The 72,089-nt window shown below is 40.5% G+C and overlaps 1 protein-coding gene across 1 annotated transcript; it reads left to right on the forward strand.

Annotated features, from left to right (window-relative positions):
* The first annotated feature begins 24,195 nt into the window (after positions 1-24,195).
* On the forward strand, positions 24,196-29,618 carry LOC108554865 (leucine-rich repeat-containing protein 70). Its single transcript, XM_017910273.1, has 2 exons — positions 24,196-24,369; positions 27,442-29,618. Exons 1-2 carry the CDS (start codon positions 24,247-24,249, stop codon positions 28,141-28,143), a joined length of 825 nt encoding a protein of 274 aa, XP_017765762.1. The 5' UTR covers positions 24,196-24,246; the 3' UTR covers positions 28,144-29,618.
* Positions 29,619-72,089: the final 42,471 nt, after the last annotated feature.

Here is a 72,089-nt window from a genome sequence, read left to right on the forward strand (position 1 = left end):
CAGATAGTATTTTACTTGTGTTTGCTCATTATGACTCGTACGTGTAAACAGAACTGCATCCAGTGCATATTCTACTATATTAACTTTTCTGCTGTCAAATTGGTAGCATACTCCTCGTTCAGAATGTATTCCCTTAAATATAAAAAATCGCCCATTAATTTTTATGAAATTTCATAAAATTAGACACTTCACTGGTTGGATTCTTAATAATTTGGGCCTCGAAAAAAATTTTTTAGCTGAACTACCAGCGTTTGAATCTTTACAATTTTCCAGATGAGAAACTGTCTTTATTTCCTACAGTAAAATCATCTAAGCAAAAATTAAATCTATGGGTTTGAAAGTATAGGTTCTTCCCTTTATATTGGCACCATAAATATTATTCTACGATATCTTTTCACAAAGTTATATCTGTTCAAACAGTAACACAGTATAGATACAGTTTTGCTTATTACTGTACGTTCCTACTAATTGCAGAAAATTCTAAACCCGTTCCTTTTCACGAAACTGATAATTCTAGTGTTAAATCGCGTTAAATGCCAATATAGAAATAAATAAACAAATAGCAGCCGACCCTCTTTCCTCCCCGAAACTCATCAAAAGAAGCATGCATCAAGCCACCCCGCTATATGTTCCCCTCGCGCGTTTCTCGTAATCGCGTTATTAAAATCACTCAACATCCCCGGCGCATGTAAGTGCATCCACGTCGATAATTCTTTTCTGTTTGTTCAATGCGCCTTCGGGCCCCGCTCGTACGTGCACACGTGGAATCGTGGCCATGCTCGCGGCCAATCCGTGTTTCGCGGTATGTACACGCTGTATAATATATACACACACAGGCGCGAGCCGCGTATATCTATATATTTCAAAGCGGGATGCTGTAGATAATCCGCACCGTCGGCAGAATCAGGCCAGAGAAATTACCGGCCGGCCGCGATTTCCCACGCAGCTCGCCTTGCCCGATCGCCAGGCAAGAGTGTTTTTAGAGTACACGAACTTGCCCGGTTCCGGGCACATTCTGATCGAGATTAAAGAGCAATCGTATCGGCGCCGTGCCACTAACGTGTAAAGCATTTGTAGTTTCGGCCGCGATACGAATTACGTTTCGATCGCTCTTCCAACATCCCGCCGCCATCCCGGGGTGCCTATCATCCGTATCTTGCAGATATCGGCTGGTACCGGCCAACGTCGCGTGCTGGTATCCTCGTGTCTGTGTATCAAGTCGTATGTAGAATTTCGCGTACCTGGTAGAGAGTCCAGATTTGTTGCGGTTCCACCAGGTGACGTCGAACGTGATCGATTCCGCTTGGGTATCGGGGTCTTGGCACGTGGGCTAATAAGACAAGTGGAGGAGTGCCATTCGTGGGCAAACTGTGGGCAAATGCGACCTTTCCTCTTCCACTTTTCGGTAGTTGCAGTGGATTTGTCGCAGGGGGTCCGAGGAATGGGGAATTTTTAAATTGGTTGACGCTTTGATTGGTATGCACAGTGGTCTCAGTGGGGCCATGGTGATCACCATGTAATTTGTGATACTAATTTTTTGATATTTGTTTTATTTTAACTATTCTCTTCGTTTTGTCAAAATTAAAATTTTCTCAAATTTAAACATTTGGAATTTTATTGTGGAGTGTTGAGTAATGTAGGGATTCCAGGTTAGACGATGTGAAGACAAATCTTGAGATGTGAACTAACAAGGGAAGTAGATGCAGTGGGTTTGCCATAAGTAGTCCGAGGAATAGGGAATTTTGAAATTTGTGATCTCGGTGAGACTATGGTGGTCATGGTGCAGTGACCGGCAATAATAATTTTTTGATAATTGTTTTATTTTAATTATTTTTTTTTTATATATTGCTTGATAATTCGTTATATTATATCCTAATAGGAATAATGGAAATTTTATGGTGGAGTATTGAGTAACGTAGGGATTTGAGGTAACGTGAAGTCGAATCTTGAGATGTCAGTTAACAAGAGATGTAGAAAAGTATAATTTGTAGTAATAATTTTGGTTAGGTTTCGGGTTTTTGAAATAGTTGGAATTGGTGTGGAGACATGAATTAATTTTTTGGCAAGATTTTGGAATTTTTTGAACAGTCTCTTGGTTGTGAATATTGGGATACTGATGCGTTCAGAGAAATGTAGATCTATATATATAAATGGGAAACATATGTTTTTATCTTGGTTATAATATTAATACTTATACAGAAAAGCCAATATTAAAATATAATTTGATTTTTCAACGATATAACAAAAATTCTATAGATATGTACGCATGACTTATTAATTTAAGTGACACTTATACCTACACTGTAGTATAATTATCAAAAAATGAAGAACAATAAGATTCAAACTGTTTAATAAACAATAGACAATCTAGAAATATTTGTGAACGATAAATTGATTCATCGATGAATCAATAAAATATATTTTATTCGCTAGAAATGATAGAAACGATGAGGCGCGCAGAATTAATTTTTGAAAAAATAGGATTGATTGAATAAACTCGAGGATGCATTCACTTTGAACTTAAACACCGCTGGATAGACAGTTTTGATATTTCCTGTTTAAAAAATTTGACAGCTTGGCTCGTACGGCACTGTACCATTTATAAAATTTTGTCGAACGGAATGTCAATCTTCGGCCAATATATCCCTGTCCATCAATCAGCTTCTTCTGTCAAAGCTAATTCATTTTCCTATAAACATACAGCCCCGATGGAAGTTAGTATTCCCTCGTACCATTTCTTTATATTCCCTACGTACGCTATTTATATAAAATCCACGTGTTATACCACTCACTTATTGCTTAAAATCCGATCAAACTCCGACCAAGTCGCATTTTTAACCATCGAAAAGTCAATAGAGTCCCTCCGAAATTGAATTAAACTCTTGGTGAAATTGAACGATTTCTTTGAAAAAGGAAAATATATCCTCGCAGCTCTTTGATCCAATCAACGATAGAATAAAATGCAGAAAAAAGGTTGATACGACGATTTATTTATCAAAGACTTTTATTGCCTCGAACTCGAAATCGGATTCGCTTTTAACGAATAACCCGCGAACACAAAATAACATACCGCTCTGTGAGAATTATTGCGGCTATCTCCTCAAGGAAGGCTAATTAAGCTCCGCTCCCTAATTAATTTCCAACACGTGACTCGGTGTTTCTCCTAAATGAAATAAAAATAAATAAAAGAAAGGGAGGAACGGAACGAAAGGAAAAGATTAAAATGAAAATAATATCTGACATAGAACGATTGTATGTACATAAGAGTTTAGAGTGTACCAGCGAATATCTTAAAGGAACACGAACGTTGAGCTGCTTGTTACACGACCTCGGGCCGTGTGTAATATTTTAAAGCATGAATTAAAGATGTAATTACACTTACGCTCGGTAGACAAACTGAACGTAATGTATTTCAGATTTGGATATTATGGCGGTGCTCTCGTGGTAAATTAAATTAATTTCTGCTAGGGCAAGAGATTGTTAGGTAGATAGGTAACGCTGTCACTTGTGAGTTATTATCACGTGAGTTATTATCACGCGAGTTATTATCACGCGCGTCTATGCATTCACCGTGAAAGACGTCGCGGCGTAACTGCATCTGTGACTGACATTGCCTGTGGAAACCGTGGAAATGCTTCGGTGCAGTTAGGGTGATTGCACGTCGTTACATACGGTGGAAAAGGTTAACTACAGCTACGATGTTTGTGCGTGCTCCTTTAAGTATTGCAACCTGACGCCTCTCGCGAATATTCCTACACCTGGATCAATTAAATATGTAGCATCGAGTGCTTTTGTCTCTCTGTTTCCCTTCCCTCCATTTAATCTCCTAAGTCGAGCTGACTAGCCTGGGTCTATTTCCAAAATTTTTGTTCCCTTTTCTCCCTTTTGGTACGAAAATAATCATTTTCTGAAGGAACGAGATTCGAGTTACATTATTAAATTATTTATTACGTTATCAGGTTCGGTGTTAATTATTATTGTCAACGCACCCTCTATTCAGATACCTATAGGAGGTCGAGAAAAATTATTCAGCAACAACCCTCTGTCGATACAACGAGATACTCGAATATACGTTACACCATGTAATACTTGATCGCTTAATTATCTAGCATCGAGTACTTTTGTCTCACTGTTTTAATTCTCTGAATTTAATTTCATTAAGTTGCATTTATTTCCGAAATTTTTATTCCCTTTTCTGGCATTTGGCATGAGAGTAATCATTTCCTGAAGGTTTCAAGGTTCATGTCACATTATCCGATTATTTATTTCATTATAAGAGTCAGTATTAATTGTTATTAGTAACACATCCTCTATTTAGATACCCATAGGAGGTCCAGAAAAATCAATCAGTAATCGTCTCCTCGATTTAATCTTGTAAATCAAGCTGACTAGGTTGCATCTATTTCCAAAATTTTTATTCTCCTTCTCCCTTTTCCACAAGACATAATTTCCTGAAGGTTTCAAGGTTTAAGTCACATTATCAAATTATTTATTAGATTATCAGATTTGGTATTGATTATCATTGTCAACGCACCCTCTATTGAGATACTCATCGAAACTCGACAAAAATCAATCAACACCAACCCTCTATCAATACTGTTGGAGTGTTCTAATCTCCCGTTCTTGTATATTAGACGATTCTAGTGACATCTACTATTTCCTATATTGAAATAAAACTAACGATTGAGGACTCTTTTCCAATTTCTTTCTTTCCAAACAACCGTAAAGTAATCACGTGCTGTTATTCTGAGAGGCCATCCCTGAAAACCCTACTGCTCCTAAGTATTTTATAACAAATACAATAAAAAACCAAATACTCGAATGTACCCTATACCATCTAACACTTGATCCCTTAATTATGTAGCATCAACTGCTTTTGTCTCTCTGTTTTCGTTCCCTCGATTTAATCTCATTAAATTGCATCTATTTCCAAAATTTTTATTCTCCTTTCACCCCTTTAGCGCAAGAGTAATAATTTCTTGAATGTCTCGAGGTTTAAGTCGCATTATAAAATTATTTATTAGACTATCAGATTTAGTATTGATTATTCTTGTCAACGCACCCTCTATTCAGATACTCATCGGAAATCGTCAAAAATCAATCAGCAACGACCCTCTGTCGATACAACAAAATACCTGAATACACTCTGCACCACCTAACACTTGACCCATTCGAATAATTGGCCCTCTGTCCACGTTGTATTCGTATAACCGAAGCCTCGCATTAAATCCGACCACCAGATCTTATCACGGTTATCTTCGGCCTACTCTGCTTTCTAAGAATCCGAATGCTTACGTATTCTCGCCTTACCTTTCTCGTGTTCCGCAACCGACCACGAAATAAACGGAACAATGACATCTTGCCCACACGGTGATAGCGACAATAATGACAACGACAATGATGGCGTAATTACCATTCGGTATCGCCGTAAGCAGCGAATTCTCTGTGGAGTGGAAAAAATTTCGTCATTCATCGACTTCCGCGAATGGCCAGCAAGCAGGGTGACTGTTCCACCGTGCAACGAGGTTCGAATTTCGCGGACGCGTTAATTACCGTGCCATTTTTCGCGCATTGTCGTACGCGACACTGGACGCGAAAGAATGCACCCTCGTGTGAGCGACTTGTAACGAATGCACGGTACCAGGGCCGTTTCGCGGAAGGGTAAGGATTTAATTACTAAGAATGGAGCGACGCAGAAAAATGTCTTGCGCCTGGGCGTAATTTAATTAAGATAATTGAAGCAGCCACCGAGCAAATAATTACGCGCGAGGAAACTTCTGCTGCCTCCGCGTCGCGCCCCTGCCGATGAAAATGAAGCCTCCAATTGCTTAATTGTCGGATTTCAGCACTGTGGCGAGTCTTTGAGAGGGGCGAGGTGTCGCTTTCGTGGAAGAGAGCGAAATTTTGTGTACCGACAGCTGCTCGAGTATTCGATGTCAAAGGTGTGAACGATGGATGCATGTGTTTTTATAGAATTGTCGTATATTTTTAAGCGAGGAAAATCGCGAGTGGGTCTGCAAACTCGAAGAAACGAAGGTACAGAAGAGTCGAGTTTGAGTCTCGTGATTTTCTTGAGAAAAATTCTTGAAAAGTTCTTTTTGACCGAGATTAGAAGACGAAAATTAAATGAAGTTTTCAGCGACGTAAGATTTAATACGAAGAGAAATGTAGGGAGATATCACGTCATTGAAAGGGATACGAAAAGAATTATCGTGGATGAAGTTTTGATAGACAGAAATTTTTAGACTTTTGAGAAATATTAATACGAGATATTTAACTCTTTGGGCCACGCTGGAATTAAAAGTGTCCCACCTTTTTGATGCACCGTATTGCATGTTGGGACATTTTTAGTCCCATCTCGAAATATTGCAATAGCTGCATACGCATAGATTTATGTTTCGTCTTATTTACGTACAGCAGTTGGTAATACCTTCGACAAATGTTATAAATGTATTCGCTCGTGTTGGCAACATTCGACATGCCAGTACAGGTTCATCAATTGTTGCAAGGGGAAGGTTTATTGCGACAATCCTTTTTTCCTGGTTTTATGTTTTTACATTATGCGATTCCTTTATTAGTAAAAATATATCAATTTTGTTTCATTTAAAACGCGACAAAATTTCTGTACAACGTGGGTCTATTTTATTATCTGAAATCCTGTGCCGCAAAGAGTTAATAGGAAATGAGGTGTTTGAGGATTAAAATTCGGAATGAGTTCTTTCACTACTGACAGTGATTTGTGAAAAATGAAATATTTTATAAATATTTGGAATATTAAATAGTATTTATTATACTATTTACGATATCAATATTTCTCTGAATGTATATTATAATTGGTATAAAATAGAGAAAATTGGATGTCAAATAGTAGTTAGGTTCATTGCAAAGTACTTTTTAGCGTGCACTGTTACTCCCATTAGTTCTTAGAACTGGGTTTATGGAATGTCCATTAATGACACTCATTTGTTATCGATGCATATGTCAGTATCTCTCTCGCGGTCGTTCTTTCTCTCCCATCAGTCAAATTTTCGAAAGTCACCCGTCCAAATAAACGTCCGAATGTGGCTCGAAACTGCGAACGCTGAAACATGTACCACTGTAATGAGCATATGGGCTGCGTTTGGTACATAATTATTTATTTTCCTCGCTTATTTTACGTCACGAAAAAATCCCAAATTTTATGTCGAGAAAGAATTATCCTGAATAATAAAAAGGAAAGGAGAAAATGAAAATTGGAGGCTGGCGCAAGGAACAATGTGCCACTAAGGCTGTCGAAACGATTTATAAATTATACCAAAATTGTTTTAACGAATGGAAGTCATTATGCCATTGTTCGTTACTTCGCAAAGATCGGCGAAGTAGAACAAAACGGCTAAGCGGAGTTTATACGAATTAAACGACGTTGAAAAGCTCAAACAAATGGAGATGTCGCTTCGTTGCTCCGCAGGAACGAGCAAAATTCATTTCTCAGCCAGATTGGCACTTGTGATGAAAAATGAATTTTATTCCATAAATTGAAAGCGGTCAGGGCAACCGGCGTATAAAGAAAGCCAGTGGTTACACATAGGGTGGTTCATTATAACATTCTAAAATCGCGAGAAGTCGTGTTAGTGAAAATATATCGCAAAGAACCCGGAAATATACGTTCAGTGGACCAAAAATATTTTATTACGTTGAAACATAGTATACTATGATATGAAAACACCATTGGTGGACCCTTTTTCCATCCCCTATTTATGCAAAACTTCGAGGAAGAAGCTGAGACTGAAACTGGAAAGCAAATACTCGAAGAAACTGAATTCAAGGGCATTCGGAATTTTAGGTACTCTTATTTGGCCACGAAACTCTTTCTAAAGATTATTGATTATAATTATTAATCAACAGCATCGCTCTTTAAAATTAATTTTATTAGCATCGTTTGTTAGATTAGGACATAATATGTCCATCAGGTGACAGTGATAAGAATAATTAATAATTCGTAACATTTGTTAAAAAACATTTGTTACCATTATTAATCGTAAACGAATTTCTTGAGAAGCATTATTTATTACATTATTTATTTAATACAATTTTATAGAAATATAATTGTAATAACGATATATCCAGTAAAATAGAATTTTCGTAGCTCGAAAATGCTGAAATTTTCCAGACCAAAATTCGCGATGGCAAATACCCTAGAACAATCTCGATAACATGCAACTAAATCTGAGAGAGGCAACATTTGCCGCAAGCCAAACGAAAAAACCCTGCCACTCTCGCAGCTACCGTATTTCCGCTACGTCAACCAACATCGAGCACGTGTAAACGCGCAGCATCGAATCCCCATTACCACACGTAGCAGGACAGTTACGCGGATACAAGGAGTAACGTTTACATTGGCCGCGGCGGAACGTTTAGCAAACAATAAACGTGGAGACTTATGCGCTAAAACCGTTCGGTATATCGGTCACAGTGACAACTTTTAGCAAACAAACAACGAGGCAGCTAGGTTAGTTCTGCTGGTTCTTCCCTCGACCGTCCCGCCGGACACTACAATCGACTATTATTCGCGTCAGAGCGAAGGATATCTTCGCGGTGAATCTTTCGTACGAAACCGCTGGTCCCCTGACCGGCCGTGTGGTGGGGGTAGTCTCGGCGCGGAGTGGGGAGACGGCAGGGAACGCGTGGAAGCGTATTTTAATGTGGCAGAAACGGCAGTTTAATCCGTTTACCGCGTAGTGCGCATACCAGGCGATTCGCCGTGAACGATGTGCACGCACTCGTGGCGGAACGCCGCGTACCGTATACGGATCGACGATTATCGCGATGCGGTCGCGGCGGCGCTGCTCGAGTTAAGAAATAAATCAGGCCAACAGTTTGGCATTAATTGAGCTGCATTGTATAACAGCGCGCCGGTGAAATACGCCGCGCCATCGATTTACGATAGATAAAACGTACTTTATGGGGATGTTTCCGAGGGCGGCCGGGTTGTTTACTGCTCTCGCGGCGCGCCGCGATCCTCGGAGGATCGGGGCCGAGGCAGCGGCCTCTGGAAGAAGGAACGGTGGAACGGGAACGGTAGATCGTAGAGAGAGAGGGAAATAGAGGAGCGTAGCGGGCGAAGTAGGAAAAGTACTGGCGATGATGGTTACATCATTGACGCTTACGTCGCGAACGTGTTCTTTGTTGGTGTCGTCGTTCATTGTTGGCTTGAGTGATGCTTCCACGGTATCGACAGTATTGCGGGAATAATTCGTTTCCCGTGAATGGGGGAGGAGTGGGGGTGTAGAGTAGGAAGGAATCGCGCGGGAGAGAGAGGGGTAACGATGAGTTTGGATTGGTCAACGTGGTAAAGTACTAGAGATAACTTTGTGTACGATGATTTAACGTAGAGAGCAAAGAAAATGTAGAAATTGAAGCTCTATTTGGGGAGAAAATGGAACGAAACATTATCGCATTTTCATAATAATTTAATGGGGAGTGATTTAATATGGGGAATAAAGAATGAGCAGGAATCGAGGTTTCTTTGGTGGAAAATGGAACGGAGAATTATTGCTTTTTGATGATAATTTCGTGAGATAAATTGAACTATGTGAAATGTAGAATAGTAAATGATGTAATAATGTAAAAACGCAACACTCGATATATATCTAATAACGTTGTACGTTTTTCCAGAATTAATCTTAATTCCCTAGTGTTCAAGAAGCATGGCGAGGAAATATTTGGAATCGTTATAATAATGTATCATCTAAAGTAATGCAGAGGGTCCCTCGAGTGATTCTATCACCGACTATAGTGATTAATTATGTGTCTTAAAACTTTAGGGGTTTAATACGTTATGTCTATAGATTATAATTATTCCTAATGTATACAGGGTGTCCAATTTTAATCCACATCAAATGGTGTATTTATTTTTTCCATATGTAAACAAAAGTTAGGTTATGTGGGTGATACAAAGGTTAACTATGACATTTTTAATGGAAACATTGAATTATCCAGTATTAACTTGGTAAAAATATAATCGAAATATTATTTATTTAAAAAAAGAATAAAAATAAAAGGAATAGCATAATTATATCTTCCCTCCGAATTTAAAATCTGTACATTAATAATTATTTATTCTAATAATATTGCAAGCGAAGAAACCAACAGTTTGGCAGATATTCTAATCTGTGTATGCATTTTAAATGAGGCATTCAATGATAATACAATCGTGTACATTACTTCTATTTTTACGCTATACAGGAAGATAGCCTTAATTTCCTCCGTACATATATCTTCTTTATAAAATAGTAATTAACACTCTTTATGTCAGCCTATGTGTTTTTATAATAGAGATCGTTAATCGCAGTAAATATCCAAAGTGCGCTATTTTTTACCTGGAAGTGGAAGAAAGATAAGCTGTGCTTAGGTTGACTTACACATAGATATAAAACGATATCATACAAGGTATCGTCTACGGGTGGTTAATGATCGGTACTTTAAGCCTGCTTTTCCCACATGTTAAACTCATATATCATACAACTAATTAACGCCATGTGTAATTACTGTCTACCCTAACGCGAGCAAGTTCGTGGGAAGAGGTGGACACCCTTTGACACCTTGTAACCACTCAGTTTGGTTTCTACGTTTGAGTTCTTAGCAAGAAGAAACTGGCTCCTTGTTCCAGACGTAAATAGACACTTCTGAGCAAATTACCAGTAGTTGTATCAAATTATTTACCTGTTTATTATTTATTTTGTTACCTCGCTTTATCATTTTTCTATATTTTTCTTCCCTGCTAATTCGTGTCTCGAAATTTTCACGATGTTCTGGTTCATCGAATTTCACGAAGAGACTCGACTTTATCTCGTCGCTATTTAAAACTACTCCTGATAATTTGCAAGCCATCTCGGTACCTCGTAAAGATGCGACTTACGACGTTGGTCCACCGTAGTTACGCCATTCTTATCCCTGTTTTATCTTCCCTGCAGCGGGTATTCTCGACACTGAGGATCCGTCCTTATCCAAACCCTTGTGCCATAACGATCGAGAAATTTTCTTTCTGAGATATCGTCGTGCCGAGGTATAGGAGAAATTTTTTCTTCAAAGTTGCAACCCTTTGTTCACATTTCCCCTTCGAATGTTTTTAAAATTAAAAAATTCGTTCGCCTCAATATCTTCATCCATATTACATTCTTTCCAAATTTTTCATAAGATCGTACAATCTTAAAATTAAAAATCTTCCATTTTAACTCCTTGTACTGTGATTTAATTCTGAAAAATGATGTATCAAAGAAGTTCTTATACCCTTTGCACTCGAGAGGTACCTCTCAGTCGCCATTTAATTAGATTCTAAAGGTGGATGTTAATTAATATATCAAATTTACAATTATCCAACGATGCGTGGAAGTAAAATGATATTACGTCTTAATTTGCATATGATTTCTTATTTACTGTATTGGAAATATCGTCGACTTTATCTTAGCAGTCTTCGAATTACTATTTTCCTGTAACGAAAAGATCGCCGAGTGCAGAGGGTTAATTTCAGTGAACCAGTATACCTCTATTCCATTTGCAATAATAAAATTACACAAAAATTTTAGGTATAACAAGTGCAGCATGTAATTCTAATACTCAATAATAATTCGTGACAGATTGGAATATTTATTGCAGTGCAAATAGTTGAAAAATTTTTTAAAAATTTCCTAAATTAAGAAAGGCATTTATTTATTTAAAAAATTGGAAATTGGTTCAATTTATATCCTTCGTTCCATCGTCAATCCACTTTTTACCACCTTTTCATTCACGTATACGCGAAATGCCGAAAAATCGGTGTATTTCGCGCACTTCGACCCAATTTCGGGAACGATGCACACGCGTGTCATCCCGTGTACACGCGCGTCACAAACGCAGTTTAGTGCCTGGCGTCGAAACTCGTTTACGACGCCGTACGGCGCCCGTTGTTCGCTCTGTATTCTGGCGGGTATCAGCTTAAAAGCCGATTCACACTTTGCCGCGGTGCAGGGCGGTTTATTGCTTCCATATATCCTTAGGTAACTGTTCATTCATGTTGACTCGCGTATTGAAATATAGCGCTCCCCTTCGTAACATGTGTTTCAATTGTGGGCTCGAATCAATTTTTCAAACGTATCGCCGTTCCCGCCAACTTTATGCCTGCTCTGGTATAAAGAATCGCTTCAGAATCCGAGCCCCTTCACGGGAACACCGACAATCTCGCTTTAAGTGACTTCTCGTTTCCACTGATCATCCGCTATCTTGCAAATGGGGTGGTTCTGTCATGTCCTTTTAAAGTATAGAGAGCAGAGAAGTATAGCAAGAAGCGAGAGGAATAATTTGTTTAATTATTTATTCTTACTTTGATATCTTTTGGGTTTACCTTTTCACTCCTGAGTTACGAAGAGAATAGCAAACGCCTTCTACTGAATTAATTTGACAAATTTTATTTTTGTTTAAATCTAATGAAAACTTGATCAAAATATAATATCACGCACTATGAGCTTACCCGAGGTGATAAAGATGAATACAGACGTTCAGAAGTCGCTAAATATTTTATTTGCAAACCCTGGAAGCAGACGAAAAATCTCGGGTCCAGGGAGCACGTGCCACTTGCACACAGACGTGAAATACATAGTCCCACAATTTTTTTGACAGAGGGCAAAATAATGCAGGGATTGTATTGGAAAAAATTTCTCTATTATCCTAAGAGATGACAGGACACGTCGGAACAATTGGATCGCGTTCAGAAAGAATTTTCTAAGCTCTAACAGCTTTGAAATCCATGGACGTTGCATCACGTCCGCAATTCGGCTGTCATGTTATAGCGCGACGTCATACAACGTCTGCAGGAGTGAGAGGGTTAAGGGTAGTAATATGGAGTTTATATTTAATTCTTCTTTTTTGGGAAGCGAGATATTTGGTGGTTAGGTAATTTATGTTTCCGGATAATCTCTTGATCATTTCAAATTCTATTTTTCTTTTTCTTCGAACATTTTTTGGAAAATTGCTTCGACGACAATGAGATTTTCCAGGGTTAATTAATTCATGTTTAGGAACGATTATTTGGTCGATTGTCTTCTTTGAGATTTTTGTACGAATTGGATGTTTATTAAGATTAATTAATTCCTATTTAAAACTGGTCATTTTTTTTTAATATGGATCTTGTGATAATGGTTGACATAGATTTTTAATTATACGTTTATAATAAAGAATGAGTGGATCGAGTATGCACCTAATGAATAAATTGTGGTATAAATCGTGTATATTTATTCGATGTATGAAAGAGAAGAGAACAAGTGAGGGAGTATTTCAATACGTCAGTTGCAATTTAGAATTGATTGAGAGCAAACGTGTGTACGAATGACGTGAGAAAGTGTAAATTTCCTCATTAAAGATTTTTAACTTTAGAGATTTTAAGGATTTTTAAATTTTCTAATAATAAAATATTTTTCACCGATAATTTTTATCCTGAGTTATGATATTGTTTAATAAATATATAATATTCTTCATTTAAATATAATATCCGCGACTAGCAGATAATATTCAGCAGCCTACTCAAAATTTTTTAATGTTCATACAAATTCATTATTATTTTTAACTTTATAAAATTGTTTGAACGCAGCAATTCATAGAACTTTCTAGGGATATTCTTCAATTATAAACTATCCCACGAAACCGGTTTTAAATTATAAACTACATATTTTTCATTCCAAATATCAAGAAAACATATTGAAACAGCTAAGTTATCAAAACTTATCATTAATTTACTCAGCAAATAATAAAAGAAAGAAGGAATAAAGAAAGAAAATAATTACCAGGGGATACTTAAGACTTACAGGGAAACCCACACGTTCCCCCAAGAAAGTACCCCTTAATCTTATCTGAGAAATAAAACCAGTAGCCCGAGCATTTAACGTTACAAAAGTTGACACGTAGACGCGTGACATTACGTTTACTTTCCCGATGGTTATCCATTTAATCCGAACCCCTGCTTCACCCTTCGAGCGATGAAATTCGCCATGGGAACGGGCCCAGGTCCAAACGAAAATCGTTATCAGTCGAAGGTTCGTCCCGCATATTCGCATGCCGCGTTATTATTTCCCCGAGGCACGCGAGCAGGTTACAAAAAGCCACTGGAACATCGAATTCTGATACGATCGTAAATTTAAATACAAGTGTTTATTTGGTCTTGCGTTTAGATACATTCGATAAACCGGGGGGGTGGCTTTCGTACCTCTTAATGGATTCTTTAATGCTGTCAGGCCCGGAACGCAAGTTTTCTCGGATCACGAAACCTTACTAATGTATTTACTTTAGCCACGCGACACGTTTCACAATCAAATTCGTAATTTGATTTATAACCCTTATCATTTTATGCGCCGCGCATACTGCCGGTACCTATTTTCGCCGTTAAAGAACCGCGATACCGGCCCCGCGGTATTATAAGCTTGAGAAAATACTGGCCGACCCCCAGTATAATACGTAATGCAATTTTTACTTTCGTCCCACGTCTCTCTCTTCCTATTTTTTCCTTCTCCGAGGCCACCAGTTATCGGTGATACAACCGCGACGTGATTTCCAAACACGCGCTGCCCGCTGTTTCTTCGCTCGGCCGTTATCTGCAGGGAATTCCCTCGGATAGCCGGCGCTGATGTTTGTCAAACAAGCTACTCCGATAATAGATCGTGAATAAACATTCTTTATCGGTCGATGCCAGAGTTCGAATATTCAGCGCGTTGATTATTCCACGTTTCGATTGGCTACTCGATTTCGTGTCTGGGACATCTTCGATGGCCAGGGATCAACGAATGACACACGTGTATTTATATAATTACATACGTGTATTTGTATACGTATTGTTTGAATTAGCCGGTAGACAGGCGTTTAGTTTATCTTGAAATTCGAAACTGTGTCTTCTTGTTTGTCGTAAAATGGATATTGCTCGAGCTACCGTTCAGTTCCGCGAAGCTAATGGTGCTTTGTCGTTTAGAGTTTGGAGTTTGTCCACGAGTGTTCTTTCCTTTTCTTTTCAGCGTCCAAGGGAACACTTGGCTGGCGCATTTATTTCAGGATTCTCCGTGCTGGCTGATCTTTATCCACTGCTTAGTGGTCAGACTGTATCGATGAAGTCGTGAGAATAGGTACTGTTATCTTCCAGGTTGTTTTAATATATGGAAAAATTTTGTTTGTAAATTTTCTTTAATGTTTTCGTTGCACAAACGTGATCAAACTTCTTCACACCACTTGAACTAAGGCTCCATTGGTGGAATCGAGTCTTCCATTTTCTTCTAGTATTCCGAAAGACTTCTTGTTACCGTATCTTTTAACGATACTCCTAAATCTCCACTAATATTCAAACTCACCATCAGTGTTTAAGATCCATTGGTGAAATCACGTTTTCTATTCTTTTCTAGTCTTCCAAAAGTCGTCTTCTCATATCTTTCAGTGTTACTCCTAAATTTTCGCAAATATTTAAACTTCTCAAACAATATCAAACTCACCAACAGTGTTAAAAATTCAAGAACGGAATTACCTCTTCTATTCTACTAATTTCTACTAATACTCAAACTCTTCAAACAATATCAAACTCACCAATAGTGTTAAAAATTTCACAATCAATCGTGTCTTTTCTTCTTTTCCAATCTTCCAAAAGTCTTCTTCTCATACCTTTCAGTGTTACTCCTAAGTTTCCACGTATATTCAACTTCTCAAACAAGATCGAACTCGCCAATAGTGTTCAAGATTTAATAATGAAATCACGTCTTCTATTTATTCCTAGTCTCGCAGAATTCCTCTTATTATAGCTTTCAGTGTCACTCCTAAATTGACATTAATATTCAAACTCCTCAAACAACATCAAACTCACCAACGGTATTAAAAATTCCACAATGAAATCACGTCTTCTATTCTGTCTCAGTCTTCCAAAATTCTTCTTCTCATACCTTTCAGTGTCACTCCTAAATTTCCATTAATATTCAAACTCCTCAAACAACATCAAACTCACCAACAGTATTAAAAATTCCACAATGAAATCGCGTCTTCTATTCTTTCTCAGTCTTCCAAAATTCTTCTTCTCATACCTTTCAGTGTCACTCCTAAATATCCATTAATATTCAAACTCCTCAAACAACATCAAACTCACCAACGGTATTAAAAATTCCACAATGAAATCGCGTCTTCTATTCTGTCTCAGCCTTCCAAAATTCTTCTTCTCATACCTTTAAGTGTCACTCTTAAACTTTCACTAATATTCAAACTCCTCAAACATCATCAAACTCACCAACAGTATTAAAAATTCCACAATGAAATCGCGTTTTCTATTCTTCCCTAGTTTTCCAAAAATCTTCTTCTCATAGCTTTCAGTGTCACTCCTAAGTTTCCACAAATATTCAAACTCCTCAAACATCATCAAACTCACCAACAGTATAAAAAATTCCACAACGAAATCACGTCTTCCATTCTTCTCAATTCTCCCAAAATTCTCTCAACCTCACCACTGTCGCGTTGCAACATCCGAATCGTTCAAACCCCATGAGACCCCTTCAAACCGTTTACCCACGGCTCCCAACGATCCGGCTAACTTTTCTGCCCCACCACGTTCTCCAGATCCCCGGTGTCAATGAAATCGCGGTAGTAAGTCTGGGTTCTCGACGAAACTAAGTGGCGTCCGTTGATCGTTCTCAAAGGAAGCGCAAACACTTGGACAGCCGTTCGAACGTGCGAAACACGCACGAACATACTCTGCTCGCTACTTATTCCATAGCCCTTTCTCCGTCTGTCCCGTTCCCTTCGATCAGCATATCTCCGTCCCCTCGCGCTGCTGGACAACTGTTGCTGGTAGTGCATCCATTATTACAGCATTACGATTTGCCGCCGCACCACGTGCACCCCGCTTATGCATATATGCAGACCTCTCATGCGCTCTTCCTACCCGCGAACAGCGTGTTACGTGTGTACGTACACGTGTTAAAAACTTGAATATACAGAGAAAGAATTTCCTTACGAGGGCGACGCGTACGAGTGGCAGCAGCCGAGTGTTGCCTCGTAACTTCTCCTTTATCGCCGTTGATGACGACGGATAAGGGAACCACGCGTGTGTATTCGTATCTCGAGCGATTACGTGAGAACGAGAAGAGTCGCGAGAGGTTGCTCGGCTGATGTGGAAACTTATCAACTTGTCGGTTCGCCGGGGCATGGGCTTGCCCGATCATTTGCTCTGATAGTGGTTTATTATGACGCGTTGTCGAGCATTTGAGAAATCTTTGTTATCGTTGGAATACTCTAATAAAGTTGGCGTTTATGGTAATTTATGGGGAACGATCCTTCGTTTGTTTAGATTGGCTGAAAGAGGTCCTATAATCGAGTATTTGTTTCAATTTATTTGGGGGTGTTAGAGGGTTTGGATAGCCGAGGTTAGGTTAAAAGGCGTGGGTCTATAGTCATTTGGATGTGTTATAAAATACAGTGGAATAGTAGGGTTTCTAGGGATAGATTCTCAGAATAAAAGTACGTGTGCTTCGTTTCTGGTTGCTTGGAAAGAAGTGTCCTCAACCGTTACTTTTATTTCAAGATAGGAAATAGCAGATGGCGTTGGAAGCGTCTAATACACGAGAGCGGAAGATTAGAACTCTCCAATAGAATGAAAGTGGTCCCAAAATTAAGTATTGCTTCAAGTGTTAGAGGAATCGCAGAGGAATCGTGTTGAAAATAAGATACGTCTTAATTTATTTATAAAAATTAATCTCTTAAGAGAACGGGAACGCGTGAAGTGCTTACTTCACGCTGTAAATAAGAATTAGGGGACCAAGACGAGCTACAATTGCATACCCTTTTCCATCACTTTAGGTTTGTTTCTCCCTAGGTACAGTTAGAATACAGAAGATATACCTTCTTAAGAATAGAATAAAAATAATTATAAAGAACGATAGTTATTTCTTCTTACCCATAATCCCAATAGATCGAGTAGTATAGGTTAGGTTAAGAAGAAGAACATATGTATGTTCACCTAAGTTCTCCAGCGAACATGGCTACATATAATTTAAGTGTATGTATGTACAATAGTTCATTTAGATTCAGTAAGAATGATCATAAAATCGAATAAGTACGTTCAGTATCACAGGTATCAAAAAAGATTGAGGTTATGTTGATATATGAATAATACAAAGTGTTCGTAATTACTTAAAATATCTTAAAATAAAAATCACTTTAAGTAATCCTAACTTTGAATTCGTATTGCAATTATTGTAGCTGTCAGAAAGGATAAGACAATCGAAATTAGGGTGATCGAAGAGACCATGATCAAAGGTAACCTAACTAAAATGGACGTGGTTCTAAAGTCGAATAGTCGTATGGTATTCCGAACATTTCTTACTTTCACAAATCTTGGATCAGAATTTAACCTATACTCGTGTTCTCGCGTTAATTTATACCTGCAGTTGTTTGAGAACCTCTCGCTTCTATTATCCCTAAGTAAAATTCTCGGAAGCTAATAGATTATCGGAAATTAGCTACTTCAGAGTCTCTTTATAGTAATGCTGATTTTTCGTGCGATGTGATTAATACGTTTTCCAAGTAGCTCGAAGCATTTAGGTTCGCGCTATCTAATACCCGCTATTCATAAATGGTTACTTTACTACCGTTATTACGGCCTCGTAGTTATTCTGACACACCTGCTGTCTGCAATTTCATTTATTTAGAGTACACGTGCACTGTAAAGAGTCTTCCACTAAATAAGCGAGTAAATAAATTTTATATGCTTTTCTACTGGATTATCTCAGGAATTCCTCCGCTACGAATGCCATAGGAGAGTTATAAGGACTCTTAAAAATGCATCGTGGCTAAATAGATGTACGATAAATAAGATAAACGTAGTTAAAGGAAATAAAGTACAGTCTCAGACATAAATAACAATCTTGTTATAAGAAATTGACCAAGTGACAGCGATAAGTCCAAATCTTTAATAGGAAATAAATTAGGTTAAATTAAATAAATTAGGAAAACAATAAAGGTTACGAAATATTCTCAGATTCGTCGCGAAAATAATGATCATTTTTAATGACTGTATCACGAAAAAATCTGGGTTTCATAAAACACTGAAATTTAATTCTTTATCGAGTTTATTAAAAAATTTTATTCACGTTCTTTTATGGAATATTTATGAAAAATTAGGTTCTACAAACCTCAAACGATATATAGAAGACGAACAAATTTTCCATATCCCATATGCAAATTTACTATTAATCATATAATTCTATAAAATAGCTCTGATTTTAAACCACAGTTAAACGAACCTAATATATTTGAAAACTGTAACAGTTAATCCATCGTACGTCAACACGATCTATATTATGCCACCGACTCACATAATGTTACATGACCCAACTCAAACCGATAAATTTATCAATCTGTTCCACATATTCTGAATAAAAATTGCATTACACTATTTCAGCTTTACAAGTACGATAATTCCTTGCATTAAATTTTATATATCTATAGGACCTAATCTGCGGCAACAACTCATATTAACCAACTAATCGGCCTACCTCGTATATTTTGAATAAAAATTGCATTACAATATTTCAAATCTATAAGTGCGATAATTTCTCACGTTTTATATATCAGTAGCTAATCTGACCTAAGTCAGTGGACTTACCCTATGAGCCTAACTCAAATTAATAACTTCGTTAATCTGTCCCGCACATTCTGCCAGGAAATTACATCGCGATATTTTCATTCTACGACCGCGATAATTTTTTACATTCTACACGCATGTAGAGGTTAATCGAACCTGTCACAAATCACCTTTCATCGAGCTAACCTCGCGATTGCGAAGAGGCCCTTATTTACAGACCATTGCTGATAGCCACGCGTCATTGACTTAGGAAACACACATAGCTACCGAATTCAAAATAATTTACTCATTTCCCGCCACTCACCATTTTCAAAATCCAAGTATTGTTTCTGTCAAAGGGGTTATGATGCAAAGGAATAGTAGTCAGTGGAAAAGGGGTTATGACGCAAAGGAATAGTAGTCAGTGGAAACTGCGGAAAAACTGTATAAATCTTTATTCAACGGACGAACGGTTAGAACTGACCTGTATAGGCCCACGCAGGTTAGAAGTCGTCTTCAGAAGACTGGAGACAAAAGACAAAACGCAGGGGAAGGATATCGCTAATGTGATAGGAGTCTTTATTTGGATGGCATCACCCTGCATAGGGATCTATGTTTGCCTCGAGGAACCATCAAGCCTATCAGTTTTTGAAGCAGGACTAAGTGACGCAATGGGTCGTCATAGGGCCTATGAAACCCTGGCTGAAAAGTTCGACGGGACTCTTTTTCGACAGTCCACCGTATGCATCACGCACCTCACCAGACTCAAGCCTCCGCGCATTTGTACCGCAAGGGAATAAAATATAATCAAAGTTTATAAAATATAATCTCTATAAATCCGATCTTTACATAGCGTGTTGCTTCCTTAGCAAAAGTCTTTATTCAATTGACTGATGGACTTCTTACATACTGACCTCCACACTCTGACTGGCACCCTTATTTAGCCATTCATTCTCTCTGCTTTTCACACTCAGGCTTCCTTCTCAATCGTGAGTCTTTCCCCGCAACTTGGTGGACCAGGTACTTCAAAAACATGCCGTACTTATAAACTAATTTTCATTCTATCGCACTCGGCTGTCATATACGTCCATCTTTGTTCTAAGTTCAAACGCACCCGATATTCTTTCAAGGCTCTACTCATTCCAATTCTACACTTATTTTATTAGAAAAATAATATATGAATATTATAAAAGTAACAAAGATAATCAGGTCTTGTGAATTTTCCCGTCACACGATCTTCGTGCGTCCAGCAGCCTGCTGCAACCGTGAATCTCTGGTAACACCTCGGATCATTCTCGCAAATTTCCCAGACACCGAGTACCATCCCATCCGATCCTTCCGTGCAAAGCTTCGATGCATCGATAATTCACGGTTAACGCACTTTTACGCCGATTCCGATCTGGCAGCCTTCTCTTATCGCGATGCACATGCCAGATACATGGCGGCTTTATCGTCCGGGCCCGTTGTTATCGTCGTATTCCATCGTTTTATAAGAGTATGCAAACACTTTGTTCAGCGTGCAGTGGTGTGACAAACGCAGCCGCATCGTCAGGTGGCTTTATTCGGGTGATTACAGCAGGATCGACGAGTAACGCGCTTTATTATTATGCGGCCCGGCACCGCGTTCGCGCGGGGCTTAATGTCTGTAAAACACGTAGGTGCTATCGCGAACGAGAATCATTCGATATTTCATAACGCGATGGGAATTCGAACCATGTCTGACACGAGATTATCCGGCCGAATTTTTCGGTAATTATGCCAGTTCCGGAACACGTGTCCCGTTCCACCGGAGTTCCCTTCCATTTCTCGTACTTTGATTCGCGTACTTTGAAGATTCTTGTCGATTTTTTACTTGCTTTCTGGTTATTGCAGTTGATTCGGGAAATTTATTGCACGAAGTTGATATGAAAATAGGAATTTAGAGAATTTATTTTTGAAGCGAGTTTTGAAAATGGAAATTTGTCTAGGATTGAATAGAGGTAATAGTTCATTGATTAAATTTGGAGAATGAAGACTGGTTCAAGGATAATGTAGTATAGCGATGTTAATTAGTATACTCGAACGAACTTAGCTTCTCTGTTTATCTTAATTTCTTGAAATTATACGATAGTCGTAATTTATTCAACGTCTAGTTGATTATTCTATGAATAATCTAGTTATTATAGTGGAGTAATAGATACTGTATATTTCAAATCATGCGATAATTATCCAAAAATATTTGTCCTGTGTTAAATACTTGGTCAAATTACTCAAACAAACAAACGTACTTTGTTCTCTTTAATTTCCCGAAGCCATTCAATAATTATTCAAATCCATCTGATAAACCTGATACAAAGCACCCTATAATCACCCAGATCCTTTTAACACAAACCAATTATTCAAATTAACCATCGATCCATTCAAAAATTCGAAACTGACACTAAAACTCTGTCAGTAGATATTCCAGGATTAAGGAAGCATCAAATAATCCTCATTTTCCTAAAATCATACAATAATCATTTAAAACAATCTACCATTAACCAAATCTCCAAACTACCCAAGTATACAAAGCTACTGTTCTTACCCAAATCTAACACAAACTAACCACTTACATATTTATTAAAAAATTTGAAACTCGCACTAAAAATCTGCCAATATATATACCAGTATAAAAGAAGTATTAGATAATCTTGACTTACAAAATCATATAACCATTATTTAAAAATCCATCTACCCTGCACCAAATCTAAAAAGTTATTCAAGCAAACAAAGCTACTCTCCTTATCCAAACCCTCTCATCACAATCCAATCACTCAATCTAACCATCTACCAATTAAAAAAGTCAGAATTCGAGCTACAAATCTCTCAATACATACACTAGGATCTAAGAAGCATCAGATAATCCTCATTTTCCACAAATAATCATTCAAATCCCCATCTACCATGTACCAAATCTCCAAGCTACTCGAGCAAACAAAGCTACTCTCCTTATCCAAACCCTCTGATCACAATCCAATCACTTAGTCTTACCATCTACCAATTAAAAAAGTCAGAATTCAAGTTACAAATATCCCAATACATACACTAGGATCTAACAAGCATCAGATAATCCTCATTTCCCCCAAATAATCGTTCAAATCCATCTACCATGTACCAAATCCCCAAGCTACTCAAGAAAACAAAGCTACTCTCCTTATCCAAACCCTCTCATCACAATCCAATCACTCAATCTAACCATCTACCAATTAAAAAAGTCAGAATTCGAGCTACAAATCTCTCAATACATACACTAGGATCTAAGAAGCATCAGATAATCCTCATTTTCCACAAATAATCATTCAAATCCCCATCTACCATGTACCAAATCTCCAAGCTACTCGAGCAAACAAAGCTACTCTCCTTATCCAAACCCTCTGATCACAATCCAATCACTTAGTCTTACCATCTACCAATTAAAAAAGTCAGAATTCAAGTTACAAATATCCCAATACATACACTAGGATCTAACAAGCATCAGATAATCCTCATTTCCCCCAAATAATCGTTCAAATCCATCTACCATGTACCAAATCCGCAAGCTACTCAAGAAAACAAAGCTACTCTCCTTATCCAAACCCTCTCATCACAATCCAATCATTCAATCTAACCATCTACCAATTAAAAAAATCAGAATTCGAGCTAAAAATCTCTCAATACACACACTAAGATCTAAGAAGCATCAGATAATCCTCACTTTCTCAAGATCCTACAATAATCAAGGTACCCAAACAAGCAAAGCTACTCTGCTCCCCAAAATCGGACACAAATCATCCAATCTAACCACCTACATACCAATTAAAAACTTCGAAACTCCCATTACCATTATCCTTACATTATCTGCCATCAGCTAATCCTCCCTTTCCCAAAATCATACGATAATCATTTAAAACTTCATCTATGCTGCACCAAATCTTCAAGCTACCCAAGCAAAACAAAGCTACTGTCCTGACCCAAACCTAACCCAAACTACTAGTCATCGAAAGCCACTCAACACAAACCAGTGAGCGAACGAAACTCACTCACCCATCGAAAACTTCAAAAGCCGCACCAAAAAGCCAGCGAACGCATACACCGACACGGAAGGTGCAGCAGACAGGCTGAAAGGCGCGAAGTAGCATGCATCGCGATCGATATTGGCATACACGAGTCTGGTCCAGCGTGCTGCAAACCGGTTCCGGCTCTCGCGAGGCATCAGCATCGGTGACACTAAAGAGGAACGGCACCGGGGAATCCTAATTATTCAATCAAGGGCTCGTTACGTTCTTACGACACGCCGGGTGTCCGTGGAGCGTGAAAATGGCCGGCAACTCGCTCGCGTGTTGCCAATAATCGACGCGTCGTCCGCCAATAACCCGTGCTCGTTTGTCCAGGTAAAAACGCGCCGTGGTAAGGCGAGCAGGGGAGGAAATCTTCCTCGAGTGGCCGTGGGTAGCCGTTTGATCGTTTTGCATGCGTCGCGCGACGCCATCGCGTCCGCGTGTTTCCGTCACGTCTCTTCTTGCCTGGCCGTACTTCCCCGCTTTATATTTTCCTTCTCGGCGACCGTGACACTAAAGTCCGAGTGGCAGCCGATTCGAAACGGTATAAAAGGCGAATACCCGAGCCGTGGCGGAATAGTTGCCGGTAAAATTTCGCGGGACATGAGAGGCCAGCTCAGAACGATAATCTTGGCGACGTGTTTGGCGGCCTGCGCGGCGACCTGTCGTCCGGGATTGAACGCACGAGAAGATTGGTACCAGTGCGAGGGATTAAGCGATTTAAACGTGAGCAATTGCTGCTTTTGTTGACTATCTTGTTAGGAGCACTGCCTGCATGCCCGGGGTCGTTTAGCTGATCTTTCGATCCGTAGCTTCCTTGTCTTACCCGGTGCTATGGTTTTGGCATGAGCTTACGATTTTCCAGCTTTGCTTCACGTTCACGTCGAATTGATTTTTTAGTTTCTGAGATTTTTGGTATTCTATAGTCGTAGGAATCGATTTCTTAATTTTTGTGATTTTTTAAGTTTTACAATCCTAGGAATTGATTTCTTAATTTTTGGGATTGTTGAAGTCTTACAGTCGTAGGAATCGATTTTTCAATTTTTGAAAGTTTTGAAGTTTCGTAGCCGTAGGAATTGATTTCTTAATTTTTGAGACTTTTGAAGTTCTATAGTCGTGGGTATCGAGTTTTCTGTTTTTGAGATTTTCGAATTTTTATAGTCGTAGGAATCGATTTCTTGCTGTAAAAGGAATATCTAACTTTGGAAATATTGGTCATGGTTAAATATAAATTTATTTCCTTGGATAAGTATTGAAACGCGAAGCTTCTGAGTTTATATTATTGTCATGTCATAATAATGGGGTGCATGGGATTATCATATATATGTACATACTTGTATTTTGAAGGGTTCAAAAATTTCCCAAGTATTTGGATAATTGTGAGCTCCACGATTAATTTAATAGTATATTTATATCGGTATTTGGAAGATTTTCTTTCGTACTTTCAGTGTTTTTAAATCATTTAACACTTCATCAGCAGGCATGAAAAGTTATGTCAAACACACTCGAAGTCAATGAGATCGTATATGAGAAAGCTAATATTATTCAGCATAAAAATAAAATTGAACGACAATAAATTAAGAATAACAATTACAGAAATGATAATAAAAATTAAAATCAATATTTTCTTATAGGAAAATATTAAAGATGAAGCGAAAAACAGTATTACGTATTAATAACATTAATAATACGCATAATCATAGTCATAATAATAATAATACGCATAATCAATAGTACTCATTAATAATACGCATAATCAGCTGCAATATCTATGATCTATAATTATTATTGAGACATTTGAATTGCATCAGCTGCTGGGAATTACCTTTTACGTGTGCATCTCAGAAAATAGTACTACAGGAAATAACTTCGTTATTCTCAATTCAGACGAAACAGATACAACAGAAAAGTAGATATTAAAGTACACAAATGAAACGTAACAGTAATTTTCGTTCTGTCTCAAACAGATTTTTCCGTCAGCCAAATATTTAGCTTGCATTTATTTACAATTACAATATTTACAACCACGCACGAATTAAATTTCATTTTTCCTGCGTATACAAATCTGTTATTATCTCAGCTCCGTTAAATACAACGGAATTTACTTATCCAAATAATTACTTACTTTAATCATTTCATGCGATTTAAATAATTGAAATAACACGTAACATCGATGTGCTTGCTCTCTCCAGATATTTAACATTCCAAATATCGAACAACCACTGAACCACGTTACATTTCCCTTATTACCACATTTCCAAAAGGAAAACACGTAATTCTTAACCCATTCGCTCCAAAATTATTTCCTCGCGAGGAAAAAAATATTTTTGAACGATTTTGACTGTGAAATGCAGGATACTAACGTGGAAAATTTTAATACTAAGTTAATATTTTGATATTCTCAATGATTTTTATATTTTCAAAATAGGAATATAATATATAGTAAAATATTTATTTTCTAGCCCATTAGTTTCCAAATTGCCTTTCCACAAAAGTGGAAAAAATTTTCTTTTCCATTTTGATATTATCAGATTATATAATAACATTCCAAACTTCTATATTTAATTAGCAATCTCGATATCGCGAAATTTTTCCTTTTAATATCACGTGACAACTGTGGATAGAAATAGAAATCAATTTTTTATACGTATTTTAACAATTAACAAATTAATATATTTATATAATAATATTTAAATATCGACATCAATTCGCGATATAATATTTTAAACAAGAAGATTCACGCTATCTAGAAAATTCTTCTCTATCTGTCGCTCTCTCACACTCTCATTAACACATATTTACTCTTCGAAGATTCTCACGTAGCTGTTTCATTCTGGCACATTCTTCTAAACATTTTTCATCAACATTCGCACTAGATTCCACTCGTACATATTATATTTACGTCATACCAAATAACTTTCATTTATTCTACCTCAATATCATTCACACATATAAAACCAACACTCACACACTCATAAAACCAATACTCACACAACGGGAGCTTGATTATATGTCGCGTGACAGTCAATGTGTCAACTATGATATAAATATCACGTCCTCACTCAGTCGCTCTGATAACAAATTAAAATATATACATACAATGTAGACTCATGTGTCGTAGTATGCGTGGTGTTTCATTGTTCCCCAACTCTTTTTGCGTAAAACGCAGAAATGTATTCCCCATTGCTTCCCAGACACGTCTTCCAAACTTCGTTCTGTACAAAATTGCTATAAAAATCAGTAGAGTTAAGTATAAGAAACATTTAAATCTCAAATGCTTAAATACACCTTTCTGAGAACTTCATTTTGTCCCACGAACCTCTTCTACGCTGAAGAAGTCGAAAGCCCGTTTAACTCTTTTTGAGGTATGCTGGGATTAAAAGTGTCCCACCTTTTTGGTGCACCATAATGCATGGTGGGACATTTTTAGTCCCACCTCGAAATATCGCAATAGCTGCATGCACGTAAGTTTATATATCGTCTTATTTACGTATAGCAGTTGGTAATACCTTTGACAAATGTTATAAATGTATTCGCTTATGTTGGCAACATTCAGCATGCCAGTACAGATTCATCAATTGTGGAAGGTTCATTAGTAAAAATATTAGTAAAAATATACCAATTTTGTTTCATTTAAAATGCGATAAAATTCCTATGCAACATGGGTCTATTTTATTTCTTAGTTAAATAAAAATACCATAGAAGGACCAGAGACCCCCACGAAGCTCACAGAACAGTACCTAAAGAACCAAATCATGAGCAAGTGAAAAGCGAGAAAATAAAGCATTCGATAAATAGTTGCAGATACCAGTCGGAGCCGCGGGGATCAACATCATCAACTCGAACATCAGCAAGATAAAGGCTAACGCGTTGTCCAAATACGCGGACTCGCTGACAGAGCTGAACATAACCGGCTGCGGGGTGGAGGAGATCGAGCCGGATGCTTTCAAGGGTCTTAATAAATTGCAAGTGCTGGGCCTGGTGAACAATAAGATCCGAAAGATCGACGCCTCCTGGATCAAGGGATTACCGAATCTGCAAGCTCTAATCCTGTGGCGTAATCGGATCGTGGATATAGATCCGGAAATTTACGATCTCCTGCCGGAGCTGCGCGTCTGGGACATAGCCTACAACGAGCTGAACGCGTGTCTCTCGCCGGACCTGCTCAAGAAGCTGAAGAAGCTTCGAAGAATCTTAATCGCCGGCAATCCCTGGTCCTATAAGTGCCGCTCCTCCATGACCTGGTACCTGGGTAGCAATCACATCCGTTTCATCAAGGACTGGAGCATCAGCGACCTGCTGATCGAGGAGTGCATGGCCCACGAGCCTGGTGCCGAGGAAGACGACGCCATTTTGAACAAATGCGTCGACAGGAAGATCGGTTCCTCGGATACGTTGCCGTACAGCGTGGCTAGCTTGAACGAGCAGGTTCGAGAACTGACCCAGAAGGTCTCTAGCCTGCAAACCGACGTGGCTATGCTGAAGAAGGCCAAGATGTAATTGTACCATTGCTTGGTCTCGACACTTCCCGCGGGATGGGTAGACTATGACGACTGAAAACACTATTGCAGTTAGGATTTTTTACTCTATCATGTTTATTCCATGCTTCCTGGGACAGTTTAGGTATAGATTTTGGGAGAAAGGGACTATTCGGTTGATGCAAAAGTCGCGTGTATTACCAAGATTGATGTGACCTCTCAGGATCCGCAAAGAGAAACAGAGGGAAAGAAAGCTTGTTGCGAATTAACAATCTTTAGAATATAGGAAATAGGGAATAATTCATAGAAATTCATCATCACCGTCGTGAATAGTAAAGAATCTTTACAATCTTTGCATTAATTTAGTTCACTCAGCGCAGAAAGGATCAGGTATATCATAATCAACGAAGGTATACAGAGTTGGCAAAGAAGACTGTTGCATGTATACAAAAATCGCGCAAATTTTTCCCCGCATATTCCGAAGGCCAGTTTGGCCTTCAGAGATCAACAAAGAAGAGGTCAACCATCTGACCACGCGAATAATATTGTCACGAACAGTAAACAACCTGCGCGATTTTGTCATCGACGAGAAAGTCAGCCATCACCGCGTAAAGCCTCGAGACCAGTCCTCGCGTCCAGCAGCCTACTCTCCCAATACGCGAATCTTTCGAAACGCTTCAAATGTAATCACCAGCATGTATCTCATTGTCAGTCGAAACTCGGACGGCTTTTCCATATTAATAAACAGCCTTGGCAGAACGAAGATCCTTGCCGGATACGCGTGGTTCCATTAATAACCCGATCGCATCGAGCGAGGGTCGACTCTTGATGGACACTGCTTGCGATGCAGTCCTTGCACATCTCCGTGAGTCTGTGCGAGAAAAAGCGGCGGAAAAGCGGCGGGTTCTGCGACAAGCATTGCGTATCGGGCCGGAGGACCGTTAATATCTAAAGACCTAAATCACAATGGCACGTCATACGTGCGAACCCCGTTAAATCACGACGCGTCTAGTAGCTGATCCACGGATCTCTGGCCGATTCTCTCTGGGACAAGAACATTCCGACTACGGTTAGCCGCCATTCATCACGCGGCGGCGGCGTCGGCGTCGGTTAAAAAATGCGTATCGTACACGCGGACGGATCACGCTCGCGCACGCTCGTGAGATCTTTGACGCGGTTTCCGCGGTCATTAATAATGCCGCTGGAGGCGGCGAGCCGCGCGAAAAAATAGCGGACCCTTGGGGACGGGAGGAGGGCGAGCGAGCGCCAGAACAGAGGATATATCAGGCCAGCTGCGAAACCGGCAGCGGCAGACAGTTCCGGCGCGATGTGTGTGCAACTGTCCGTTGCAAACGGTGCTTAAGCGTTTAGCCTGCTGCCGCGCAGCGCCGCCGACGTGCGCGCCGATAAGTGCGCCCCGTATCGGCTGCGACTCGCTAACGAGACCCACGTCGCGAATCTCCTCGCCAATCTCGCCGCAACCATCTCGCTTTCTTTCCGCCAGTTTCTTAATCAAATGCTATGATTCTTAGGTACCGATCGAGCTGGCCGGACTTTCATGCGTTTCATTCTCAGATTTTACACCGGTTTAGTGTTTTTTGCATTTAGATCCATTCAGTATAATTGTCTAGAGTTTGTCCAGGTGTTACCTAGAGTACCGTTGAGATTTTCTCGCGTTGGTGAAATTCGCGAAGATTTTTATTGCGATTTAAGCGGTTGACAGAGAATTAGCGGATTGGCGATCGGAACCGGTAGGCGGCCCATAATCCGGCGTTGTTCCCGTCCGTTCTTTCCATTTGTATTTAATCAGACGGTGCTGGCGCATCGCGAATCCTTGGCGGATGCTATTGTAGCGGCGCAGGGAGCGCGCGAGGCGAGCACGGTAGGCGCACGGTAGGCAAAGACCTTAGGAAAGGATATTGTTCCACCTCCTGCACGGAGAGAAACTGCTCGCGGTCGGTGATTTATAGAGAGGATCTCGTGCGCCTCGTGCTGCACCGGCATCGTCCAGATCCTCCTCTTCGTCGTTGTCTTCGTCGTCTTTGGACGCCGGAGTCGTGGCGCGGCCAACCATTCTCCGTATGCAGAGTGCTCCAGTTCCCACGCAGCGGGGCTATGCACTCTCTAAGCGTGTTCGCCGGTCCAAGTCATACCGGATCGCGGCTCCGTCTCTATGCGCCGCTTCTATGCGCTCCTGTTACGCACCCGTCCCGCTGCAGCCGCTCGCTGCAACCGCGAGCGCAGCCAGCATTAGCATCCTCGAACGCCTTTTGCGGACCAGCAAACCGCCGCTCGTTATTCTCTGCTTCGAGGGATGTTTCGAGGGCTCCACGAATCGCCTTTGGTCCACGATTTTCTCCTCACTGTCGTTTTTCCCATGACTTCCCTGACAATTTTTCCCCGCATTTCGGCAGTTTTCAGAGCCAGGTGTGCCTTTATCGAGATATCTCCTTGCTTTCTGCAGTTCCTGTCTTTTGCTTGAGACCCGATTTCTTTCTCAGTCCAGATGTCTTTATTACGATTTTTCCTTTTCTCTCTTTCGTTCTAAAGTCCTCCAAGCATCTCTCAGTTCTTGGTTTAAATCTTGGTTTAAGTCTCCGAGTCGTTCCCTCTTGTCCTATTTTTATTATTTGGTCGAGGTGTCTTTACCTTGTTATTCCTTTCTACATTTCCCTATCTTCCGACTATGGTGTCTGTATTTCGATATTCCTCATTCCTCCTGTCCCTGATTCGATATTTCCTATATTCTACTTCTTCGTAGATCTTATTCTCATTTCTCAGTCCAGGTGTGTCTAATTTTGTATTTCGATTTTTCTCCCCGTGTCTCGGTCCAAGTGCCTTTAATTTTACATATTGCGCTTCTCTCGTTCGCATCCTCGCGAATCCTGCGATTTTTTACCCAAGCACACGTAACTCGATATTTCTTTTATTCTCCGCTCGTCCTCTGACATTTGGCCAAGGTGTCTTCATCCGCGCGGCCCGGGTACTATTTATTTTACATTGTGCCCGGTTCGCGATAAATCATGTTTAATAAGCTATAAGTCACGCTTTTGCCGGCTGATATTTATGATATGTTGATCCTTATCCGAATGATGTACATTAACGATCGAACCGAGAAATCTGTGTACACGGGATCGCCGGGTCGGTATCTATCCTAGGGTGCCTAGGTGCAACGCGCGGTAGGCAGGTAACCGCTTATCTGACAGAAACGTATCGAATGCAAATATCTTATGGTAGACGTGTTCGCGGGTAAGAACAACTGATACTGTAACGACGTGATTTATTCGGCGACTCCTTCTTCTTTCCCGTCTTCCATCGTGCTCGATTTTATATCAACGGGTATCGCGCCAGATCGATAGCTGGTAATTCGAGTACCTCGGTTCTTAATTCGAGTATTAGCAAACCCGGGGCGTTTAGACGTACGGGATAATGGAAGATCGCGAAACGAGGACAAAGCAAGGAAGTTCTAAAGAACCGAAGCTTAAGCCGGATCATGGTTAATTAAATCTAGACTCTGCTAATTATCGAAGCGAGGAAAGTGACTTCTATGACCATATTTTCTTGATGTACTCTTATGAGCCGAGCTTCTGTCAGTGGCAGAGGCCGGCGCACGTGAGTCTGTTATTTTACACGTGTCGTAATCGATCGATCTAACATTTAAATGCATCGTTCGCGTCATTAATAAAATCTAGTAGCCACCTTCGTAGACGCTGCTGGCTGCTAGTAAATGCGGCCGTGTCGATCTCTTAACCCCTCGCCTTATTATCTCGCGTGTACCGGGTGACTCGGTTGGACCAGCTTGCGTAATTTTCTCCTTTGTTCCTGATGGCGTGGATAATGCTCGTTACGCAATCTGAATGACATAGAAAAATAAAAAGATGTTATGTAGATGATGCAATTTTTGGTTGGAACATTTTTGTCATTTTTTGGAATTGGTGGAAGATTGATGTAATACAGTGGAGGAATTAAACGATTACTGTAATTGAAAAAGGAGGTAGAAAACTATTATAACGATTAAGAAAACTATTATTGTAACAATTAGAAAGCTATTATTAAACTATTAAAACGATAAGCTATCCTGTGAGAAGGTTTAAAGTGTAATTAGATGACAGTATGGTTACTCGATGCTTGTATCGACGTTGTAATTTAAAATTATAATTGGAATAGGGGAAGGTTAGGTTCAATTTTAATAGATGTCGATAGAGAATATACAAATTATGGTTAATTGGCTCAATAATGGTTTAGCTCTCTACGATATTATTTCACTTGGAAAATACATAATCATCTACATATGTATTTTGTATTACTATTTCATGTATATCATATGTGTCATGTGTATTATTTTATTTCATTTTCCCATTACATTATGAAATTGTATTCCATGGCTGTACTATTAAATTGAAACAATTATCTGGAAACTAAGCAATAATTTCATATACCTTGTCACGTCCCAGATTTCAAATTAAACTAAAAGTACCTAATCAATCGTCATCTTCCTCCTCTACAGCTTCAACAATCGACCCAAGAACCCAGGTCATAGAAGATGAACACGTCGACTATCTTGCATAAGGGTATTTTTTCATTGCTCTAAACTTAAAATAAAATTGTAGAATTTTCTTCCTATATCGACAATCTAAATTATTTAGGGCATTCCAGTCACTGATCATCATCATGAAATAATTTGCAGTATGAGGTTGCCCAACTGTGGCAAAAAATAATTTATACCTGATATGCATGCATATATGTACCTTATTTTTGTATTTTATGAATTTCAAATATATATTTAAATCGTTTCTAAGTTTCTTTCTGATAATTTTGTTAATAAATTATTTTTTAAGTCGAAAATATAAAATTTTGCAAATCATTCAAACTCCTTTAAATTATTTAGATTTACTTTAATCTTTGAGATTTTGTACATGATAGTATTTCAATAAATGATAATAAATGATTCAAAATTGGCTGATCTTTCAAAAAATATTTTGAAATTTAACAGGTTGTAATTTTTGCTTTCAGTGAAACCTAAAAGAAATTTCAGTGGTTAATGAAATATTTAATTAAAATGTTATTTTTTAGTTCTTAAAATCTTTTTATTTATATAAACTCCTCTCTTTGTGATTAATAACTTCTATGTAGAGTTTCATTTTATTAATTTATTAATTTATTCGTTTTTGATTTATTTTATTAATTTATTATTTGAGGTTAAGAAGTTTTCAACGTGTTATTTTCGTAACAGAGACACATTTAGATTCGTTTTGTTTGTTATTAATTAATATAAGAGATATCGTTTAATATTCTACATCGCTACATTAGCATTTAGGTATTTCAAAGATGAAGCATTTTCCCGCGATAAAAATGCCTAGATTGTCGAATCGCAGCCAACCTCCAGTCGATGCCGAGTCGAACATATCGGTAACATATGGTCGAATATTTTGTCGCGTTAAAATAAAACTTTCAATGTTTGTAGAAAACATTTCGCAGAAGTAATGTTATCCCGGGTTGATGTTTTAATTCCTGCAATCGAGGAAATATAAATTCAAGAACAGTAATGCACGGTATCAATTATTACTTCGTAATACTGGAAGTGTAGGTTATTTTTACATCGTCGTAATATTTACGAGTGGAACACGGCATAAGTGAAAAATACCGAGAAAACATTAGAAAAATCGAGATATCTGACAACATTTGTTCGATGGTGATATACCACGTGTGAAACGAAGTGAGGTTACATGGTGTATATACACAAGGCTGCCGCGTAATATATCGATGGTAATATACGACGCGTGCAACGAAGTGAGGTTACATAGTGTATATAAAAAGTGATACCGCGAACCTAATAGTGATTATAGATTATAGATTTCGATTGTGGATTAGGATATTTAGTTAATATATTTTGGAAAAAGCAGGTTTCCAATAGTTCTCTCGATTTTCCTTCGATGTTTACGTGACGCAGGCGAAGTAAATTGGCGGGAACACACATCGCGGAAATATATTTCGTAGATATAGAATATCGTTTTCATTATTAATTTCATTAATAATTTATTAATTTCATTTATTAATTGCGATATTTAGCTGATATAATTGTGATTAGTCAGCTTTCTAGTATATTTTCCAGTTTTCCTTCGATGTTTACGTGACACGTTACGTGACGTGGGCGAAGTAAATTGGCGGGAACATACATCGCGTAAATATATTTCGTAGATATAGAATATCGTTTTCATTATTAATTTCATTAATCATTTATTAATTTCAGTTATTAATTGCGATATTTAGCTGATATAGTTGTGATTAGGCAGCTTTCTAGTATATTTTCCAGTTTTCCTTCGATGTTTACGTGCACGTTACGTGACGTGGGCGAAGTAAATTGGCGGGAACATACATCGCGTAAATATATTTCGTAGATATAGAATATCGTTTTCATTATTAATTTCATTAATCATTTATTAATTTCAGTTATTAATTGCGATATTTAGCTGATATAGTTGTGATTAAACAGTTTTCTAGTAGGTTCCCCAGTTTTTCTTCGATATCGATGTGACGTATGCGAAGTAAATTGGCGGGAATACACATCGCGTAAATATATTTCGCAGATATAGAATATCGTTCGTAGATTCTAGATTTCCAATCTTAATTGCAATATTTAGTTGATACAGCTTCGAAAAAGCAATTTTTTAATAGATTTGTCAATTTTTCTTCGATTTTTACCTGACGAGTTCGAAATAAATTTTCGGGAGTATAAATCGTATAAATATATTTCGTAGATACAAAATATCGTTCGTTGATTCTAGATTTTGACTGTTAATCACGATATTTAGTTGAGACAGGTTTGAATAGGCAGATTTTTAATAGTTTTGTCAATTTTTCTTCGATTCTGACGTGACGTGCGAAATAAAGTGGCGGAAATGAAATTCATATAATCGTAATGCGTAATTACACAATATCGATTGTAGATTCCAGATTTCGGTTGTTGATTAGGATATTTAGTAAATATATTTTGGAAACAGCAGTTTTCTAATAGTTTCCCGAATTTTTCTTCGGTTTTGATGTGACGCGTGTGAAATAAAGTGACGGGATCGAAATTCGTATAAACGTACTGCGTAATTATACAGTATCGATTGTGGTTTTTGGATTTTGTCTATCAATTGCTATATTTAGTCGACATAGCTCTGAATAAGTAGTTTTGTAATAGTTGCTCCATTTTTTCTCCGGTCTGGCGCGACACATGCGAAATAAAGTGACGGAAATAAAATTAGTATAATCGTACTGCGTAATTACACAAAATCGAATGTAGGTTCTAAATTTTGGTTGTGGATTAGGTTATTTAGTAAATATATTTTAGTAATAGCAGTTTCCTAATAGTTTTCCCAATTTTTCTCCGGTTTTGACGTGACGCGTGTGAAATAAAGTGGCGGAAATAAAATTCGTATAATCGTACTGCGTAATTTCATAAAATCGAATGTAGATTATAAATTTTGGTTATGGATTAGGATATTTAGTAAATATATTTTGGAAATAGCAGTTTCCTAATAGTTTTCCCAATTTTTCACCGGTTTTGACGTGACGCGTGTGAAATATAGTGGCGGAAATAAAATTCGTATAAACGTACTGCGTAATTACACAGTATCAATTATAGATTCTAGATTTCGGTTGTTGATTAGGATATTTAGTAAATATATTTTGGAAATAGCAGTTTCCTAATAGTTTTCCCAATTTTTCACCGGTTTTGACGTGACGCGTGTGAAATATAGTGGCGGAAATAAAATTCGTATAATCGTACTGCGTAATTACACAGTATCGGTTATAGATTCCAGATTTCGGTTGTTGATTAGGTTATTTAGTAAATATATTTTAGTAATAGCAGTTTCCTAATAGTTTTCCCAATTTTTCTCCGGTTTTGACGTGACGCGTGTGAAATGAAGTGGCAGGATCAAAGTTCGTATAATCGTACTGCGTAATTACACAATATCGATTGTAGTATTTGAATTTTTTCTATGAATTGCTATATTTAGTTGACATAGCTCTGAATAGGCAGTTTTGTAGTAGTTGCTCCAATTTTTCTTCGGTTTTGATCTGACGCGCGGAAATAAAGTGGCGGAAATGAAATTCGTATAATTGTACTGCGTAATTACACAAAATCAAATGTAGGATGCAGATTTCGATTGTGGATTAGGTTATTTAGTAAATATGTTTTAGTAATAATTGTTTTCTATTAGTTGCTGCAATTTTTCTTCGGTTTTGACGAGAGCCTTGCGAAATAAAGTGGCGGAAATGAAATTCGTATAATCGTACTGCGTAATTACACAAAATCGAATGTAGGTTCTAAATTTCGATTGTGTATGAGGTTATTTAGTAAATATAATTTAGTAATAGCAGTTTTCTAATAGTTCTCCCAATTTTTTCTCCATTTTAACGAATCATTTGAGAAATAAAGCGGCGGGCGTGCGAATCGCATAAACCTACTCCGTAGTTACTCGATGTCGATTGTAGACTCCAAATTTCAATTATGAGTTAGAATATTTAGTTAACATATCTTTGAAGAAGTAATTTGTTAATAGTTTTACCAATTTTTATTCCATTTTGACGTGACATTCTCGAAATAAACTGGTGTGAGTGCAAATCTTATAGCGATACTGTGTTTATTTCCATAAATTTCGGAGTGGGAGCTGAATGCAGCTAATTCTTCTCGAGAAATGAAGAGGAAGCTTCAAACTTCAAGATGTCATAAAGATGGACGCTGAGTGGTGCTGAATGGATAACCAAAAGGTAGGATGAAAATGATAAACATTCAAATCTCTGTAGCTACAGAAATATTGCAAACAATATTTGAAACTTAGCTCAATTTAAACGTGTATTAGGTTTATTTCATTGTATAATACACCGTTCAATTATAATAGACTTTAATTCCAAAAGAAAATGATACTTTCACGTAATTTGGTATGCTACTTCTTCGAAATCGTATAGTGATATTAAAAATAGCCGAATATTAAAAAAATTGGCACCATATCATACTCCGCTATATATGGTGCACTATATCAACTATTGGACAAAACGTTTTAGAAACCAAATTTTTCTAAAATTTGCCTCTTTTGGCCCATTGGTCCCACAGTTCGTCGTTGCAGTCTGCACGTGTACATAGGTTGCATGATTACACTCGTGTTCTATGGATAATACAATTTTCTATTCAGTCTCCATTAATCGTATTCTCTTTGTTGATCCTCTAATATGGCCACATTCCATCTAAATTTCTTCCAATCTTCAAATCACTGCAAACTCTCTGACCTTAAATATTATACATCGCTCTTGGTCTACCGCCACGTTCAATCGCATTCAACGAAAGTCTTATAGGGACCATGAAAAAGGGGAGAGAAATCTCAATGACCTATCTTCGTTACAATATTTCAAAAGATAGACCTATGCTCAATGAACCTCGCATTTCTCCAATCGATCACACACTCGTCACAGTCCACTGACACCCGCAACCTAACGCTTGCACACGGACAAATGGGTCGAAACGAAATCATCTTCCACCTTACACCGACATCGGCATTCGCATCTTCTTCCCCAAAACAGTCTCTCTGAAAAGCAACGAACCATCGATGGATTAACAAGGAACGATGGACGACACGCGACCCAGGCTATCACCCAGCCAGGGCTACCGTCAAACGCGGAGCAACAGCGTGTAGGTTCCGCTGATGTCTTGCAAGCTGGGTATTCTAAAGCGAAAAGAGCCGCGGCACAAGAGAAGCGGCGGTATCAGCTCGGAATCGTGGCGCATCCTTTTCCTCCGGCGGCGTTCACCAGCGGAGCCCTTTATTCCCGGCCATTCAGGCCATTCAGCCGTCGGTTCACAATGCACGGACGAAAATGTCAAATCAACCTACGCGGAGTGAAAAAAAGAGAGGAAAAGAGAGAAGGAAGGAGAGGGAGAGAGGGAGAGAAAAAATGGCGGAATCAAGAGAACAGAACGGCACCCGTCATCGATACCAGTCCGCTCACCTGGCCGCCCTCGAGTGTACCCGTGTATCCCTTTTGTTCGACGTATAAAAAAAGGGAGGGAAAAAAATTGGGGGAAAAAAGACGTGGAAAAGGGAAAAGGATAGAGAGAGAGAAAAAAAAATCTATGCCTAAGATGAAAAGCACGAAGTGAGCCTCGCGGCCGGCTGGAGGCCCGCCAAATAATATACTGGCACCCTGTCCACCCCCGCTTTTCGCCATCCGGTCTTTCCTGACAAGGCAACAGTCGCGTTACTATCAGCTATCCCAGACCAGACCTCGTCCCGCCGCTGCTCGGGGTACTTTTATATTTATTACGAAGGCACGAGCGGAGATTACGAGCTGGAAGGGGTGGAACGAGCCCGGGTAGGGGCTGAGAGTATGTAGAGAAGGCAGCCAGAACATTCGGATGATCCAACCCATATTTCGCCTTTTGTCATCGCGTATAGGACACGCTGTCGCTGTGGCTCTGCAGCCTTCTCATATGGCGGGCCGGGAATACCGGAAATGGTTGAAAGCTGCAGGCCCGAATCCGCCGGATACATTCACCGGTCACGTCGTCTCGCGCTTTTCTTCCTAGCCTTTCCACCACTTGCCTTCATGGCTGCCGCGCGGTTATTTTCACTGCGGGCTATCCACCCCCGACCCATCCCCGCTTAATTGACCGCCGCTGCCGGGGGTTGTTCGGCTCGTTGCTGGATACCGGTGGCCGGAAATTGGCGGGAACGTAAGGAGGTCGGAGGACGGGCAACTTTGCGTAATTATCGGGGGGCGGAGGGTTAAGGCTCGCGCTCGTTAATCTCGCTTCTTTATTTTTGCAACGAGATTGCGGATATTAATTTGAAGGCGGCGGATTTGTTGGCTTTGTTGTTGGGCGAGAGGTGTTTGGTTTCGATTGCTATGGGTCTTTGGGGGTTGTCGGAGGGCAAGGATGGGGGGTGAGGATCAGATGGGATACTTGATATGTCGGTGACTGATCCTTTTCATGGGAAAGGACTGCGCGTTCAGTTCTAAGACGTAACTATTGGGACCTTTTTTCGTGTACATTTTTAGTTGTATTTGGGTAGCAGAGCAGGAAGCATATGGGATACCAAAACGTATCTTCTTAGTTGTTTTGTGTCATTTTATTTGTGGGTAGTCACTGTATTCTATTATTATTAAATATATAGTAATGTATAGTAATATATAAATTATAAGGAATAACTCAGTGTAACTGTAAATTCTATACGTTTGCATTGCTGATAAGCGAGAAGAGCTCAAATATATGTGCATGCATATTTGACAATCTCTAATGACTTATTATTTATGAAAGCAATTAGATTCGGACCTTTTTTACAGAACATTTTTAGCTGTATTTGGGTAGTAGAACAGGAAGCATATGGGATACCAAAACGTTTTCTTAGTTGTTTTATGTCACTCTGTATGTGGGTAGTCACTGTATTCTATATTATTAATAAATATATAATAATATAATTTTATTACTAATAATATATAAATTATAAGGAATGTCTCAGTGTAACTGTAAATTCTATACGTTTGCATTGCTGATAAGCGAGTAGAGCTCAGATATATGTGTATACATATTTGACAATCTCTAATGCATCATTATGTAAGAAAGCAATTATTTTTTGTGGGTTAGAATAATGAAACGGAGTTAGCAACACGTGTCAAACAATTCTGTCGCTATTATAAAATATAGGCATTTAAAGGGATAAAATCCAGTGTCCCAATTTTTGCCTAGTAATAAAGGAATCTCAACAATTGCATATATTAATTTGGAGAATATTTAGAGGTCGATATAACTATCTTCACCTTATAGCCAATAAAAGGTATGCTTAAAGAAGGGGTTGGAATGAAATATGGTGCCCCTTTGAAAATTCTAAATCTACATTACTGAATACTAATTATCGTATAGTACAATAATATCCCCACTGAGGTTCTCCAATTTTCAATCAATTTTATGTCCCTCCGTTATTATAAATAAAAATAGTAAAAAGTATTGCATTTATTTAACAGCTTAGCCCAAATTTTAATATAATGCTTTAAACCACCTAATCTTCTTAAAATCACGTTAATCACTATAAACAGCGTTCTAATTCGAACTTTTCACATTGTTAGATTTTGGGTAGTGAAAATGACTGAGTGACAGGAAATATATTATAATATAATATAGTCTATTAACTATAGTATGTAATAAATATAACACAATATAGTTTAGGAACTAAAAATGACGTGAGAAGGACCGAAGAAGTAACATTGTACAAAGGACAAGGGTATAGGTTGTCTTAGGACTAGGTATAGGTTGACTAAGGGACGACTGTATACTCCCTATCGAGGCTACGCTGGAATTTACAAAAGATTAGACTGCAAATCAATAAGAGTATACATCATATTAAAAATAGAACTAGACTCTCGACATCCAAAAACATCTGCACAAAATTTCGCATTCGATCCTCACCGTGCACCCTCCTCTTCGCCACTTCCTTCGAGCCCCGGTCTTCCTCCATTTTTTCCTCCCCTGCGTCCGCATTTTTTCCTCCTTTTTTCGTTCATTTCCGCGTAACCGAGTGTAAAGAAAAAAAAGGAAGGAGGGTAAAGGGAAAGAAAGGGGGAAGAAAGTAGATCGGAGCGTGCACGAGCCGGGCTCTTTTGCGTGTAGCCGAGTTAAACCGACGCGGTAGTGATTGATGATCTTTCGGCGTAACGATCGCCTCTATATCCGTGAACGTGGCGCTGAGTTAGGGTCTGCCAGCCGACAAAAGGAGCGAAAGAAAAGTGGAAGGCGAGAAAGAGAGACGTACCGACGACGTGGAAACGAACGAAGCTGCTCGTTATCCCTGATTTTACAGGAATTAAAGAGCTGATTACGCGGCTCCACCACACCCACGATTAAGATGGGCGCGGATTAAAATTGTGCTACCGGTGCTTCGCTACCGGATTCCCCTCGGATAAGATTTATTATGGCGAATCGTACCTGGCTGGTCGAATTGAACGGCGGTTAGGAAGTTACGAGGCAGTTTCGCGCTGTTTAATCGCGGCTGAAAAATGTTTAGAGAGCTATGAATTACGATAATACGAATGGGATGGGATGCAGGCTGTTGTTCGTTATTCCATGGTGGAAAAGATTCCTTCGCGCTGGGAATAACTGGTCTGCAGGTTGCTCTTTTTCCGAACGTTATGTATTCGCATTTCCGTCGTTGTATCCCTGATACGTCATGTATAATAATATATTTTATATCGCTAGGTATTTCTGTGAGTAAATGGATAAATTAATAAGAAGATTTATTTAACGCAATAACAGCACGACATAAATTATAATTAAATCTCGTAAAATATATTCGCTTCAAACTGCGATATAATCTCTCGAGGACTCTCTCAAACACAACGTCTATATGTAATGTTCATCATTCACCTACTGATTGTTTTTTCTCGACTCTCTGTCATACTTGTCGCACACACATTCCTTCACACAACCATTCCTCACACTCATATCACACATTCTATGACCGCCACTACCACAATTTTATTAAGCAATTGGTGATTAAATAAATTCGTAACAAGAATTGGATAACGATAATTTTTAGATTTTTATTAGTTAATTTTCGAATTTAGAAATCATGTATAGGAATATGTAATTTAAATAATTTTCTTTTCAAATTGAATTATCGAATTAAGAAATTTGGAATTGTCGTAAGTTTCTTGTTCTATAGGAATCATGGAATGGATATTAATTTGTTGAACTATCAAACATTTTCGCTTTTTTATTCAAATAATATATCAATATATCCCCGAAAATTATGTAGTTTAATTGTTATTTTGGAAAAATATATTTTCCCTTTTTCTATTTTTATTTCATTTTGTAAAATGCCATTTTGGTAGTTGGAAAAATTACATTTTGGATGAAATATTAATAGTAAATTTATGAATGATTTTCGTGTACCTGTCCCTCTTGAATCGGTTTAAACCTACAGATAATTTATATAATTCTATATAAATTTATATAAATTTATCTGTGGTGATCTAGTTATAATAATATAATAAATAATGAAACTGTTTGTACAATTCAGTGCAGACAATAAACCAATTTATAATTTAAGTTTCTTAATTATTTTTTTAAATTATAGGAGAAAAATGATCAAAAATTTTGGTTATCAACGTTTGTAAAATTTTCTGAACGACGTTAATTTAAAAAATAGTTCAAAGTAACGAGCTGCACCAATATTTTGTAAAATGTTTAAATATCGCCAATGCGCACGAAGCGAATAATTTTTAAATCACTAATTTTTCGCAAAATGGCCAAGTGTTCGAACAAACGCGAAGCCGCATCTTTAAACTCTGGCTATTAAAATTAATCATACGTAACATTTTGCTGCTGGCGACTCGATTAAAATGCGTTAAAATTAATACTAGAAGCCTCGGGGTTTATTTACCCGACATACCGAAACGTTTCTGCAAACTTCGCGTTCCTTCCTCCATTTTTCATTTAATAGACTAAAACTACGTTAAGCGCTTGAACTCTCCTTTCCGTAAAATATTATTCTCGTACGGTGCGGAATCCCCGGTTTTCGAGTGTCCACGGAATCTCCTGGAAAGCCACTCCAACCCCTGTTTAACCGTACGCAGTAACAATCAAAAACACACGGTGGTTCCAAAGAATTAGCGAATTCGACGTAGAAATAATTAAGAACAGATTCCTCTGGGAACGTCTAAATTTACGAAAATTTCCAAACCTAACAATTTTTCTGACCACTGCAAGTATAAATTTGGAAAAGATTCAAAACTGGTTTCGCGATGATGCAAATATTTATGCCCAGTGTTTACGAATTGACTGATACAAATAAACTGGAGTATGATAAAAATTTCCAAACTTAACAATTTTTGTGGCCACTGCAATTTTAAATTTAAATTTGGAAAAGATTCAAAACTGGTTTCGTGACAGCAGAAATATTTATACCCAGTGTTTACGAATTGGCTGATACAAATAAACAAGAGTACGATACTAAAAGTTCGCGAAAATTTCCAAACTTCACAATTTTTGTGGTCACTACAAGTATAAACTTGGATAGGAAGAATTTCATAATTGATTTCGCGATAGTAGAATATAATTATACCCAGTGTTTACGAATTGGCTGATACAAATAAACAAGAGTACGATACTAAAAATTCACGAAAATTCCCAAACCTAATTTTTGTGACCACTGCAAGTTAAAATTTGGATAGCAAAAGATTCGAAACTGGTTTCGTGACAGCAGAAATATTTATATCCAGTATTTACGAATTGACTGGTTAAGTTAACCAATACTAAAGCTAATAAACTAATGATAATAAATAAACTAACACTCTTCGAAACTTACAATTTTTGTGAGATAAGATGAAAAAGGAAACTGTGCGTAACTGGGTCACAGAGAATACCTGTCTCTCGCTATCCGGTAAGGAAGCATAAGTGAAAAATCACCGAACAAAATCACGTATCTTCATTCAAAATTAACGCAAAGCTGTCATCGCGTCCTGAAGATATCCCCCCGCCGAGAAAAAATCAGCGCGTCAAAGTCCCGAGACTATAAAAACTTTCCAAACTTAGCAAACTTCCAAATCCTCGCGAACTCCAAAGCAGATTCGAGTTGCCCGAGTTTCGAGTTTCCTCGACACTTCCGAACCACGCGAAGTGCCACATTCGTGGGTCCTCCATACTGAAAAATGAAATACCAATCTCACCCCTAAAAATAACACCGTGGTCACCTCTGAATCCCCTCCCCCCCAGCCCCCCGCCGGTCTGGACCCAAGATTTCGTCTGGTTATTGGTCGTTGAGATGCAAAGGAAACGCCGTTTGGACGATTAAAGCTCGGAAAACGAAGCTATAAAACGGGCGCAGGGGGCGGTACGCGTTATCGAATGGGGCAGTAAATTTTCGAGCCACTTTCAGGAACTATTCAACCAGACGATCACCGTTCGCGCTATTAACTGGCCGGTAGTAATGAGAAACGTCTGGAGACAGTCTGGCAAGGTAAGAGAATGACGCGTTGGGAAGGACACGGCCAGGTCGGCAGTAACTAAAGCCATTAATCGCCCGCCATATTGCCTACCTCGTCTAGTCATCCCTTCCCGGCTCTTCCGCCATCGGTCTCAGCACCTTCGTACCAGGACCACCCAGCCCCTTCTGCCACCTTCTTTAACGTTCCTCTTTCCACATCGAGTAGCACGAGCATGGGCCTCGAGCTCGTCAAGTCGCCAACTTGGAAATTGCTTTCCTCATTTATAACCGGGCCAGTGTCTGACCGTCGTTCGTGCTTCCCGTTTTCTGCGATCTCACCCTCGACTCTCATCCTCCGATTTCCTTCTTCGATCCTCTCCACCCGTCTCTTTCTCGCACTCTGCTCGCCTCTTCGCTCGTCCTCGCTCGCTCTGTCTTCCTTCCTCGCCACTTACGTGCCACTGGAGTCCTTCGTTCCACCGCTGCTCCTGCAGGCTATCGACCCCGGAATCTATATAGGCCTCACCTTCACCCCTCTATCGTGAGTCGACCGATTTTTCCTCACGTATCTCTGCCTTAAATCCCCCTCGACGAAGGTGGGATCGGCAAACGGTGAAATATTGCCCTGCTTTGATGCGCCGGAATTACGCTACGGGTTAATATACTTTCCAATCACGCGGAAGTGTCCTTATTCTCTCTGCTTCCTTTTTCTGTCTACCAGTTTTCCCTCTCGGCCCTATTCCTCTTCCCATCCGTGTCAATTAACCGCGAATTTTCGTTTCGGATTTAGTACGTTTTGGGAACTCCTCCTGCGAACGAAGAACGATCCTGAGACGGATTTTGAGGTCCTTTTGAGCGAGGGAAAATTGCGTCTTAAAGATTATTTCTTTTGTTCATTTGTTTGGTGTTATTCGAGTCGACTTTGTTTCACGATTGGAGAAATTCTGGGACTGTGAGTTGGTCGTGGGTAATTTGGGGGTGGAAGGATTAGGAGCCTGTTTGGATTTGAGAAGAATCGTTGTGAGAGGAAAAATATTTTGATTTAATTTGAGAAAGTTTCTTAGAAGGGTGGGAAGAGTTTGGTTTCCCTTTTGGTGGAATTTTGGAGTCGTGGATTGTTTTTGTATAGCTTGGAAGCATTACGTAGCTCGTTAAGAAGAATTTGGGATTGTTGGTGAGTAATTTGGAGATAACAGGGACGACGTTGCGAACGATTTTGGGAGAAAAATTGGTTTGCTTGGAGCGTGTTCTGCGTGCATCCATGATTATCTAAAACCTCGTGTCTACGTAATGGACTTGGGTTAACTGGGTAAACAGGATTAAGATTTCAAGTGGCCCGATATGATCTTTCCTTAAGAACTCAATTACACCGACCTCTTCTCGGGGCTACACACTGGCGAGAGAAAGCTCACATGAGACACGAAGATCCTAATTACACGTGATATGCTATAAAAAGTATTGTAAATCGCGCGTGCAGCTGGTAATTGGGATAATCTCTGAAGCAGTGTATTCCTTAAATACCTATAGCAGTATGGCTCGAAGTAATTTCTGGTAGGAAGTCGAAATTTTATTTTAAGAAGAAGAAAATAAAATTCCTTTCTAATTCCATCACGTATTTTCCCAAATTCCAAAATCTACTTAATTTACCAAAATTCTACATTGAAATAAATAATTAAATAAAAAGTATCACGGTTGAAAATAATATTTTTACAAAAACGTAGCAATATGGGAATAATATTTTGAGGACGGTATATAAATACTATAATAGGAAATATATAAAGTACATAAAAATACAGAATTAATATTTTTTTAAAGAAAAAGAAGAAAGGATAGCCCATTATAATTTCAATTTCACGCTTCATTTGTATAATTCTTTCTCTTATGTTAAATGAAAGTCAATTACAAAGTAGAATGAAATTAGTAAAACTATATTTACTCTATATAGCAATATCCAATTTATTATATTAAATATTCCACAATTTTACTGTCACGGGCTCCAAAACCCGATGACACTTTACAGCACAGGAACACACGAAAAAGATTCAAAATTGAAATAAAATATACCATTTATTATAAAAAAAAGAAAAATTGCAAAAATTAGGGAGCTAAATCCCCACGATTCTATACCACCCTGCCAAAACGGTGGTTCCTGCAGAGACTTAAGTCGCTTGGCAGCGCAGTAGCAGCGAGGTCATCAAAGCGGAGGAAAAATCCAAATTCGTCGAAATAAAGTATACATCGCGCAAAGCGCGCGCGTAACGCGCATAATGAAACGGAAAAGGGTGGACAACTTCGACATGGTCAAATTCTGAATCGTTTCCGCACGGATCGCGGACCAGAGATTAGTCGGATTCGCAGAGAAGCTAATTATCCTAGCGGCGGTGCACGAGCTCGCGCTCGCGGGACTTAATTTAGATTTACATGGATTAACTCTCGACTTTTGACCCCCTCCCCGCGGCTGCTGCTGCCGCCACCCCTTTACCACCACGCCGGCATGAATTCCTTTTGCCAAGCCTGACCCTCTGCTCGTTACCCGCTTTTTCAAGAACACGATAATTCCGCGGGATTAATACGCGGCCGACCGCGGTGACATCGGTGTGACATCCATTTTGGGGATTCGTCCGTGAGACGATTCTGCACGGCAAGAATGTGCATTAATGCCGGGCCCGGCTTTCATTCGGCTAACTGCGGCTATCAAAAAATCTTTCGGGGAGTCCGCGATGCGAGCAAGAGGAAGAGCGGTGAAAGGTTAGGAGGGTGTGTGTGTGTGTATGCATCACGGCCATTTAGAAAATGTCGGACGCTGCGGAGACTTTGGAGGAGTGCACGGGGTGTGAATGGATGCCGGGCTCGTTGAAGGAAATGGACTGGGGTATTAAAGAAAGTGGGATGGAGGATTTGGCAGAGAACGAGGAGACCGGTTCGATTTTGCGAGCTGCTATTGCGTGAATGCGGTACTGGCTTGATGTTTTCACGTGGACTCCAGTTCTCGGCTTTGAATTTTGTTCTGGGGTAGTTGAATGTTGGCTTTGTCGCTGGTGCCATGGTATTGGTGGATATTAAAAGTGGAGGACCAACTCGAGAACGGGCTGAAATGACTTACGAGAGATTCACAGCCGATTCTACAATTATCGTACTAACTTTCTTCTGGGGTCCATGTCTGATCTCCTCAGGGACACTGCAAATAATACCCATGGTACCAACAATACTTCCAAAATTGAGTAAAACGATCCACAACTGCTCGTTTATCTTTAGATTTGAAAGATATATCTGCAGTCTCCAAGAAGATGTCAAAGACTCGTCAAAACAGTCCACAACAGACCCAGAACATACAAGAGACTCACAATTAATTTTCTATTTATAATACTAACTTTCTTCTGGGATCCTTGTCTGATCTCCTCAGGCACACTGCAAATAATACCCATGGTACCAACGATACTTCCAAAATTGAGTAAAACGATCCACAACTGCTTCCTCATCTTCAGATCTGAAAGATCTATCTGCAGTCCCCAAGAAAAATTTGTCTAATCTCCTCAGGGACACAGCAAATAATACCCATGGTATTAATACCAACGATACTTCCAAAATTGAGTAAAACGATCCACAACTGCTCGTTTATCTTCAGATTTGAAATATCTATCTGCAGTCTCCAAGAAAATGTCAAAGACATGTCAAAACAATGCACAACAGACTCACCATCTTATTTCCCCGTTTATCATCCCAGTTTTCTTCAAAAATGATCAACCAATCTTCTAATATCAAATCCCGGACATTTCTCAAACCCAAGAACATCGTCACCAATCTCCAATAAGATCTAAAAGGCCCCCAAAACTTGCAATAGATCCACACCCTTAGCGATAATTTTACCTTTCCTCAAAGATTCACGACGAGTTCTTCAAAACGAGATCCTAAACTCAAAATCCTGCCAACGAATCCTCAAGGCAACCTCGAATACTCCAAAACTTGGAACACATCCATCCAATGTTTCTCCACGACAGGTCTAGAACGCACAAGAGACTCACAATCGATTCTTCATTTATCGTACTAACTTTCATCAGGAGTCCATGTCTGATCTCCTCAGGAACACTGCAAATAATACCCATGGGCCTAATAATTCTTCCAAAATTGGATGAAACGATCCACAAGTGCTCTCTTATCTTCAGATCTGAAAGATCTATCTGCAGTCCCCAAGATTATGTCAAAGACACGCCAAAACAATTTACGACAGGTCCACCGTCATTTTCCCGTTTATCATCTCAGTTGTCTTAAGAAATAGTCAACCAATCCTCTAAAATCGAATCCCAGACATTTCTCAAGCCCAAGACTTCATCACCAATCTCCAATAAGACCTAAAAGGCCCCCAAAATTCTCAATACACCTTAACCATTATCTTACCTTTCCTCAAAGATCTACGACGAATCTTCCAAAACGAAACCTCGTCATTACCAATCTCTAACAATATCCAAAAGACCCAAAACTCAAACAGACTGTCTCACACTGTCTCATACCTTATCTCACTTTCCTCAAGGATCCTCGAGTTCCTCAAAACGAGACCCCAAACCGAAAATCCTGTCAACGAATCCTCAGAGCAACCTGGAATACCTCAAACCTCCGAACATATCCGGCCTCTCTTCCTGGTCTACCGATCCAATCTTTCTCAAAGATGGGAAACTGCAAAACTCGGTACACACCTACCCTTGCTTCCTCGTTCCTCAAAGATCGAAGATCAGTGCTTCGACAGAGTCGATCCTTCGGAAGCGAGTTCCGAAACTCGCCAACGATCTAGTTCCTCCTACAGCAGTACCATCGAAGCGAGATGGTGGCGGCGCGAAAAGCGGATCCGGGTGCGCAGGAAGAAAAGGAGCGGCGAAGTTATCCTGCGTGAACACGGCGCGTTGGATCGCGCCACGTGTTAGATCCACGCGGCGTGCGTTGGACTGAGACGGGGATGCCCCGATCCTCTCGGTGTATGCAGCGCGAGGCGAATAGAGAAACAGAAGAGGCGGTGGAAGATCGAGGAGCAGGCAATTATGCGCGCACCGAGTATTCGCAATTACGCGGATGTTGCACCGCACAGAAATCGGTGATTTGAGCTTGCTCGCTCGATTAAGCGTACCAGGAGGAAGGAGAGGCGAACATGCGAGTCAGACCAGGAAGATAGATGGGAAAGCCTCGTTTTAATTGCGGCCTGAACAGATTGAAGCAAAAGAAGATACCGGAAGCGGGAACATTAGCGGGTATGTCGTGTACGCTTGATAGCGGGGTTCAACGCGGTTCACCGCGATTTTTCATTTCCGTTTCGACTTTGGGGAATGCTATTCCAGTCGCGGCTGCTGTTGCTTTTGTTGCCGCACCAGTTCTGGCAAGTGGGCTGTTTTTGTTTAGTTTGGCCAGCTTCGTTATTGGATATGGACAGAGAGACTCGATTTATTAGTCACAGGCATAGGGAAGGTTGTTTTCCCTTTTTCGAGTGTAGGTTTAACTATTCGAAGCTTTATTGGAAAGGTTCTATAGTTGGCTTGGGGAGGAGTAGATATCGTGGATTGCTACGAAGGGATTTTGTGTAATAGCGTTAAATTTTACACAGGTCTTCGTTTTCAATTGCTAAAGTAATATATTCGAATTTATACCTACCGAATTTTTTTAATTCTACTGACGAAATTTCCAAATTTTTATATATCGGATTTTTTTAAATCCGAATTTTCAAAATCCTGATATTCGAATTTCGAGGACTCTATGTTCCTTATTTACAAAATTCTATGTTTCAGTTCCCCATGCTTTTATGTTCCAAATTTTCTAAAGTCTAGTATTCGTATTCCAAAGATTCCATGTTTCAAATTTACGAAATTCTAGTATTCGAATTCCAGGAATTCCATATTCCAAATTTTCGAAATCCTAGTATTCGAATTCCAAGGATTCCATGTTTTAAATTTCCAAAATTCTACGTTTCAGTTCCCCAAATTTTTATGTTCCAAATTTTCAAAATCCTAGTATTCGAATTTCAAGAATTCCCTATTCCAAATTTTCAGAATCCTAGTATTCGAATTCCAAGGTTTCCCTATTCCAAATTTTCAGAATCCTAATATTCGAATTCCAAGGATTCCGTATTCCAAATTTCCAAAATTCTAGTATATAAATTCCAAGGATTCCGTGTTTTAAATTTCCAAAATTTTACCTTTTAGTTTCCCAAAATCTTATCTTCCAAATTTCCCAAATCCTAGGTTTCTGTTTTCCAAAGTACCTCGAAAATTAAGACAATTTACCTCCATAGTAGAACTACAGGATTATCAAAGCACATTACCATAGTCTATACAGTAATAACAACACGAGGATATCAAAAAGATAATTGGAAAACAAGGCTCAAAATTGGCTACTCGATGAAACTTGTTCAACGAATAACGAACACGGAGAAAGAAAAGACAAAATCGGTACCCTGGTGTATTACCGTATCGGCCCTCTTCGCTTGCAAATTATTTTCCCCGGCAAGAAATTCTCGCAATAAGCGATAGCGAATAACGATAAAAAAAGGACGATGAAGTAATAGAATCGCGCTCTAGCGATGATTAAAGGAAACAGGGGAAGAAATGCGAGAAAATCAAGAAGCCCGCCATTTAACCTCTTTGGGAACAGCCAATTCGAAGCATGATGGGTTGATTAAGCGTACGCCGTGGACGCTGAAAAGGATGGATCGAACACCGAAGTATGATGATGAATTTCCTCAACTTATTGCTATAATTACCACACACCGCAATATCAAAATAAAAAAAAAAAAAAAAGAAGAAAAATCCACTGAATTCTTTATCTTAAACTCAACAACGAAAAATTCCCCTCGAATATTTTTAATTTAATACTAATTTAATATTTAGCATTTGACAATACTAATTTAAAATTTAATACTATTAAATTTGGATCTACCCTGTTCAGTTTCTTATTAAATAGATAATAATTTCAAATTTTTATTAACATTGATCACTTCATTTCGTGATTTTTCTTCTAAAAGACGTGCATTTAAAATCGACTAAGAAAATTGTATAAATCCGCCAATAAAAATAATTATGCACGTACCTTTCGTTAAAAATTATATTTGTATTATCGATTAAATAACGGTGAGAAACGACAAAATGTTATATTTAATATTATATCTACCTTTGTACGAAATAAAAATAAATTAAAAGGTACTTTTGTAAGAAGCATAACAGAAACTTCTCACGATCCTTCGTAACTGAAAGACTTTGTATTAAAAACGACCCTGGATCTCATCAATTTCCAATTAAGAAAGGGAATATTCCACGTCGAAAACACGTCGTATCCCTTAACACTAGATTTACAGAACCCGTCAATTTGACGGATGGGTTACTCCAATTATACGATGATAACAGATTTAGTTAACTTATATCAACCCTTTGCACTCGAGGATCTTTTGGTTAAAGATGAGTAGGAGTTCAAAGATTTTCTGCTATAAAGCTTGCGATATTTTCTTCAGTAATAAATAAGCAATCGTATAATACTAACACGTAGAATTATTTGATTTCGATAGCTCGCACGCCGTTATATTATCTTAAATTTGACATATTAATTAATATCGATGTTCGAAATTTTATCTAATGGTGACTGACGTTCACCTCTCGAGTGCAAAAGGTTAAGACTGCTAATATTGCAATTGTTTTTAAATTAAACTAATCCTTTAAAAAAGAAAAAGTACGTTGTTTCCTTTACCTGTGAATTTGACAGGTGTCCTCAAAAATAGGTATACAGATAGCGTCCGTAAACCTAGTGTTAGTACCGATTCCACACGACGATACGAGAAACGATACGTAAAAACCCTCTCCCAAAAACTGCCAAGCCTATCCGACATAGTGCTAAAAGTATCGATTCACAATCAAAACCTCCGAGAGAAAGCGACGACTGGAAAGCGCAGAACCGAAGGACAAAATATCGACCACAGGATCCTCCGTTCTATTCCGTGATTCTTTCCCGATGGGAAAGAATGCGTCTAAGAAGCCCGGGTCTAAGAAGAGCAACGGGACCGCAAACTGCCAAAGAACGCAATATCTAACGGGCGAAGAAAAACGCCGGCCCGAGCCCGGCGAGAGGGGGCAGAATCTCGCAGGAACGCGGGGTCCCTAGGAAGAAAGAGGCTACGCACTCTCGCGGCGGCAGACCGATCGCCGATTCGATCCCGGACGGTTGGTCCGGCTGAGCATCTAGGGAAAAAGGTTGAAAAGCGAAGGAACGCGAAAGGAAAAGAGGGAAAAGATGGATGCGGTGGGATGCGTGAGCGCCAGGATCCGATCAACGTCGCTGGACAGAAGTGGAGGAGAGAGAGAGGAAGCGTGATCGAAGGTGAAGGAGAGAGAAGGTCGATGTTGGCCGGTATCCACGAGGATGTACGTAGAGATATTGCGGCGGGCGCCTGGAAGGCATAGATTGCCGCTCACAGAGAAAGAGAGATGGGCGAAAAATGGGGAGGTAGGAAAGGCACGAAAAGGAGAGCGATGGAGAGGAGGTGGCGAGAGAAGGAAGACGGAGATTCCAGCTCGATAGTACATGCCACGCCGAGGATCTCTTCTCCACGGTGTACTACGTTCCCCCGGAATGAACCAGATTATTGGCTGAACCCTGACCGTAGAATTACGTATTCGGTAAAAAATTCCCCTCCTGCTCGTGAGGAAGAGCCGAGGAGCTTTTTTACGGACGATGCGTGCGGCGTGCACGCCGCCGTTCTCTTCCCTCTCCTCTCTTCTCTGCACCGTGTCAGTGTGCACGTATATGGGTGTTGCTCCGTGAAGATCCTGGCGCGGATGTATGGGACGCGACTGTACGTTCACCGTTGCTGCTCTGTGGATGTGGCTGAGCGTCCTGAGTTAAGGTGAAACCCGTACTCGGGGTTGCTGAGGTAGGGAGGATCCGGGTCACAGATCAGCGGTCCCGCGTGAGCCGAAGAACCCGCGGCGAAGAGGCCCTGGGTCCCATCGAGAGCGCGTATCGCGAGCAAAACGGGGTACCTGCTTGCCGGCCTGCCTGACTGCCTGCTTGCCTCGCTTGGATTTCCTCTGATCCTCTTTCTCTGCCTCTCTCCGCGCCGTACCTATCCTCCGCAGCTCCTTTCGCGCGGTACTCTCTGGCTTCCACTGCTTTTCCTCCTTGTCCTGCCCTCCCTCTCTTTCCTCTCTCCCTGTCTTCCTCTTAGGACCGGCATTTTTTCCGCACCGAGATTCTTCTATCCCGGGCCCCGCTCTTCTCGGGCCCCCGACTTTTTTCTGCTACCCATAGCGGTTCGTTATGCACGCGCTGTAATGGTTGGCACGTTCGCGAGAGAATCGCATCGTGCTCTATGTCGAAGCAGGCGATTTGGGAAAGTGAGAGCGTTTTTCGAATTATTTTTTCGGCTCACGTTAGATACTATGTATTCCAGGTATGTCGAGTGCTTGATATTTTATGTGACGATGCTGTAAGATCAGCGAACATCTGGTATTTAGTACCAAATTAGACCTTTGACTACTGTGCGTGCCTACAGGCGCTTAGAAATCTTGCTCTTGAAATACTTGTGTTTAAATTTTAGGCATGTACAATGACAATTTAACGTAGAATAAGAAGTAATAAATGTTATTTTAATAGAGTGGAATATAGTGATTTCATTAGTTGAATTTACAATCATTTCTTGCAAATGCACACCTAGTGTGCATCGCAAATGGATTCCTACTGTATGGTACGACTGGTGCGTTTCAAAGTCTGTCGTGGTCAAAGGGTCCAGTACCAGGACCAGGACCAGAAGTTTGTCCGAGTTCTTCGAGGACCAATTGTTTCGACTCTTTAATAATCATCTGATAGAGCCTATTATTGAAATGGACGTAGGAAATTTATGGCGTAGCCTGAAAGGACCTAAACGTGGTAGGACAATTTTTCTCCCTGTGGCAGGAAACCCAAAAAATCGAGTAGAGACGTACCCTGTCAAGTATTTCTAAAATAAAGGCTTTAATCTCCGTTACGATATGTGCAGTTCTATTTTGCTCGCGCTTTAATTTTTACTTAGTTCCTTCTAATTCGACGAATTAGATTTTGATATTCAATCATCAGTCATTGAAACACCTTTCCCAAATGATCGTCGTAAAAGGATCATACCTCGTCTGAGATTCCATGACTGGAGCTACTTTTCCTCAAAGACCCCTAATTCCTTTAGGACTCCTCTCATTTTAGCCTAGCTCCGCCACGCGAGATCTTTCTCCCAATCCGTTTCTTCCTCCCATCTACCTCCCAACGACTGACTACTTGATTCTCGGTACTCGGTGCCCAGTACCTGGTATCCAGGCTCACCACCACGAGCACAATGAACGCCACCCTGAGGCCACCGCGTTAGTTCCTCCTCGTTCCTGTCCGCTGGCTGCTTCTCTCTCCCTCCCGCGTCCCGGCTCATCCGTTGCTCTTTTTCTCCTGGTCGATTTCTCGGGACGAGCACTGGACCGAGACACGTCCGGCGAACTCACGCACTCCGATCGTTCTCTCGCGTCCCCCCTACCTGGCCTTCCTCATCGTGTAGGCGCTATCGTAGCCTCGTTACGAGAATCCTCCCCTTTGAACTCTCGTGCTCGCGTCTGGCCCTCTGTTCCTCCGCCAGGCACCGTGAACGGGCCACGACTCTTTGTCCGGGTGTCGTGTAACGCTGATCCGTCAATTTCTTCGGGCTAATACCACCTCCCCGGCTCACGTGGCAGCTTAATGGCAGCTTAATGGCGCTAATTTTCCTGGTGACTAAATTGGCGCGATTAGGCGCAGCGACGCCGCGCGTGCTTTCCGCTTCTCTTACGTTTGTTATGTTTTCGAATAGGTCCCGGGTAGCGACGTCTTAGCTCCGATGGCACGTGACGAGGAGGTGGGAGAGGTGAAAGTATGATTAGGCCGTTTTAGAAGTGGATATACGAGCGTCGCAGGAAATGGCTTTTGATTCGACAACCACGGTAATTTGCTTGGGAAATGTTGCAGCTCGCGGAGAAAGGGAAACGCGAATACATTTGACAGTGACGGTAATTTGCTTGGGAAATGGTTCAGTTTCGAGCCAACGGGGGGCGCGAGTTGACTCGATGACGATTGCTATTGGTTCTCCGATTTGCTTTAACTTGGAAAGAAAGTCGAATTCAATTCTGAACTTCTTTGGAAATATTTTAGGGTTTGGATAGATGAAAGGGAGATTTAATTGGGATATGGTTCAGGTTTGAGGTGGAGAAGATTATATTACACAGAACTTAGTATATTTTAAGGAACGTGAGAGTGTAAATTCGAGAGAAAATTATTTAACCCTTAATATTAAAATTACAATTTATCGCGATGCAAATAGGTGAAATAATAAATAAAGACAACGTTAATATTGCTAGTAGCAACTGTCTATTTTCAATAATTGTAAAAATCATTTTGATTTACTCTATTAATACTATGTTTACTAGGTATTAGTAAGAATTTTATCATCGTATCACACGAATTTTCTTTTATTTTAATCTATCCAAGAAACATATCGCATTAGGACAACAATAGTAATTGTAAGTTTATGAATATTTAGTGACAATGACACTAAATATTCAGCAAACACGATATGTCTATTTTCAGTAATTGCAAAAATAAAAATCCTGAAATCAATTATTACGACTTACTCGACTAATACTATCTTTACTATCGTTAGTATTAATTTTAGTATTAATCTTAGTACTTATTATTATTAATTTTATTACAATAAATTATAATATTTATAATAATAAATTATACTTTACTTACTATTATTATAATTACTATATTAATTTCAGTACTAATCTTCAGTATTAGATCAACAATAGTAATTGTAAGTTCACAAATATCCAGTGACAACGATACTAAATATTCAGCAGAAAGGATATGTCTGTTTGCAGTAATTGCAAAAATGAAAATCCTGAAATCAATTATTTTGATTTACTCGACTAATACTATCTTTATTATCTTTAGTATTAATTTTCGAATTTTCTTGTATTTTAATCTATCCAAGAAACACGTCGAATTAGGACAACAATAGTAATTGTAAGTTTATAAATATTCAGTGACAACGATACTAAGTATTTAGTAGAAACGCTGTAATAAATTATAATACAATTATCTAATATGGCAACTTTCCATAATTAAATCGTTATTTAACGAATGGAGTAATTACAGGGTAATTTATTCTACGACAGTTTCGCAAATTTTCCAATAATCCTTGGAATTCGATCCGTTACGAATAACGCGAATGACGTAACCGAGAAAACCCGATACTCGTAAAATGATTCGGCACTTTTCCGAGACATACTCGTACTTAACTTTCATCTATTGAATTACTATTTTATTACAATGCCGCGTTAGGCTGTACTTTACCTCCGAGATACATAATAGCCACGCTGTTCCCCGCGTTTTCTGCACATGTATGTTACACCATTCATAATGTCAGTAATTTACACCACGGAACACTCCAAATTATTACGTTCTTACTGCGTTTACGACGGGATTTCGCTATTAGCCTTTCGTCCTTCCTTTTTATCGTACCTCCCCTCCGCATTATTTAACACTCGCCTTGATTTCCACTTTTCGATGCATACGTTTCTCCCACCGTGTATTTTATTCCCAAGTCGCATAGTAATCTAAGAATTCGAAACTTTTGGTGGAAAGAAATTTTCGAAAGAGAAGCGAGATTGTTTAACTTTTAGCGCGTTGACAAGATGTAAAGTCATTTAGGAATATTAATTTGTGGACTTTGGCGTCAATATCGTCATTAATTTTGAATAGGTGATTAGGAATAGAAAATTGCTATGAAATTCTGAAAATTTTTATTCCCAATTGCCATCACGTGTATTTAATCGTGATTCAAGTAAATAGGTATGAAAGAAAAAGAAAATCAATCGTAATTTTTCACTAATGACAGAAAATTACATATTCTACGCTGACAAACAAGCTTACAGCATCATTCCAAGTTCGATAAGCATCTGCATTTTAAAGGATGACAGTATGACAGTGTATGATTCACAAAACATTGCACAAACATCATTACTGACAAAACTTAAATTGCATTGTGACGTCAACTTATTGCAGTACTTTGTATGTTTCTTGACTTATGTCACGCAAATTTTGTCTTATTTCTCCAATTCAATTTAATCGTGGTTCTTGAAAAACAAAGACAAAATCTAAGTTGCATTGTGACGTTAACTTATTGTGAGTACTTTGTATATTTCTTAACTTATGTCACACAGCTTTTGCCTTATTTCTTCAGTTCAATTCAATCGTGGTCCTTGCAAAACAAAGACAAAACTTAAGTTCATTGTGACGTTAACTTATTGTGAGTACTTTGTATGTTTCCTGACTTACGTCACACAGATTTTGTCTTATTTCTCCAATTCAATTTAATCGTGATTCTTGAAAAACAAAGACAAAATCTAAGTTGCATTGTAATGTTAATTTATTGTGAGTACTTTGTATATTTCTTAACTTATGTCACACAGCTTTTGCCTCATTTCTTCAGTTCAATTCAATCGTGGTCCTTGCAAAACAAAGACAAAACTTAAGTTCATTGTGACGTTAACTTATTGTGAGTACTTTGTATGTTTCCTGACTTACGTCACACAGATTTTGTCCTATTTCTTCAGTTAAATTTAATCGTGGTCCTTACAAAACAAACACAAAACTTAAGTTGCATTGTGACTTAAACTTATTGTGAGTACTTTGTATGTTTCTTGACTTATGTCACGCAGATTTTCTCTCATTTCTTCGATTCAATTTAATCGTGGTGCTTGCACAAGTATGTTCGAAAATCAACTCCCTGTATACTGATGTATTAAACGTTATCTTATTATGTCATTTTCAGTTTCAACCTACGTATCTTAGAAGCTAGAGAATATACCGAAATTACCAAACGATTACGTTGTTTCTTAACATTTGTCAGTAAGCGCATGTACTTTCCCATTCCAAGCATTTCTTCGAAGCAAAACCGAAATTACCTCATCAGACCTCGCTATCCTGGACTCTCAAAACCACTCGACTCAAACCAATTAAAATCCCCCGACAACGTTGCTTTTACCGAACCACCTCTATCTTCGGGCCTCGCCGCGAATTCGCGCAAAGACACGGCGGTATTTATCCACGCACATCACGGCGGATATAAATTTTTTCGCTTTTTCGCTGGCGGATAACGAGCGCGATATCTCGAGCAGCGAGCGAGGGGCCGCGGCATGCAACGGATCCCTGGATGAACTTATAAATCAGATTTACGATTTAAAGACTGCAGCGAGGTCCGGGGGTCTGTGATGCGAGCGGTATCGCGTGCACCGTCGATACATCTTTATTGCGGGGGCCAATCGGGATCCCGCATCTATTCCGGGCCAGCGAATCTTCCCAGGGGAGGGAGGCGGAAAAAATGATCGTTTAACGGCGTGTACACGGAAACAGGCGGGGAACGAGTCGCGGACTCGTCCGAGCCGGCCCTCGGCATCCTCCCGCGGATCGCTCGCTAACGATCCGTGAAGGAAACCGGGAAATTCAGCAAACTCTCACGCCGAGCGGACCCAGACACGGACCCTCTATACTCTACCTAGGAAAACGCCTGGCAGGGGAAAAAAGGCGACTGAATCAGCCGGGTACGGTTACGTAATGGACCAGTAAATATCCATAGGAATATTAATTCCTCCACGGAGAGCCTGTACACGCGCTCTGCCGCGCGGCTGTTCCGTTCCATTCCGTTCCGTTCGCCTTCGCTCGCTGCTGAAATGCGAGCGAACCCCTGACCTTTCTCGGTGTACCCGTTATACCGTGGGCTCCATTACGCATTGCGCTCCTTTTTATTGCCGATCGGTGAACGGTAGTAACGTAAATTCACTGGCCGGCCTGCTGGAAATATAGGAGTCTCGGCGTACCAACATCCGCTTCGGCCTGCTCCATCCTCACGGGCCGCGTCTCGGATTCCATCGAGGCCCGTCGTGCATCGATAACGGGAAGGCTCGGTGCTCAACTATCCACGCTATGCTCTAACATTGTTCGCCGCTTAAACGCCTCCCGAACGATCGAAAAGTCTCGATTAATGACGAGCTTCCTGTTCGCGTGTACCTGCCGATGCAGCCTGCCCGACTAACGTATGTGGTCATTGTTCTAGGGACCCCTAGATCGAGAGTCGCGCGCGCCCGCCACCAGAGGGCATTCCGTACCGGCGATCGCAGCGCTGATGGACGCGAGCGAGCGCTGCGAATCGGTCTAGATCTCGGACGAGCTGTGCTCGAGATCTAATTACGGAGGAAAACACGCGAAGATTCGTGCTGGAGATTTTGGCGAAATGGTTCGTGGGCAGCTCGAGAGCGGGCAGTTTGCGGGGTTTAGTTTTCGGTGGAAATATCGAGACGGGGATTAGCGAAGTTGCTGCGATCGGTGGTCCTGGTAGGTGTGCTTGGTTCGGACCGAGTGGTATAATGCTGAGAATAAATAGAGTCGGAACGATTGTTCCTGCTTTTCGAGCAGCTGCGCCTCCAGTGGAAAAATACAGAGGGCGCGTGTGTGTTCCGGCTTGTACACGCGGGATTATGCCGCCGTGGCGAATATTTCGAGCGTCCTATTGACAGAAAGTAGAAGCTTATCAATATTTCAATATCGGCCCGGCGGAAAGAATTTTATTCAATAAAATGGAAATCGGCCGGGCCACCATCGGGGCTTTTGAATATTTACCATGGTTAAACAGTTACAACGGAGGTCCATTTAAATCTCAAAATCTTTCGGGCAAGTGGCTAAGAAATCGATGCCACGCGCGCGTTGTCCGCTGACGATGAAAATTCGTGGGATAACGGAAGGTACGTTGGTTTCGGCTTTGCCTCCACCAACAAATTAAAATGTAAAAGCTTCGTTTCCAGCTAAAATTCAGTAAAATTCCGTAAAATTCATTTACCAGATATTTCGTTGAAAAGGACAAAAGCCAGCATTTAAATTAACCGTATTAATAGTCACATCAGGGTTACCCAATCTTTCAAGTTATTTTATTTCCGGTTTATGTTTTAATCGATCAATTTGCACATTAATACAGCTTAATTACGATACAGTATCTCTGTATTTTACAAAATTGTCATTTCTTTCTATAGCGGAAACGAACAATTCGCCTAAAGTACCTATCGCCTGTCAATATAAAGTACAAGCCATATACTAGAATTAAATAATTTACCACAAACCTAACTCAATTCAACCTACATCTCGTAACACTGTCAAGCAAGTTCACGAGGTTCTCGTATAAAATATAAGTTCAATAACCCGTTGCAATTAAAACAAGCGCAAGATCATGCCAAACACATTCTCACCTCTGCCATCTGTTCCCTGCGACACCTAAGAGCAGCTGCACAATCCCGACACGTATCCACCTGGACACCGTCTGAAAAATGCCATCCTCTCTTTCGATCCAAGCTCCTGATCGCTCGTAGAACGATGCCAAACGCGAATCCCCAAAGATCCCGACTACTGCCACTGCAACCGTATCATCGAGAAGCACTGGCTCCCGATGCGCATACAGACCCGGCACAATAGGAACTCTCGGCTAGCGTTGCTTCTGCAAGAGCGTACAGTTAGGCTGCCAGAAGCGACACGCTGTTAACGCGCATACATAATATTCATCCACGCAGCGCGCATTCCGCACAATGCGCATCGACAGGGAGAAGTGGATGGTTATAGGCGTACAAGATCATCGCGCGGAGATCTCGACACGCCCGGAGTTCACGCTCCGGCCGGCGGGGTCATTGGGCAGCCTGCTCGACAACAAATCATGGCTAATGATCTACCCGTACCTTTGCAGTTACCGTACCTTATATACCGGCCGGGCAGAGGCGCATCCACCATGCGAGAGGTCCTGCATCCCTCCTGTTAGTCATCGCCGGCCATGACCAGCCTATGACAAAGCAAAAGTCGTCCACTCCCACGGAGGGCCTGCTCGTTTCTCGTTACTTATAATTACAACCGCCACAGCCGAAGCTTTTAAGCCGCGTTCACCGGCCCAACGCGGCTCGCGATTAACCAGATACATCAGCCGTGTACACGGAACTACGTTCACGCCTGGTCTGCTTCTCTCATATTAATGGATTCTTCGAGCAGGCAGGCGCAGTTGCGTGCGAATTATTCGCCATGCGGGATGATTGATTCGGTCCCCGATCTTTTTCGTCCTGACGGATACGTAATTCATTAGGCGTACTTGCTAACCGCGCTAATGGTCACAGGGTTATTCGGTGTTCCTTCACGCGATTTCGTGAGACCTTGCTGCCGGCACTTCGCGCCGATCCGATACCATTTTAGGAGTTGTGCGAGTTCGCCAGACCGATTTCCGTTTCGAGTTCGTGACCCCAGTTTGCGAGGCGAAGGTGTTTACCAATTGCCTGTCATTGCAATGGTTTGGTAGTCAGGATTAGGATTATACCGGGGGTGGGATGGATTTGATCCTTGGATTCCAAGAATTTGGAATTACGGAGCTCGAAATTTAAAACATCGAATTTTGTCTGCCAGAGGAAAATTTTGTTCTGCGAGTTGACAGAGTCTTGGTCATTTATCGATCACACTTGACGAAATGTAAAGAGGGGTACAGTGACATGGATGGATATTTAATTTGGATCTTTACCGAATTAGATGAGACTTAAGACGCTAAATAGGACTGACACATTGACAGAGTTTTGGTCATTTATCGATCACAGTTGACGGAATGTAAAGAAAGGTACAATAACATGGATAGGTATTTAATTGGGATCCTTACCGAATTAGATGAGACTTAAAACGCTAAATAGGACTGACAAATTGGCAAAGTTTTGGTCATTTATCGATCACAGTTGACGGAATGTAAAGAGGGGTACAATAACATGGATAGGTACTGAATTTTGATCCTTGCTGAATTAAATGATACTTAAAACGCAGAATAGAACTGACAACTAGTTTATATAACCACACACCACATATGCTCGACGATCCAACGCAACGTTTTTTCGGGTTTGCAAGCAAGCGTAATTGACGCATTAGGATTGCCGAGGAGCATGACGGAATCGATGCTTACCGAATCGACACGCGTTCAATTAAATACCCACACCATTAATAACCAGTTGGAAATGAACGGTTTCTTTGGGACGCGTTAAGATGGAAGTCAAACGTTAGAGGGGTCAGGCTAGTCACGGCCCAGGCCATCCATATTAAGTAGCCGTGCCGCGGCATTGAACGAGCGTGGCGTTCTGACAGAAGTTAACGAAGAGAATTAAGACCTACAGGAGCCCCGTCCGCGAACGAATCCCATCTGCCAGCGCCGCGATCAGCCGAACGCGAACGCATTAAATCTTCGATCCCTCATCTGAATACAATTCCGCGTCCGTCCGCTAGGCTAGCCCCTAGCTTGTCGACTTTCCGACGACACGTCCCCCCTCGATCGACGGTAAATTTTCACCAGACACCTAATTAAGCAGCCAGGGATAAGGGGCGAGCGACAACGCGGGGGCGGCTAGCCGGGCAATAATTATGAACGTAGGACGACCTCGTCCAGTTCATTCCGTGGCGCGTCCTGCCGTCCTGGGGGCAACAAACAAGCGCGAGCGCGCCATTGCACACCAGCGCTACCAATCCGCCATGCCGCGGATGAGAACAGCGGGACGAGCGAAGGAAGAAGAAGACGAGGAAGACGAGGAGGACGACGAACGACCAGGGCTAGGACGAACGAAGAGGAGCGTGGTCGTCGTGCCGTGTAAATACGTAGGTTCGAGTACACATGCGAGAGTACGCGGCCGTCCTCGGGGGTCAACGGAGGTCAAACGGGGAACTGTACGTGGATGTACAAAGGCTGGCGTAGCCCTGGGTCCGCTGGGAGACGCGGTGTTCTCAGGAAAACAGATCACGCTGGAATCGATGGTGTTCGATTGATGGCGACCAGAGCGCGGCTCCTCGAGTTGTGGCGGACAAGAGAAAACTTCTCGCTCTCCGGTATGAGAGGAGAGACAGCGAGAGAGAGAGAGAGAGAGAGAGAGAGAGAGAGAGTGAGAGAGAGAGAGAAGACAGGGGCGGCGAAGCAACGGCGGCGGCTGTGGAACCACTTAATCGGGAATTTCGCATCGCGTCTCTCGATGCCGAGATATCGGATCGGCAGCCTGGCCGAGAGGTTACGACAGGTCATGGCGACGCTCGAGCGATTCCCTCCCACGCGGCAGGCCGCTTCCTCTGCTACGTTGGCAGCGAACGGAATCGAAAAATCGCCGCGTGCACCGTTAATCGCGCGCGAGGATAGTACCCCGTGGCCGGTCACGCGTGTACGCGTGCACGCGTGGGCGATGCAAACGTATGACTGGAGGATAAGTAATGCCCTTTGTTTCGCAGACGATAACGCTTACGCTTCGAACCGGCACCAGGATCTAAGCGACGCCCGCGTCCGGACTCGCGTTTGAATTACTCTTGCCTGTTCATTAAGGTCACGGCGTTTAGAGAGGAGGTTAGGGCAGTTTAGAGAGCGGCGGAAGATGGACTGCGTATTGTTAAGGGGATACGGTTCTTCTCGGTGGTCCGGCGAATTCGTCGAATCAACCAGGAGGAAGATCGATCACGTTCGCTCCAGGGACGGTTGGATTTTCGGTGGAGATGCGGCATTGCTTCCGGTTATCGTCAGTTGGAGGATCGCGTGTTCTGAATTAGCTGCTAGGTTACGTTTAATCCATTCAGCCTAAACTACGAGTTTGCCTTGCATCAGAACGCACTGCTAGGAGCTAGGCTAGTGTTTGAATTGGACCAAACGCATTGCTGCGATGCGAATTCATAGCGCGTGATTTAGACGAACATCGTGTTACACGTCTCTGACACGTGGTGTACGACTTCGACCCAATTGCCAAGAATCTGATCTGCATTCCACGGAATGGACAAATATTAATTTACGGACTAATATTATTTAATTCAATACTCAGTACTGTATTGTCAGTTGTCAGTATCTCTAGCGATAATTGATCTATCCGTTGATCATTTTAAAATTGCCATGGAATTTATATGATCAGTGAATAGATTAATCCAATCGCTTTGGTAATTACTCGTCTCTGACACGTGGTGTACGACTTCGACCCGATTGCCAAGAATCTGATCTGCATTCCACGGATTCGACAAATATTAATTTATGGACTAATATTATTTAATTCAATACTCAGTACTGTATTGCCAGTTGTCAGCATCTCTAGCGATAATTGATCTATCCGTTGATCATTTTAAAATTGCCATGGAATTTATATGATCAGTGAATAGATTAATCCAATCGCTTTGGTAATTACTCGTCTCTGACACGTGGTGTACGACTTCGACCCGATTGCCAAGAATCTGATCTGCATTCCACGGATTCGACAAATATTAATTTATGGGCTAATGTTATTTAATTCATAGTGCGTGACTTGGATTAACGCGTGCTAGTTCGAGTCTAGCTTTCGGCATATTTAGAGCAGAACTACGTTTTTAGTCATAGTTGGTATTTATATCGTACGTGTCATGCGGAGATCCAGATTAAGCGCTAAACAAATGTCGCAGTTCGTTCACACGATGTGCAAAATAAACGAAGGCTGAATGGGTTAGGGAACCTCGCTGCTGTGCGCGGTCACGCGCCCTTTTGATCTTGCTGCTGGCTAGAATGCGAATGGTACCTTCGTGCTGGCCGACTTCGTGTAAGTGCACTTTTCGTTGGGTGTGTGGAGGGATTGTTGGGATAGGAGGATGTGGAAACAAGTCTCTTCGATCGATTGTATATCGGTTTTTATCGCCACTTCGAGCTAGCTTATGCGTTGGTATGTTTGACGACGTGTTCTGGCGAATTTATGCAGGTGGAAATTTCATTTGGGATTTTTGATCGAGTTGTCTATTAACAGAGAGATTCCTGACGAATTGTGATTAATTTTAAGGTACTGAAAATACTCATATAGAAATAAATACAACGTTTGTTCTCTAAGGTATCGTCGAACAGGATATATTTATGATTTGGTAATTAACTAGAACGGAGATTCAGGAATTAAATAATTCGGATGCTTATGAAGAAAATTATTTTGGCATACAGCTTCTCGGTCGATTTAAAAATGACTGCCTCCTTCTGAAATATCGTATTAAAATTTTATAAATAGTGCCTAGGTATAAAATAGAATTTTAATTATTTTGATACGATACGATACAATTTTCCATACTTAATTTTCATAATGCAATGTTTAATACCTTTTCTTTCCTCTTTATTTATAATTTATTTCGCGTTGACCCTTTTCATATTACGTATTTATCGTTTCCCTTTTAATTCATGGCTGCTTACTATTATGTGAACGTTCTTTGTTTAAAAATTGCAAAGCACACACAATTTTAACATTTTCCTTTTATAATTCAGTATTCTTCGTAATGTTTCTTATTTGTGAGATAATATTCTACTTCATAATTTTTCTAAATATTTTCCGTAACACAGCAGCGTGGTCCGTGATATGTCTCGGAAAAGGTGCAGCAGCTTACGATAAAGAAGAAAACCGTTCGATTCGCAGTTTGTAAACAATTCCTTGCATACCAGTGAATTTTCAACGCCGATGATTTGCAACGCGTTAAATGACGCGCTCCAAGTTCTGTTTACATAATAAATTCTGTCGTACGTTCGAACCGGAAGCCATGCGTGAAGACGATACCGCGGAAGCAATTTCGAAGCAGAATGACAAACTGTGCGCCATTCTTATGCGATTTCACGCACGTGCGTACACACGCAAGAAGACGAATAATGTAATCTGCGAAGAAAGGAGGCGTGGGACGTATTCGATGATTTGATGCATGCTGCGTTGTTCTGTGTTTCCTAAGCGGTTCCGTGCAATTTATGCGATGACATGGCTTCCACGCGAATTTCGTGATCGCTTCTGCGTCGCCAGAGAGGAAATTAGCTCGCTAATAACCGACGATATCGGGTTACTAATTTTCAAATTTCCAGCACCAGTTCTCCGTTCATCCTTGTCTGTTCTTAGCAATTTTATTATATTCAATATAATTATATTTAATTAATTATATTCAATATTTATTATATTTCAACTCTTCGAGGCACAGGATTTTAAAGAAAACAAAAAGACAGATTAATGGAATTTTTTTTTACAAAAGAATGGGAAAAAATTAGATTGGGGATTATTAGATATTAGATGTTTATGATATTTTCTGGAGGGGATTGAGTATTATTATGGTATGTTAGATGTTTGTGATATTTTTTGGAGGGGATTGGAGATAATTAAATGTTAGATGTTTATAATATTTTTTGGAAGAGATTGCAGATTATAAAATATTAATATAATATTAAAAGATGGAAGTTGAAACAGGATGTCAATAATATAACCATGTGTTTATAACGATTAGTTTAAATTTTATTAGAGTTCTATTGATCTCTAAATCACGTGAGTATTATACACCGTGTCCATGAAGGCCAACCATATTCACAATATGACATATAATTAGTTAGAACTGAATCAATGACCCGAAGGATTTGCACTCTCCTTGCTAGTCACTTTAAATTATTTCCTATTGGAAGCTGAGTTTCTGATTAAGACAATGAACTTAGATTTAATAGAATCGACGATATATATATTTAGTTTCTGTACAATCTTCTAATGGCACGGAGGTATGATCGAGGAGTAAGAAGTAGCAGAACAATGGCAGTATATAAGACCGTCTAACAAGATCATGTTGCCAATAGACGAATAGACACATTAAATATGCAATAAACGTCGCGATTAGCCTCATTAGCATATAGACTAGCTTGCTCTATACCCGATTGCTCTATACTCGTTATATTCGTCTTATTATTATTAACCACTTGCACTGGCAAGAAATTCACAGACGCGTGCATCAGAACGGTCCAGTGTAACTGGCTGGAAGGCGTCACGACGTGTGTACCACGTGGTTGGCGATTTTGCGGCAAAAGTTTCACGACGTGTGTACCACGTCGTTGGCGATTCTGTGACAAAATTATTACGACGTGTGTACCACGTCGTTGGCGATTCTGTGACAAAATTATTACGACGTGTGTACCACGTCGTTGGCGATTCTGTGACAAAATTATTACGACGTGTGTACCACGTCGTTGGCGATTCTGCGACAAAATTATTACGACGTGTGTACCACGTCGTTGGCGATTCTGCGACAAAAGTTTCACGACGTGTGTACCACGTGGTTGGCGATTCTGTGACAAAATTATTACGACGTGTGTACCACGTCGTTGGCGATTCTGCGACAAAAGTTTCACGACGTGTGTACCACGTGGTTGGCTATTCTGCGACAAAATCATTACGACGTGTGTACCACGTCGTTGGTGATTCTGCGACAAAAGCATCACAACGTGTGTGACACGTCTTTCCAGTGGAACTAGATAAATATACGTTTATTACAAAGGAATATCAATGCATACACTACCTGAATCCCGAAATCTAGGTTTATTGGAAAGAAATTTTAACGTCATTGTTACGGGACAATTACGGTGATGTCAAGAGAACAACGTTCTGCCAACTCCCGAATAGAGACTAACGCGGATAACTACGTACAGTTATGAAAGATCTCACAAAGGTATAACTATAAAGGTATAACGGTGGAGTTGTACTATGCAGAATGCGTTTTATTCGTGCCCAGGTGCGGAGATATATATGCTGGACTGTATGTTAGGGAAGGCGTATGTTTTGAGGAAATATTGGTTGACACAGGATTGCCTATCGATGAACTTTGGTTTGTTCCGGATGACTTGTCCCAGATTTGGAGTTTGTACATAATGACGGTCAGGGTTGACTCCTGAGTCATTAGAGTATAGTTGGATAACTTATCTCAATTTTTGGATTTGTATATAATGACGTAAGAGGAAAAGGTTTGACGAGATGACAAGAGGCACCCATTTACTCATAGCTGACTCTTCAGACATTACACTTTGGTTTGTTCCGGATGATTTGTCTCAGGTTTCAGATTTGTATATAATGACGTGATAAGAAAAGGTTTGAAGAGATGACAAGAGCCACTCGTTGATTCAAAGTTGACTCTTGAGTCATTACACTTTGATTTGTTTCGGATGACTTGTCTCAGGTTTCAGACTTGTATATAATGACGTAATAGAGAAAGGTTTGAAGCGGTGACAAAAGATACTCGTTGACTCAGGGTTGACTCTTGAATCATTAGACTTTAGTTTGTTTCGGATGACGTGTCTCAGGTTTCAGGCTTGTATATAATAACGTAATAGCAAAAGGTTCGAAGAGATAAGAAGCACCCATTAATTCAGGGTTGACTCCTAAGTCACTAGACTTCGCTTTGTTCTGCATGACTTGTCTCAGGTTTCTATATACTGTCATAATAGGGAAAGGATTGAAGAGATGACAAGAGACACCCCTAGTCTCAGAGATGACTCATGAGTCGTTATACTTCGCTTTGTTCTGGATGACTTGTCTCAGGTTTCGGGTTTCTATATAATGACGTAATAGAGAAAGGTTTGAGGGGTGGCAAAAGGCACCCGTTGACTCAGGGTTGACTCACGAGTCATTAATGCATTTCGGACGTTGACTGTGATCGATAAGGTAGGCTTCGCATCGGCGTCGCGACTGCGAAGTCCCATCCTTGTCAAAGGACACCCGCACTCTAGATCGCGAGGATCAGCGAGGCCCTCGTGTTCGCGCAGCAATTCGAGGAATCCACTTTCTCCGTGCGATGCTCAGCCATTCTGCCGCGCGTTACGATTTCAGCGGACGCGCACGCGGGGGTGACGAGCCGACGAAACGATTTCGTTATGCGAGCTCACGCACGTGCGTCCGCGGCGAGGCCGGCGAAATCCGCGGCCCGAGGGGCAGAGGAGGCCTGACGGTGGGCGGTTCGGCGTGCGTGCGTGATCGTGATCAGGATCGTGAGCCGAGATACCGAGGTCGCCGTCATAAGCCGCCTGTGCGCGCTACGGGCCGATCCAAATCTCGCGGTCCAATTGGAAACCGAATCCAGCCGAACGTGTCCCTGAGTTTCGTGCCGAATCTCTGCGATTCGGTTGGTAGGGGGTTTGTGAGCTGGTTTTTTGAATTTCAGCGAAGGTATTTGGGTTTTTGGAAGTAGAGGAGTGAAGTTTTCGTTCTTAGGAGTGGAAAGTTTCGGTTTTGGGAAGCGGAAAGTTCGGATTTTCAGGAATGATAGACATAGGCTTGAGTTTTGAGGCATGGAGAATTTAGGTTTTGAGGGGTAATAGGTTTGGATTTTGGTTTCAAGGTACAGGAAATTTGGGTTTCAAGTAGTGGTAGATTTGGGTTTGAGTTTTGAGGGGTGGATAATTTGGGTTTCGAGGTGTAAAGATTATGGTTCTATGACGTGGGAGGTTTCAGCTTTGAGGAGTGGCGCATTTGGGATTCGAAAGATGGAAGATTCGGGTTTCGAGGAGCAAAGATCCTCGTTCTATAGAGCGGGAGGTTTCAATTTTGAGGAGTGGTAGATTTGGGATTTGAAATATGAAAGATTTGGGTTTTGGAGGGTAATAGATCTGGGTTTGAATTTTGAGGCATAGTATATTAAGGTTTCGAGCTGCAAAGATCCTGGTTCGATGAAATGAAAGGTTTCAGCTTCGAGGAATGGAAGAATCTAGGGTTTGAAAGATGGAAGATTTGGGTTTTGAGGAGTAATAGATTTGGGTTCGAATTCTGAGCCACGAAAGATTTGGGTTTCAAGGAGTAAAGATCCTGGATCTATGGAGTGGAAGATTTCAGCTTTGAGAGACGTTAGATTTGAGATTTGAAAGGTAAAAGATATGTATTCTAAACAGTAGAACAAGTAGAAAAATTTTAGATAGTTCAAGACCTTCTTGTAATTACGTGAGTTTCATTTAGATCGGTGAATTGATAGGATCGTCTATGGTAGTCTTGCGTTTGACTCAGTGACACTGTTAGCCCATAGATTCGTTGCTGAAATTACTGAGATCGGTTTAGGGTCATCTTTCGGCATCTCCTTAGGATTCCACAAACTTACTGCTACGATATTACAAATATTACTTACATTTAATTCCTAAACCAAACTCTCGGATACTGCAACATAACCTATTCGAATACCTCAGCATCTCGTTAGATTAATACAACGTTAACCATATAAATATGAAACAACAACTTCGACGCGCACCTCGCGAGTTTAATTAAAAGTTCCTCGGTCTTCTTATATCTCCCGGGATGACAAATAGATTTGTCATTGAAGTTTCATTAAAGTCGGCAGCGTTACTTTCAACAAGTTAATCGAAGCTCAGATGCACCAACTTCTCGAAGCGGAGTTATTTATCACCGGTTTCAGCTTCTTCTCGGATCCCGCCATAAAAGCAATTCCCGTTCCCAATGCTCGAAAAACTATCTCACATACCTAACTGAACCCTCGCCAGGGAAAAAAGCCCGTGAAAACATCGATATTCGTCGGCGCGAAGAAGCTTATCATTCCGGAGCCGCGCATATAAACAGAAATAATGGCCAACCACTGGCGACTGGTATTCGAAACAGGATTAAACCCTCACTCTCGACGCACCGCGAGCGAATCCAGTTTACAATGTTCCTATCGTTAATCTCGAAGAACATCGTCGGTTCGTGGGGGATCGTTCGAAAAGGTTCTCCGGCTTTGGCCCGTTCCTTTGTTTACGCGCGTATGAATTACGATACGGCGCATAAATCACCGAATAATACCTGACAAATCCAGCGGCGATAAATAATGGAACGGCCAGCAAGTAAGCTACCGTGGTCAACGTGAACTCTGTCAGTCCGCGTCGGTTAATATCCCTGACGCGTACGTTTACGCGCCATTTGCCGGCCGATTTACAGCTGGCCACGGTAGAAATTGGACGTCGCGTTAACGGATTCCGGTTATCCTTGGCTTTCCTTGCTCCGCGAGAAAAGACGCTGCTCGCAGACGACCCGGCAGAGATGCTGAGGGAGCAAAAGGGATCCCGAGTATTCCTACCAGCAGCAACGAGCAGGAAGAGGAGAGCCAGGCCAGGTTAAGAGAAGAGGCACCGAACACGAGCGGACACACTGGCGAGACGGAAACGGCGATAACGCGAAGCAGAAGAAGAAGAAGAAGAAGAAGAGGAGTGGAAGAAGCGGTAGAAGACGAGGGTATTGTTAGGAAGGCGGGCGAAGGGCGGCTGGGTTCTGTCACGTTTCGCATTGCACGCACCAGAACTTTCTGCGGAGGTTGCCGAGGATCTGCTCGTTCGACTCCCTCGCGAACTGATCACAAGCGCGATCTTGCCGTCCCTGGACGCCGCGGAAGATCACGACTTCGACGTGATCCGTCGTGACGACTATATCCCCCTCTCTGACCGCCGATATTATTATTATATCCTCCCCGAGCCACGTACAGAACGAGCATTCCTCCGACTCCTATCTGATGCCGCTCTTCTTCTTTCAGCTTTTCCATTTTCTTTTTCCTTTTTCCACCCCCTCCGTTTCCCGGTTTCTCTTCCGTTTTCGTCTTTCCATTTTTCGTTCTTCTTTTTTTTTTTTTTGCTCCCTTTTCCGTCCCGTCACGCTTTGTTTCCTTTTTCCCTGCCCCTTTCACCGTTTCGCGTCGGGCCAGCGGCGAACCGAGAAAAGCGGTCCCTTGGCTTCGAACGAGATCCGATTGCGGATGATTTACGCGCCGCGGGAACTGGACGTGCTCGCGTCAACGTCCGGTCGATTCTTCGCTCGACAACTGCTGAAAGCTGCGCCACCGTAAATTCGTTCGAGGAGCTGCACCGAGCATCTTTGCCGGCCATTTCATTCGCTGAATCGGGGATACGTGGTACTGACTGGCTGGAAATTAACCCTTCTGCACTCGAGAGGTTGCTAGTGGTGGATGAAATTTAATAACAATAATTATTTATTTAATTACAAAGATTATCAGACACAAATATTACGTTGAAATATAATTTTTCGCTACGCGTAATAATAGTGACATATATCTGGATGGCAATATGTGCTGACCCATCCTGTTCATATCGTAGTTACTTTACTATTAGAACCCATAATATCGATAAGGATTTTTTTGAGGT

The sequence above is a fragment of the Eufriesea mexicana genome, unplaced genomic scaffold (genome assembly GCF_001483705.2).
Source record: "Eufriesea mexicana isolate 0111107269 unplaced genomic scaffold, ASM148370v2 scaffold89, whole genome shotgun sequence".
In the NCBI taxonomy this organism is placed as follows: Eukaryota; Metazoa; Arthropoda; class Insecta; order Hymenoptera; family Apidae; genus Eufriesea; species Eufriesea mexicana.

Coding starts and splice junctions, on each gene's coding strand:
- LOC108554865 (XM_017910273.1), top strand. CDS start 24,247: ATGAGAGGCCAGCTCAGAACGATAATCTTGGCGACGTGTTTGGCGGCC. Junction 24,370..27,441: donor AGGGATTAAGCGATTTAAAC/GTGAGCAATTGC, acceptor TTCGATAAATAG/TTGCAGATACCAGTCGGAGC.